The following is a 72,089-nucleotide window of genomic DNA, read 5'->3' as shown; positions in this document are numbered from 1 at the left end:
AAGAGTATATAAACCCTTGCATCCATGGACCTCGCGGGAAGAGACCTCGCTCGCTGCCGAAGGCTACGCAACTCCAGGGTTCTGGGGTCTGTAAGATTTTCTGAAATAAATGTCTCTTTCCCACTAGCATCACTCTGAATTTCAATTCTTAAGTACCAGCAACCCTCTCAGAGAGTTGATCTAGCCACTCGGATCAATCTCTCCGTTTCAGTCGTGTGTACCGAGTTGTCGGGACATGACATAGAAACGTTATTGGTGTCAGGTGCTTGGGTGTGGTACAGTGATTGCTAGGTAGATTCTGCGTTCAGAAGACTGACGTAGATTCGAATAGAAAAAGCGAGCGGAGGAGAGCTGACGTCGCCGTGAGACGCCAGAGGTTGCACGGGGAGCAGAGACGCTGCTGCTGCCGTGGGTCGCCGAGATACGACGGAGAGCAGGCCCGCTGCCGTCACTGAGAGGAGCCGAGATTCGCCGGGGAGCTGAGACGCCGCCGCCGACGAGAAAGGACTGCCTAGACGCCGCACCGCCAGGGAGGCCGGATCGCCGCAGAGAGAGAGGCAGGAGCCAGAGACGACAAGAGGATTCGAGGAGGAGGAGCGCCGCAGACGACGCAGAGGGGAATCAGCTGTGAGAACAGCTGTTGCAGGATCGCTGACCCATAGACTACTGGTGAGTCACACTCATTCCTTTCTCCTCACCCTAGTTATTTTGTCGTTCGGTATCTCAAATCCAAGAAAATGGCCGAGAGTAGCAATAGAGCAGGTTCAAGTGAATACTGCGGAATTATGGAGGCAATTAAATTGATTTCACAGCCTTTCGATGGGGATAAAAGGAAGTTACGGGAATTTATAGATAATGTCGATGTGGCATTTGAACTCGTCCATCCCGATAACCACGATAAACTGCTAAAATTTGTAAAGGCTAAAGTAACTGGCGAGGCCAGGTCGAAATTGATCGTAAGGGATCTAACAGACACTTGGGATAGAGTGAAAAGTGTTTTGGAGGAAAATTACTCCACTAAAAGAACATTAGACTACTACGCATGTAAAATGTTTAACTCGAAACAGGGCGTAGCTGAGTCAATAGCTTCGTGGGGAAGTCGCATCGACACGATGCAAACTGAATTGAGAGACGCGGCTAGGAGGGATTTAACAAATGAAGAAATAAATGGAGCGATAGCTCTCGTCAATCATTTGGCTAAGGCGTGTTTTATACAGGGGCTGAGTAATGATAGGATACAAACCATTGTCAGAAGCCGCGGAGAGAAAATTCTTCTCTCAACTGCTATTGAAATTGCGCTGGAAGAGGAAAGTGCAATATTATCGCAGAAAGAAAGGGGCAGCAAAGGGTTAATCACAGGCCCGAAAATTAGGTGCGAAAACTGCAATAAGGTAGGCCACACCTTGTCCAAGTGCTATTTGAAGAAAAGCGTAGATGAACCAAGGGGTGTGAGGGCGTTGAACGAAATGCGATGTTTCAGTTGCAATCGCCCAGGCCACTTGAAGAGGGACTGCCCAATGCTCAAGAGTGACCCAGATAATCGCCCCAAGAGTCGAAACGAGGGACCTAGGGGGTGGAAGAAAAAATGGGAAAACGGGCAGGGTAAAAATGTTGCCTCAGTGAAGAGGGTGAACGCCCTTCAGGCAGACGCCGTTGACACGGTGTCGTTTTTCGTCAAGGAATGTGAGGGGGAATGCCTTGCCTTTCTTGTGGATTCGGGAGCAGATGTCAGCATAGTAAAGGCATCGTTATTGAAAAGAGGAACAGATTACTTCCCGAAGGAAAAGATGAAAGTTATGGGAGTGACGGGGGAGGTAGTGAGCACTCTAGGTTCCGTGAGTCTCACCCTAATGACGGAGGACCGAGAGACTTCCCATAAATTTCAAATCGCAGATGATAATCTTACCCTTAAGCATGATGGGATCTTGGGTAAGGACTTTTGGTGCGAAATGCAGGCAAAAATTGATTATGAGAAAAGGATGATAACCATGCAAGACGTAATCGTCAAGTTTGACTCCCGACCAGATGAGAAAATTTGCCCGCCAGCAAGAAGAATGACCCACATAACACTACCCGCTAGAAGTGAAGTGATAGTCAAGTGTCATTCAGAGAAAGACGGCGAGGGCATAGTAGAAAAGAGGGAGATTTATCCAGGGGTACACATGGCGGCATCACTTACCGTCAGTGTAGCAAACGAGTGCATCACGAGCCTCGTAAATTCGAATGAGGAGGACCTACAGATAGAAGTGCCAAGCGTGAAATTGATGCCAATTAATGGTGATGAAATTAATTGTGAGAGTAATACCTTTAGTTCAAGGGTTGACAATGAGAAAATTAATCCTAGAGAGGTAAACGCACTCGAAGGATATCAAGCTGGCTCAGAATTGGAAAGGGAGCAACTCTTGCTGGATTCCTTGAGGATTGGACATTTAAATAAGGAAGAAAAGAATGAGCTCATTAATATATTGGAAAAATACCAAGACGTATTTTACCTGCCAGGTGATACCCTTTCGTGCACCAACGCTATAGAGCATGCAATACCGACTCCTCTGATTGATCCCGCCAAACCAATCAACGTGAAGCCATACAGATTACCTGAGGCACATAAGGAGGAAGTTGACAAGCAAGTGAAGAAAATGCTTCAAGATGGAATTATCGTCCCGAGCAAAAGCGCGTGGAATTCGCCCATTTTAGTCGTCCCAAAGAAATTGGATGCCTCCGGAGAGAAAAAGTGGAGGATTGTCGTGGACTACAGAAAGCTGAATGACGTCTCGGTGGGGGATGCGTATCCGCTTCCGAACATTAATGAGATTCTTGACCAGCTGGGAAAGGCACGCTACTTTTCCACGCTAGATTTGGCAAGCGGATTCCATCAAATCCCCTTGAAAAGAGAAGACAGGGAGAAGACTGCCTTCAGCTGTCCTTACGGGCACTTCGAATTCGTTCGAACCCCGTTCGGTTTAAAAGGGGCGCCGCCGACATTCCAGCGCTTGATGAATACTGTTTTATCAGGGCTACAGGGCATCAAATGTTTCATCTATTTAGATGATATAGTGATTCATGGAAATTCGTTGCAGAATCACAACGAAAAGCTCAAGGAGATTTTAGATAGATTGAGAGAAAATAACCTGAAATTACACCCGGATAAGTGTGAGTTCCTGAGAAAAGAGGTGAATTATCTGGGGCATGTAATATCAGAAGATGGGGTCAAACCTGACCCAGAAAAGGTCAGGAAGGTAAAAGAATTCCCATTGCCTAAAACCACTAAGCAATTGAAGGGATTTCTTGGATTAGCGGGATATTACCGCAGATTTATCCCCGAATTCAGTAAGATAGCGAAGCCGCTACATGAGCTGCTCAAGAAAAATGTTACATTTGAATGGGGCCGTAATCAACAGGCGAGTTTTGAAAAATTGAAATTTCTTCTGACCACGGAGCCGATCCTCAAATATCCAGATTTCTCAAAAGAATTCATCCTGACGACCGATGCAAGTAATGAAGCATTGGGTTGCGTATTGTCGCAAGGTGAAATTGGGAAGGATTTGCCTGTGGCTTATGCAAGCAGATCCCTCAATAAGGCAGAGAAGAACTATTCGACAATAGAGAAGGAGTTGTTGGCTATAATATGGGGGACAAAATATTTTCGACCTTACCTCTACGGTCGGAAATTTACGATTGTAACAGACCACAAGCCCCTCACTTGGATTTTTAACATCCGAGACCCTACGTCAAGATTGATGCGTTGGCGACTCAAGTTGGAGGAGTACGAGTACAAAGTGGTGTACAAGAAAGGAAAATTAAACTCCAACGCCGACGCCCTCAGCAGAGTGCACCAGATGTCGCTCCTCGATGAAAGGGAGGAGGAAGACGGCACGAGTGAAGATGACGTCACGGAGGATGAAGGGGAGAAGTCAAGGGAGGAATCTGAAGGACCTATGCAGCTGCCCGAGGGGGAAGAAGGAAGAAAAGAAGAGGACGGGATTTCGGAAGAGAGAAAGAAGAGAATATTGAAGGAATTCCATGATTCGCCGGTGGGAGGCCACCAAGGCATGAAGAGGACGTATGAGAGGATGAAATTATTCTTCTCATGGCCGGGAATGAAGGAAGATGTGGAAGAATACATCCGCAGGTGCGTGGCATGCCAGAAGAATAAACTCACGAGAAGGAAGACCAAAATGCCGATGCAAATAACTTCAACACCCGAGTTTGTCTTCGAGAAATGCAGTTTGGACATCGTGGGCCCGCTACCTGTAACGCAGCGCGGATTTAAATATCTTCTCACCTTCCAGGATGAACTCTCAAAGTTCACGTTGGCTATTCCGTTGGAAAGGCAGGACGCCACGTCAATTGCAAAAGCTTTTGTAGAAAAAATTGTCCTCGTGTATGGTACGCCATTAACCGTACTAACTGATCAGGGAGCAAATTTCCTTAGCGAAGTATTTAAAGAAACGTGCAAAATTTTGAAAATAAGAAAGATACAAACGACAGCTTTTCACCCGCAGAGCAATGGCGCTCTGGAAAGGAGCCACAGAACGCTTACCGAATACCTCCGTCACTACATCGCTAGTGATCAATCGAATTGGGATGAATGGGTCAAATTCGCGGTATTTGTCTTTAATACAACACCGCATACATGTACGAAGCTCACCCCTCATGAAGTGATGTTCGGTAGGAAACCGAATATACCTGGATGCTTTCAGGTGGAGCCAAAGGGCAGGTGTTACACATACGACGACTACCTGGCCGACCTCAAATTAAGGATGCAAACCTGCTATAAGAAGGCAAGAGAAGGTCTCTTGGAATCAAAAGTCAAGTCAAAAGAGTATTACGATAGGACAAGTAAGGCAGAATTATTTCAAGAAGGGGACAAAGTACTCCTCTATGACGAATCTGTTAGAAGAGGGAGGTCAAGGAAGTTATCAACTCAATGGGTTGGACCTTATGAAGTAATTAGCGTAAATGGAGTCAATGTGACTATTAAAATGAAAAGAAAACTCTTGAAGGTTCATGCAAATAGGCTGAAATTATTCTATTGATCCATTGCAGGAATGAAAATGGAGGTAGCGCTAAGACTCCTGCTGCTGTTTACCAGCATTGCTAGCGCCAAGGAGATTGATTTTTCAATTGAGAAAATAGAGGACTCACCCGGGCTGTACTACGAACACAAAGGGGAGGCACAATTATATAGCTCTGAATGGAAAGTTGTTACATATGTGAATTTGTCAGATATAGATGTTAAGTACGAAAGTCTACTTAAGTACGCTAATTTTACGATAGGTTTTTGCCAAAATTATGTTAATAATACGTGGACTAATGTCACAGATTGCACCCAGATGTTGCATTATGTACCAATTAAGATTAAGGACATTAGTAATAAAAAACAATTACTTTATCAATTAGCACGTAATCAAGAAAGCCCTCTGAGAATGAAAAGAGGTGCTCTTAATTTTATAGGGGAATTAAGCAAGGTTTTGTTCGGAACGATGGACGAGGCAGATGCAAAATATTACACTGAAAAGATTAATAGATTGGAAACTGAACAGACTGGTATATTAAAACTAACCAGGGAACAAATGACCGTAGTGAAAGCCACATTAAGGACGGTAAACTCAACCATTAGGGAGGTACAAGAGAACGAAGACGCGCTGTTAAGAAACTTAAAACTTGTAGAGGATCACTTAGATCAAAAGGACGGAGAGTTAAAGGGCAAAATCCGTCTATTGTCAGTCACCTTAATTCTTGAAAAACACATGATGCAACTGAACCGCATCATTCATGAAATCGAACAGGATTACGATTTGATAGTCAGCGCTATAGTGAATGCTCAACAGGGCATATTGCAACCACACGTAATTACTCCGGTACAAATAATTGAGATGATGAAAAGGAGCAGGGATGAGATACCTAATGACTTATCCCTTCCATTCCCTATGAGTGTGGCATACAGTAGTGCCTTATTAAATGTTATTGAATTTGATGTGTTTATTAACCACAATGTTCTTGTGTATGTGATTAAGGTACCACTAACGGATCACATAAAATTTAATGTTTATCAAGTGTTTCCATTTCCTATAAGAACTGAATTGAATGCTTTTAAATTTTTATTTATTCAACCAGAGAAACCATACATTTTTATGGATATTGCAAAAAGATATTATTCTAAGCTTACTGAGAGTGATTTATCTAAATGTAAGAAAATTAATATGTATTGGAGGGTATGTAAACAAGTGTATCCTATTCTGTCTACGCACTTGCATGAAGAATGCGAAGCCAAGATGCTTCAGCCAATTAGAAAAATTCCATCTGATTGTTCTGTAAGAGTAGCCATACTTAACCAAACACTTTGGACTCAATTGGACAATAATGAATGGTTATATGTGTCCGGGAGACCAGAATCAATTACCATTTTGTGTGAGAAACAAGACCCAGTGGACGTACTTATTAACGGAACTGGAAAGCTAAGGTTGTTTAAGAAGTGTAAAGGCTACGGACCGAAAGTTTTAATCCAATCACAGTTTGTGTTCAACTCTAACTATAGCAACAAGGATGTGATTCCGCCGTTGAGTTTGTCATATGACTGTTGTCTCGATGGGAACGTTGTAGAAACGGTGAATTCTATGAAAATTGATACTCACCTGAATCATATTGTGAATAATATAGAGGACTTAAAATACGCAAGTCATAAGGTGCAAGAGGTAGAGAACTTATTGTCTGAAGAAGAATGGAAACAAAAACAGACCGAGAGAGTATATAATCTCTCATTTATGTCAATTATTGGATTAATTGTAATTGTATTAATTTTCTGTTGCTATTGCTGTAAATGTTGTAAGGTCTATTTCCCAAGGTTTCTTAGGTCTTGTGAAAACGGTGACTCGTGCACTACTATTATATTCAGACCAAAAATTGTTAATAAGGTACACACTTCCAACGAGGTCATGGCAGATAATAAGGACCAATGTGAAGAGGGGGTTTGTTTAAATGAAATAATGTCTTCTCCAGGACCAGGCCGTCGCCCAGGGTCGAGAGGCGCTGTCTCTAAGCGTTAAGCTTAAGATGTCGAGAAAGCAACTAGGTATTTGTTGCTTTCTCTCGGTATGAGGGGAGGTGTAATGAATTGCAGCACGTGCATGCCTAGACGAAAACACTAAGGGCCACCCTCAGCTGTTCTGGGAAGAGTGACAGTTAAATGTATCACTCTCACTTCTTTAAAAGGGTTCGTCGCGACGGCCGACCACGTGCATGCCTGGACGGATCATTTGCCTGTCAAGACAGAAACTATTAAAAGGGTTCTAGATACCCTCATTACTTTTAAAGGGGTAATAGACGCATCCTGTTTTAAAAAGGGTCATAGATATTTTCACTGCTTTTAGAGGGGGATAGACGAGTGCAGCTTAAAGGGATTGTGGCAGCTGGAACCCTCAGGAACAACTTAAAAGGTCCATTTTGGGAGAAGCTCTCCCACTCTCCTTCCCCTGCCTCAGAAACGTATACTGATCTCCCCCTCCCTTATCTAGGAATAAGAGTATATAAACCCTTGCATCCATGGACCTCGCGGGAAGAGACCTCGCTCGCTGCCGAAGGCTACGCAACTCCAGGGTTCTGGGGTCTGTAAGATTTTCTGAAATAAATGTCTCTTTCCCACTAGCATCACTCTGAATTTCAATTCTTAAGTACCAGCAACCCTCTCAGAGAGTTGATCTAGCCACTCGGATCAATCTCTCCGTTTCAGTCGTGTGTACCGAGTTGTCGGGACATGACACCTGTGACGTCACGTGGAGTGGCATCGCATGGGCGCCAATCTGGCCCTTTTCAAATGAGGATAAAATTTGACCCTAGCCATTCGTCTAAACCGGTATTTCAAAAACCAAATAATTTGTATATTATGAATACACTAATGGTGGGTAACGAATAGCAATCAATGCCTTTCGTTTTCTTTGATGAAGGAAACCACCCTATTCTTTGATGCTACATGTACGGTAACGCATTACCTCTGGATTCCTTCACATATCGCTAATGTTACTTTAATCAAACAGTCGTTTTTAGAAACGATTTGATTTGAAAGAATGGGGAAAAGTGGTCATACGACTGACACATAAAAAATGAGTTTCTCCCTCAGCCGTAAACAATGGAAACTTTTGTCCTGGGTAAGTGAAAGTCAAATTTTCAGCTAATGACTAATCCCAAAGCACCAGACGAGACACTGAAATTTATTATTTCCAAATTTACTCAGCTGGCTAGAGGTCGTCCGTATCACTAGCCGACTGTGTAAATAAGGATATAATGACTTTTTGTGTTTCCTCTTGTGATGTCTGTGTGAGTGAGGAAATTGACAGTGACTTTGGTCCACTTCTGACCATGACAAAAGCATATATCAAGAATATTACAAAAGAGGATCCTCAAGTCCGCCTCTAAATGTGTTGTCCCGTACCACGCATTTAAATGGGTTTACAAAAGTTGCCACTCGCGTCGCTGACGGACAAAGTGATCCGAGTTTCACGGAGAAATAAAGTATAATTAGGGGTTTAACCAAAATTAATACATATGATTTTCGTCTGAAGATTTTCACAGCTTCTTTTATCTATGTTGGTGGTGGTTTTCGGGTATTGCTGTGTAGAAAACATTTTTACTCGACGTTTCACTCCTCCTACTGGGAGTGTTATCAAGAGAATGGAAGGAATTTATTCTCGTCCCGTTTTTTACAACAATGGGTAGCGAAAAACATATATAAGCTCGGGACGAGAATAAATTCCTTCCATTCTCTTGATAACGCTCCCAGTAGGAGGAGTGAAACGTCGAGTAAAAATGTTTTCTACACAGCAATACCCGAAAACCACCACCAACATAATACATATGATGATATGATCCATCAAATTCATTACTTTTCAATGCTATTCCTCGCAAATACAAACATTATCAGGTAAAATATTGGAAAAAAGTGGATCGCATTGCACTCATCACCGCTCATGACATTTTTGTAAGCCGATCATAATGCGATCGAAGTGGCAACGGAAATCAGCCTTCTATGGGATTGAATTGGGGTTCCTCTGTGCAGTCGCCTTTAGCCAGACAAAACAAAAAGATGCAATTTTACTCTCGAACTAATTCGAACATCGAGCGCCAACATTAAAACTTACTTGCTATTTATTACCTGTGATTGACGAATTTTGTAAATGGGACCTTGGGATTTATGACAATATTTTGATGCACTACGATAATTCAAAGAAATTATCCTCATCAGGAATACTTTTTTTACCATTGATTATTTTCATTTTATATAATATTTATAAACATTATTTATTAGTTTTGAACAACTGAATACTTAGCTTAATGGAAAAACTTAACGACGCACATTCATCTTTCTTGCCGCTGTGTCATCCATCATGTTTTACGAATGCTAAAGAAAACTCATGTGGCATGTATTGGCAGAATCGTGTACTATAAGGTACAAAGAAGTGCAGCGGCGGGTGTAAATGATAATAATTCACACTTGAAGGATTATAAAAATAAAAAAAGTGGAGGTACACGTGTGTTTACCTTGGGTCTGAAGAGGCCATAAGGTCATTCGACGGACTATTGGATCGAGAACAATGCAGGGGCTCTTCAAGTTGTCCACACGCAAAAAATATTGACTAAAGGTAGATAGTATACGTCAAATAATCCTCATTGTACTTGAATTATTGCAGGCAAAATATGCGGAGTAAGGATGAGACGTCACATGAATGGAGACCCTTCTATACTGAATACTCATAACAGAAATAAATTAGCTTCGTTTTAAGTTAGGAACAATGTGTGGTGCAAATGACCCTTTAGTCGACGCGACCAAAAACGTTTTTCTGGAACTACTACGGATGAGCCGCTATTATGACGTTTCAATGACGTAATGTTCGTTTGAGAAACCTTGATCGATTAATGGTGAATGGAATTTGATGCAAAATTTTGACGGTGTGAAACCGACTTAAGAGAAAGATTCCTAAGGATGGAGAATTGTAAGGAGGATTAGAGGAAGGCGGAGAGAGGTTTCAACACAATATGGCCGCTATCATGACGTTTCAATGACGTCATACACGTTCGAGAAACCTTGATATATCCATCTTGAATGGACTTTGACGCAAAATTTGACCGTGTGGAACCGTCTTCAGAGAAAGGTTCCCCAGGGTGGAGAAATGTAAGGATGATTATAGAAAGAGGGAGAGAGATTTCAAGACAGCATGGCCGCTACCGTCACCTCCGTTCGAAAAACCTTGATCAATGAATCTTGAATGGACTTTGATCCAAAATTTGACCGTGTGGAACCGGCTTCACGGAAAGTTTCCCAAGGGTGGAGAAGTATAAGGAGGATAATAGAAAGAGGGAGAAAAAGTGGGGGAGTGGATGGGGGGAGAGGGAGGGATTGTGAAGTGTTTTGGAGGCAGAGCGGTGGGGCCTCGTCGTGAGGCCGTTGACATCGCCTCGGAGAGTATGTTTGGGTTGGAGGGGGCGGAGAGAGACTGCGCCGCTTCTTGTATATGTGTGTGTGTGTGTGTTGCTGCTGTCACGGGGCTGCTGTGTTTGGGGAGAGAGGTGCAGTATGGAAACAGTGAGGAGAGAGAGATAATATGGAGGACTTTAAATAAGCGAAGGGTTACGAAACAGTGGCGCCCTGGAGGAGAATGCGGGAAGGATTGGAAAGAGGGGAAAAGTGGGTGGCCACGGGGGTTTTTGGCCCCTTGCGACACTCCATTAAGGCCGTTTACCACACGATGCTTTTCATTCGTGCGCTCACGGGAAATCGAACTTTCCGCGAAACGTATGCCTGCAATCCCACGATATACGTAAACGAGTAAAACTACGAATGAACGAAGATATGTTGTTCCAAGTTTGATCTGAGGTTTCCGCGGTGTTTCTTCATATGAGTTTTGGCTTCCGGGCGTTCCTCCGCGTTTAGATGTCCATAAGTGACGACGGTTTCTCCAGTCATCCTGCACTTCTGACCTGAAGACGCCAGCAAAATGGCTGGAGAAACTGTCGTCACTTATGGACATCTAAACGCGGAGGAACGCCCGGAAGCCAAGACTCAATTGTTGTTTATTTTAATGGAACCTTATGTGGTTGGAATTTTATTTTTTATTTATTTATCAATTAAATTATTCAAACACAGCCAAAATGGTCTTTACATTGAATACAAAACAAAATCTGCAGCTTTATCAAATATAAAATATAAAAAAAGTATAAAAGAAAAAAAAGGGATTCGGTAGATGGCTTTTCTAAGCTGCCTATTGAATAATCTTATGGGCATTGAAAGATCCAGGGAAGGGTGAGTACTCGAAATGGCATTGAAGGAGGTAGGGAGTCTGTAAAAAAGTGATCTTTGAGAGAGAGAAAGACGGAATTTAGGTTGGTGTAGTAGGTGGTTATAGAATATTTTCAAATAAATGCAGCGATTTGACGTATAATTCCATGTGAAAGCACTAAGTCTCTTATTTTTCATTCTTCATAATGCATCGGTTTTACAAATTTACGCCTCAAACCATTAATTATATGGATTCGTATTAAATTCGAATCTTGTAGTGCTATGTTTTTAAATTGAAATGCAATTTATGCTGAGGTTTCGGTTTATTAATAAACCACCATCAGGGCTTGTAATGGAAATGAGTATATAATGTTGATGCGTAAACAAAACAAAGGGTTACAGCAATGTTTTACAATAATCTTCTTCTATATTATTTCTACTGTATAGATACCTTTTTCTCAACTTATACGCAACCAAACTCTACAAATGAGGTACCAAAATGCACAGAATTTATCAGAGAACATGCGACGGCATATCTTACTTCCTAAATATTGCTATTGTTTCCTAAAATTGGTTTTTAAATAATTAAAAAAAAACAAAAAAGCGGTAAATATTTCTGACGTTAACGGCGCACAAACTGATACATTTGTTCATTTGCAACAATATCTCGCATTCTTTAAATAACTTTTATCAAAATGCGGCTGATTCCACATTCAAGTCTCCTGTTGATACGTAAGTATGAGTCATCATGTGCGTTTAACAGAGGATAGTGTAATTACTTCCAATGTTGTGTTTAAAGAGATCCTCTGACCTCAATTTTTACATGAACATTCCATTAAATTTGTGCATAAGACCTTGCCTTTTTTTTCTATATTTAAAAATTAGAAACGCACCTATCCGTCTAAGGGCCTGCATTGAAAAGAGCGGGGGAAGCCCGCTGGGAGCGGGCGCAGCACGCTCGTTAATACTTATATCTCATAAGAAGCGAAAAATGTGTCCAAAATAATTTTGTTTGCATATATGTCGATTTCATAACGGGCAGCGTCTCTTTGATGAATACATAAGTCCTCGCGGCTTGCTGACGTAAACATGAGATTCTATGACGTCAATGGGTTCACCGTGCACCTCATGAAATTGGTATGATGTCTGAACCGAGAATATCTGAAGGTGGCTCCTCTAACCTTAAATGCTGCACTACTGCAGTAGGTAGTACCAAATCATTAACACCGATACCCTAAGGCGAGGATACCCGAGGAAACCTGGTACCCGGACCCCTAGTTCGACTCCACTTATTTGCACAATGCTGTCAAAGGGGCCGGCTAAGTGCGGTATTGGTAATCGTTAGTAATCGCATTCCTTCATTGCAGTGTGAATTCAAATCATACTTTTTCGTGAAAAATCGGTCGGCCTCCGTGGCAGTGGGGATAAGTCCTCGCCTACATGCTGAAGGTCGCGGGTTCGAGTCCCGCCTGGATAGGTTGCCCCTTCCAGGGCATGGTTGTGTATTAATTTTCTGTTGTTGATTGTTAAGACTCCTGATGTAAAGACGTCATTGTGCTGTTTTCGAGGTAATTGAGATAAATAAAAATAAATAAATAAATTAGAAGTATCATCAAGCAAGGGTTGATTCAAAAGTTGACTCATTAGTTGGGTATAAGTCAACCCATCTGGCCGACGTATTGTTACGCTTGAAGTGATCTACGCAAGGCACTCAAGTAGGGATCAGACCAACCATGAAGAATCTCCAGCACCGCCGAACTTTGAATCCGTATCCACAGGGTGGGAAGACAACACTGTAGTTACCACACCAACCTTATCCCCTCTTCAGATAATTCTTTTTCATAAATTTCTTTATTATCCCATGTATCCAGCTATTTCTTTGGCCTCCTTTCTATCGTCGTTCTTCTGCGTTTCAATGCTAAATTTGCTTGAGAAGTCTTTCATTTACCCATCTTTACTCCAGCCTGCACCTCAAAATTGATTGTTTATGCTTAATTAAATATAATTATTACTATTTTATTGATCTTCATTATTTCTCCAGTCCTTTGATTGATTATTCTTTCTTTTTTTGCTTACCTGCTGCTCTTCGCCAGATCTCCTTTTTCAGTTGTAGGTTGTCTGGCTCTAGCAAAATTCTCCCTTTCTTTCAACAAAACCGACAATGCACTACTGAAAAACCTCTGGGACAACCAACATCCAATAAAACCCAAACACCGCTTACCTAAATGTGCCCTTAACCCATCCTATATTCCTATTCCATAACCCACGACAGACAGATTTGGCTCCCAATTTTTTTTTAATTGTTTTAATGCTGTTTTATCTACCGAGTCGATCGATGGATTTTTCTTCCTCATAGGAAAATCTACTAGAGTTGGTATCTAGGTATTGGCTATTTAGTGGGCCCTTTTCGCTCTGTAGCGTTAAGGTGTTTTTTCCCGTCCCTCCCTTCCGCTCCTATCCTTTCCCAGAGGCGTCGGCGGGCTCCCATCGCGGCGGCGCCTCTATCCTTTTCCCTACCTCTCCAGCCCCTCCCCGGGTGATCGGGCGGATCAAGCCACGGGCTTGGTTCCCGGCCCCGGTGTGTTGTATCCTTAAGAGGGTTCACCTAGAACCCTCATCATCTCTGTTGTAATGCTCATATTTGGCTCTTTGGCTAATAAGTTTGCCGACCACTGCCCTAGGCTAATCTGCTACATGAGTAAGTGAACTTGCACTTTTGTGTGTGTTCTTGTGCTTTTAGTTTAAATTGATTATATTTCACCCCATTGATATCTTTCCCAGCCGCCCTATCCTTCCCCTAACTATCCTTCCATTTTTTCGCCCAGTAAAGAATACGTCCCCGAGAAATTCATTTCTTTCAATTTTTTAACTGCCGTAGAACATTCATTTATTTATTACATTCTTCCTTCTAATTTGTATTAAAAATCCCATCCTTGCTTTACCCTCAGAGAGCCAGGGAGCGCTGTCAGGCTCCCCCTATATCTCGCGAAAGGTACCAGGAACGCGATAGCGCTCCCCCTGCAATTTCTCACTTTGATACTGATAGCCAATATTCATTTTATTTTAACATAAACTATTTTATTTATATTATAAAAATTAACTCATATTACCAAAAATTCGTCAAGTAATACATTAAAAACGTGAAACCATTGTAACGTCTGATTTTTTGAAGTTGTTATTTTGGTTGTGAAGGGTTTGTTTGGGAGAGGGGATTGTTGAGAGGGATGTGAAAAGGAGAGGTTTTGTGGAGTATTGTGGAGAGAATTGAAGTAAATAAAAAAGGTTATGAAAATTAATCGTCTTAAGTTACACCATATATAAAAATATTTCCTAAAGTTTTTGAATATATGACTTAAGTTGTTTTTGAGACCTATATTTTTTCCTAACCTACTGCAAAATCAGCAAAAATGCCTCGGCACTTTTAGCACAGTACCTAGAGAATCGGCGTTCCTCCTGTCTTTCGCGAATAGTGCCAGGAAAGCGATAGCGCTCCTTCTGCTACGTCACTTAGATGCTGATGGTTCACTGTTCATTAAAAGTCAACATTTATTTTATTTTAACACCAACTATTTTCTTTAATTTATAAAAATTAACTCATATTTCCAAAAATTCGTCAAATAATTCATTAAAAGCGAGAAACCACGCATAATAAAGATTTCCTAAAGTTTTTGAATGAATACCTTTAGTTGTTTTTGGTACCTATATATTTTCCTAACCTACTGCAAAATCAGCAAAAATGCCTCGGCACATTTAGCATATTATCTAGAAAATCTGTTGGCACTCAAAGGGCTAATACTGGTTCCATCCAAACTCCCTCTGTTTCCTCCGTATATGTTGCAGAAGTTTCCTCTCCTATCCGACCAGAGTCATGAAAATCAAATCCCACGGACTGACGGGGAAAAAAAATGGAATTTCCCCATCGGGTAGGAATGTAATGGGCATGCATCGGTAGTCGATCATTCGACGAGGCGTGATTTTGTCACAGTGCTCGCGCAACCAGATCCTCCTCCTCCTCCTCCCCTACACCGTGACTTGCGGATTTCACCCCTCGGAGGAAAGAGGGCGCCCTGAATGAGCGGCGCGCTATTTCGCGGTTCCTTCGACTGGCGGCGAACGAGCGAGCGATGAATAAAAATCAGCCTCGTCGTATCGATGGCTCACAATTATGTGCATATTGGTGACTTGACCTCTTACTAGCTCGCTTCGAAGGGCACCCACCTATCCTCCTGCCCTTATCATCACCATTTGCCCCCGTGCGTGATGGTCACTTGCCCCGACGATGGAGGGCGCTGCCCTACGGCGCGTGCCGCCAAGAAGGGGGGGAAGAGGTCAGAGGCCAAGAATCACGTCTCGCCAGTGTCGGTAGAAATAAAAACATATCGAAAACGACCGCTATGATACTAAAATTAATTTTTAGTGTCAAGCAAGGACGTAGCCAGAAAATATTTTCGGGGGGGTTATGGAATAGTAGACAAATATAAAATATACATATTTATTAAAAACCTTTAAAGGAAAATATAAAAATATTATTATAAAATTGAATTTAGCCTTCTAGGTTTTTTTTACAGCGACCAAATGAATTAACTCCTCCTTGTCGATGTCAATTCTGCGGTCCCTCGGGAGGCTCATAAGTCACTCACCTCTCTACTAATTCACAGCACTATTATTTCACACACTGCACTACAGCTACGCACACTGCTCCTACAAATTCGCTCAGATAATTATTGACTTAAGTCGCATTGGACTACTAGATATCCCTGCGCCGCTATATAATATCGCCGTGTGAGCACCACGCATGCATTATTATTTATTAGTGGATTAGTTGAACCAATAGTTAGAGGCGTCATATGGTGACATTACTTCATTTTATGATAAAACTTTTGTACTTTTCTCATCTATTTAATTTTAGGAGACCGCTTTCGTTGCGGTGCAAGATCATAAAAAGCATGAAAGATTCATTTTTAGGCCTTTCTTTCAGTTAAAGTTTCCTCGAAAATGGCATTATATGCCGAAACCTCGATCCGTTAAAAAAAAGGCGTAGAAAAAAGAAGGTAGAAATAAAAAGATGATTTTGCACCACGACAAAACCGGACTTCCAAAATTATATACATGCATGTGAAATGTACAGATTTTTTTATTTTTAAAGGAGTAGCTGGAAATTGAAACCAAATGTATATGTCATGAACTACAACTCCATGTCTTTGTTGCCTAATCTAATAAGTAATCGACAAAATTCTGCGTATTTCCAGCAAAAAATTCTGAAATACTAATACAATTAATAATTTGTCTTCATCGTTTGGATTCTTTAGAATTCCATCGATTGGATTCGAATGCAATGAATAATTTTGATCGTGCCTAAGAAAAGCGCCAATGGCAAATTTGATCCATTTCTCTATTTTTCATTTATTATTTTCGTAGCTGTTATTAATTCCATGAAATTTGATGCTGTGAAATAAGTCGCGGTTCGATGCCGAGTAATCGAATAAGCCTTTCGCTATTTTGTAATCGCATCAATTTCGAGCATGAATGATGGATTATTGATTTTTATGCTACATATATTTCTCCTTGAACTTTGTCGACATTTTATAGTTTTTATAGCATATTGAATTTCCACAAATCGTGAAAATTGAACATAAATCTCGAATAAGTCGTCAGGTTTACGATATAGATGGAATCGAATGCTCTTGTTATTTCATTGATCATCTCGCAGGCTTCCGAGCTAACGAGAGGAAAAATTTCTTGAATGAAGTGTGTAATTTGAAGAGGGAAAATCCGGAATCGTTTTATGGGAGCAAAGTTCATACTGTCATTGATAACCGTCTGAGAGAGACTGGAAAGCACTTAAATGCTTCCGGTGCAATGACCCTTGTGATTGCATTCTGACGCTTTACAAAACTTCTCATCCCTTCAGCACATTAAAAACGTGTGCTAATTCGTTCCCATATTTTTTCTTCTCATCTTACTTCGGTATATTCAAAAGTGTGGACAGTTATTTTGGTATGAGAAAAAGAAGTGTTTGAAATCTTTCCAATTTCATTTAATGAATCTCAAGTATAAAGCATTTTACCGAAGTTATCACACAACTAAATTATATTACTTGTACTTGTACTACTTTAGATCACTTTCTACCCCACTTCAATTTTTTAGCTAAAATATCGAGTCCAAATTTTCAATGACAGTAATTTTTCGTATTGATCAAGACATAAATTATAGAACTGGTTTAGTTATTTGTTGACCTTCTCTTCTCTTAAATTCAATTATTTTAGCTAATGTCAAGTACAAATTTTCAGTGACTGTAATTTTTTGTATGGATCATGACAGAAATTATAGAGCCGGTTTAGATATTGGTTGACCTGATAATTGTTATCTGTTGGAGCGTAACTTACTTATGTGAGAATTAGTCATCGGGAGAAAGCAATTCATACTAATGACCGTGGAACGCGTTACATAATACAGCGATTTCTCCTTGACTTATTACAGAAAATTCCTCAAGTTCGTGATATAACGGGCTTTCTCTAATGTAACGCGTAAGCTTATTTCAACTGCTATATTCTTAAACTTCAGTTTTGTTTTATGATAAACTATAGGGAAAGTTATTCACAAGGTTTATTGGTGGGTAATTTATGCTTACAAGCCTTGGATAAGTCGGCATGCTGTCTATTTTTCAATCGCATGAAATGGCAATCCCACATTCCTCAACACAGACGCTCAAGGCCAGAAAAGTTATCCTTATTTCCTTAAGATATTGGCAGATCTCACTTTCATTTATAAGACAGGACTTGCATTTATAAGACAGATCCTTTCTAAAGCTCGGTGCTTTTCCTTAGGTGTCGACCATATAAATATTGCGATCATTCTCCATTAACTACTGGTTGAAAATATCAAGAGCGCCTATTCTCTTCACGTTAATATATGGGTGGAAAATATGAACTTTCTCACATGGCTTCATTGTTTCCCGTTTCAGTTTCCTGTCCTATACTGCTATTGTGCTCCTTACACAAAGGATCGTAATGAAAGTATTCTACCAATGATGGTAGGTTATCATGGAGTATTTACCAAGTATTCTGGTTGTATCCTCTCCCTTCATGGACTTCCCTCTTCAATTCACAATCAGGCCTACTTAATTTCACTATATGTATATGCCGGCCTCGGTGGCGCAGGGGTGAAGTTCCCGACTGCTAACGTAGAGGCCGCGGGTTCGAATCCCGCTTGGGTGGCTTGACCACCATCCAGGGCATGAATGTATGTGAATGCCAATCAAGTTCATTGTAAGAGAGGACAGTGTTGTCCTAAATTTGCTTGAATAATAAAGACGAAATTATTAGTATTATTATTATTATTATTATCTAAAAATCTTATTCTTTTCCTTTCTCTTCCCCGTTTACCGGACATTCTATCCTCTAATACTGTTTACAACATCCCCTCCGCGCTCAGGAATCGCTCTATCCATAGCTTCTGTCTCATCCCTATCTATAATATCTAGAAAATGTTCCTCTTCACCAACCATGTCAACTGGAAAACGCATCTGCCAAGGTTCGGCCAGTTTTTTAAGCAGGGATGGCAAGTGAAACGAAACGAAAATGTTTCCTTTCGACCCGGAAGGAAACGAAAATACGAGGCCTAGGTTTAGTTTCGTTCTCGCACGAAATTAAAATCACCAAGGAGTTTAGTTTCGACCCACGACGAAACTTTATTTCCAGGAACGAAACTAAATTAATCGAAACACGGCTGCTCGTATTAGAACGTAGGTTTCCGCGGCGATGGTTTGATATCTGCATTTCTTCAGGGTTTTCTTCCGCGTCAGCTTGTTTGTGGACAACAGTTTCGCTGGCTCTCCTGCCAGCGTCTTCAGGTCGAAGGTGTCGAAGGTTATATAAGCGAGGCAGAAACCAACAGCCGATACCTTCGACCTGAAGACGCTGGCAGGATAGCCAGCGAAACTGTTGTCCACAAACAAGCTGACGCGGAAGAAAACCCTGAAGAAACCCTTTGCCGGCCTCGGTGGCGCCGGGGTAAAGTCCCCGACTGCTAACCTTGAGGTCGCGGGTTCGAATCCCGCCTGGGTGGTTTGACCACCATCCAGGGCATGGATGTTTGTGAATGTCTAACAAGTTAATTGTAAGAGAGGACAATGCTGTCCTAAATTCGCTTGTATAATAAAGACAAATTATTATTATTATTAAGAAATGCAGAGATCAAACCATCGCCGCGGAAACCCACGTTCACCGCTGTTCGTAGTTAAATTTCAATCCCAGATGTTGACTGGAGTGGGATAAGAGGGAATATTTTCGACCCATTACGTTTGACATACTTGTAGAGAGTTTAAAACATCGAGCTTAAAAATCGAATCGCCAGTTTGTGTTCACCGTTCTCCTGTTCGTGATAAAAATATGAGTGCCTCATGCATCTAATCAACCATATTTCGTAGGCCGAACCATACTTCGTACTCGGTGTGTGTGGGTCAAAAACTAAACTGCTCGAAGGTGGAGCACGTGGTCCCTCCGGTTCGAAACATTATCTGCGTTCCGTTTCATCCCAGAGAATCAGTCTAGTTTCGGCCCGAAGTAGTTTTGATCTCGATTTCATTTCGACCCAGAGTTTAACTCCCATGTTTTCAATCCATTTCGTTTCTTTTCTACATTTCGCTCCCGGGAACGAAACTATTGAAATTTTACAGGTTTTGACTTACGTTTAGTTTCTATTGCCATGCCTGGTTTTAAAGGAATACGTAAATAGTAAGGAACGATTAGTGTGTAAAATGTCTTACGTCGAAAAATCAATCATGAATCATTAAAGCAGTGACTTATAATTGTAATTAGTGGTAGCCAAATCTGGATTCATCATCATCCCCGGTCAACAATCCTATGATTGGTTTCACGCCGCTGTTCACTCAATCCACTACGTATTTCTTCTCTTTCACATCTTTATTTACCTGTTCCATATACTTCGTCGAAGTTTTCCTTTGCGTTCTTGCCATCTACTAGTCCCTCGACGATTGTCTTCATCATTACATCTCAAGATATGGCCTATAATGCTGTTCCGTTTTCATGAGGCTTCTCTTCTCTCCTGCTATTCTTAAGGCCGTTTTAGACGGTACACGGAATTGCGCAATGTGACGTACAAGCGAAGGCGCAATCAAAATTGCGTCGTGTAAAGCGCTGAATTGCTAGAACACATGCGAGAATGCGTGGACGCGAGACGGCAAAATAGCCCATGTTCTAATTTCGTTCATGCATTCGCGCAATTCCACGCCATTTTAGAAATTAATGCAGCTCTAACCTGCGCAATTCCATGTACCGTGTAAAACGGCCTTTAGAACTTCCTTATTACTTACTCGGTCGACCCATTTGATCCTTATCATTCTTATATTGCACCTCATTTCGTAGGCCTCTGTCCTTGCTTTTTCCGCTGCCGTCATTGTCCATGCCTCACTTCCGTAGAGAAGCATACTCCCAAGCGAATTTAAGCTCAGCCGCGAGAAAATCTGCATTAGAATTGTTTAACCAGGCAAGCCACCCGTCGAATGATTGTTTTCCTGAAATTATCGCGAAGGAATGCAAAACTTTCCTCCCGATAATTTCTAAACCTATTCCGAAGTCGTTTCATTTTCATTCTGCTGTGTGTTGTGATTACTAAGTGTTTCTGATTAGTTTAAATCTTAAGTGAACGTTTAACAACGGAACTAGGTCAAGAATGTCGGAAAACCTCGTTTCGTACATATATGACTCATCATTCTTCGTCACTGCGAGCCGTATCATCGGAGGATAAAAAATGGGCGTAAATACAAGGTTTAACACTCCATATTCCATTATACCTGCGCTCAGGTGCGCCGTTAAAATAAAACGCTGCGGAGATAATCGACGTGTTCACGGAACGGCATCATTCGTCATATCGAAGTTATGAAAGCAGCCCGACTGCTTTCAAGCGGACAAGACGTATTGCGGCAGATCACACATACTCGCACACGCTTGCGGAATTTCTCCGTTCTTCTGTTTTCTTCCCATCCCATCCTCCATTCTCCTTCAAAACCCTCCGAGATATAAACTAACGAAACGATAGCCTATAATTCCCCTATCCACTGGACCTGTGCCTTTAATACTTAGGTCCTTCGTAGTAAATGGTAGTAAAGTACGGAACACCTTATCTAATGAAATACGTAGTTCCAAAAATAGCCGGATATTAAGGCAAAGACTCCTTAAATACGTGTTTCTAAAAGAAATTACACACTTTAAACTGGTATAATTCAATAAAATAAATGCAATGAAGTATAATAAATGCAATTTAATGCTAATTTTAAATGGAATATCTGTACAAAATTTTGTTTCGGTATAAGTTTATAAATTGTCTTGGTGAGTTGCTTATATCAATTGATCTTTTCTTATTTTGGCTGCATCACTTTAAAAAAAGTGGTCCGTCAAATACTGGTATGTTTCCACGATACGGACGATTATTCTCTTGTTTTGTTGAATGCTCATACGAGACCTAGTAGCCTCTGATAACGTTTAAAATTTTTCTTAAAAATTTCTCTATTGTGATTACGAAATAACATATTTTCTCCCTCTCTCCCCCCTCCCACCCCTCTCCTACTTGTCTTTACAACTAACCCCCCCTTCTGTCTCACTAACGTCATTCCCCGATCAATCTATTGGTCTCCGTCGGACGACTGCGCTTACAGGTCCGCAAGAACAACCGGTGAATGCTTTTATTTCATTTATTGACTCTCATGCACCCATCATGCGGAAATTCGTTCGTATACCTTAACGAAAGTGTATTGCCTACAAGAACATTTTCTAAAGCATAAGTACAATTAATAGTTTTGCCTTCATTGAATAGATTACTTTGGATGGGCTCTCTAGTCAATATTCCCAACATCAGTTCATCAGATACTCTCGTTACTTTTACTTTTTTGTCGCATATCTCATTCTTCACCACTTTTAAAATATACATTAAATTAAATTACGTTTACATAAACATTTGATACCCCCCTCTCCCATCCTACTACCGTCCAAGAAAAACCAGTGAATGCTTTTAATTCATTTATTGTCTCTCATCCATAATGCACATAACTCGTCTGCATACCTTAATGCAAGTATATTTACGGCAAAAAAAACTGAATCACTAATATTATTGATAATTGTGTCTTAATCGTTTGTATTAGTGTGTTGCGGCTCCACACTCCAGGCGCGCAACTAGGAATAAAGGCTAGAGGGAGTTTTAGGAACAACTAATACCGGGGGGTATGGCATACTAGGGTGGTCCTTATTTTTCGATTTTTGGAATTTATTTCCGGACACCCCCTCATTTTATGCCAATTGGTGTAAAAACATATCCTGTAAAATATTATTGCAATTGGATCACGGGAAAACGTGCCGCATCGCACTCAAGGTTTAGAAATTTTGGTCTTTTCGGCTGTTTTTCGGGTATGAATGGCGATAAGATGGCGCTGGTTTTTTTTTCAACTGATTTTCTATGGTATCTAACGATACAATGGACATTTGGCACGATTCTCCTAAAATATTTTCCAATTGCGACTAGTGGTTCCCGAGATACGGCCCCAAGAGTGAGCGCGCCCCACCCTAGGTAGACATTTTTTGTGGCACGCGGGTTGCACACACTCAACATTTGTTGATCATTCCCATCATGCCATTGGCATACGGGAGGTGCAGGTGCCCTCCCCCAGAAAATTTTTAAGGGATAAACGGTTCAAAATGCTGAATTTTACGGCTTTCTGAGGGAGATTTTATTAATCAATACACTATTCTATAAGTAATATTTATCTAATTAAGTAAAATAGATTAAATTTTAAAATCTCACTGAGTTCTGGGGAGGGGCTTTACCCCCCTAAGCCCCCCTCGCTGCACCACTGCCTCACTCAATTTTCCCATCATAAGGTTATCGAATACGGGATGTTCTTTTTATTCATATCTCTTATTTGTCTTTCATATTCTTCACATCTCGTCCCATAAATAATAATTTGTACCTCCCTCCGCCTTTTTATTACCGTCTTTCCGCGTTCAATCCATTCGTCTCCATCGGAAGACTGCGCTTACAGGTCCGCAAGAACAACCAGTGAGTGAATTTAATTCATTTATTGACTCTAATGCACTCATGGTGTGAATAATTCGTTCGTATACCTCAGCTTAAGTGTATTTCTTGCAATTTAGTATGATTTTATCGCCCTCGTTGGCTCTATATACAGACATGAGGCGAGTCTTAAGTCCAATCATGAAATTTTTGTTTGCGTAAAAAATTTAAATTGCATACAATAATGTTATGAAACATGGGCGTAGGTTAGTTATTCTGCAAAAATGTGTGTGCAGTGGTACGTTTTCTATTTGAATATGTTGACGTGATTAATAGGCCCGGCTGCTACTTTAGATTTTGCCTCTATTTATTTTACAGTGATGTGTTTTGATTAAGTGTATTATAGTTTCGATAGAAAATAAACTATAGACCCTCACGTTATCTTGTAGTGGGCGATATCACTTTTTTATATGCTTGTTGTTGCAAAGCATTGGAATGCTCTTTATATCAGATATCCATTACCGCGCACCACTTAATATAATATTTTTTAAGGTTGCACTAAAGTTGGGGTCTTGATATGGTGGGAATTTTTATCAAAATTGTAATTAGTCTTATATTTTGTCGATAATTTTTTTCGGTGAAATCATCTTTTCAAACATTGTGCGTACGAAAGTGCATTGGTTAAAATGGTTTGGAAAGTTTCTGACTAAAAGTTTCGTCCAGCATTCGAAATTCGATGCGACCGGAAGATTATGAAGGTATAAAATGTATCGACCGAGTAAGTAATAAGGAAGTGTATAGAGAAGAGTGGGGGAAGTGGTCATTCTTGTCCAATGTGGTATCGGTCGCAGCTGCACTTATTTTCGAGTCCGCAGTCGTTCATGTGTATTGGCCGCTTGTCTCTTCCTTTTCGGATATGATCACTTGTTTTGGTCGAGCCCTTATGTCTCGACAGAGGCGTAACTAGGGATATGCTTTGGGGAGGATGAGGGAGCGTCTGAGGGGCGTCTGAGGGGCGACCCCCCTCCAGGTAACGGGGGTCCGAAAAATTAAAAAAAGAAATAACATGCCTGGAAATAAATTTTACATTATTTTGGCACGAAAGATTTAACTTCAAGGAGATGCAGTTATTAAACTAGAGAATAATCATAAATATTTTTTTTTAATTTCTTTGAGACTTTGGGGGGGGGGGGGATCTATTCTCTTATCCCCCCACCACAGTTACGCCACAGTATCTCGTGACCTCGTCATGCTTTTCTCAGTACTCACGTCGTTATCTCCGATGTTTCGGCTGCAATCGGCGAAAGAGCGACTGCTTGGAAAATATGACATGGTCACGAGACATAAGAGTTGGACAATAACAAGTAATCTTCTCCGAACAGAAAGAGATAAACGGTCAATATGCATACAGGAAAATAAATGCAGCTGTGACCCATTCTACATTGGCCAAACATGTCTTCGTTTCAAAGATCGGCAAGAAAAATTGTCAAATATCTCCATCGCCCGCCTTCTTTTCTAATTTTTACTGTCCCACCCCTTGCTACACATCTATAACGGCAGTTTGGGGGGTTGAATGTAGATAAATCTACTCCATCCACATTTCATAGTTGCTGGCGGTCCATATTCACGAGCTGCTGAACTGTCTTGCCATGCCATGATGAAGTTTCCTGCTACATTATTTTAAATTTAAATTGCTCGGATTTCATTTTCTTTAACTTTTAATTTGCATGCTTGTATTGAGTGATTTTCGTAACACGTTGAAACTTCAAGTTGCACTTTTTTTTAAAATCAACTGCTGCATCCCCTCTTCTCCGACATGATTCGACTCGCATCATGAAAGCGTAATAGCGTTCTCCGCCTTATGACTTGTCCGATTTTTTGTTCCTGATTTCGATCAAGCCTAGTTCCTTTTAAGGAAAATCCAATTAAATTGAATTTAATCACTGATGATAGTGCAGTAATTGATTTGAGGTGAAATTTAATTGCATGCATTCCGAAAACAAAAATTCATACGCTGAATTCTCTCGTGTAGCAATTACATATTACCAGCCTTCGACTACATTCTCTCACTCGGGATAGAAAACGTTTTTGGTAGGTGAGAAATTATCTAAGATAAGATACTTGCCTTATGCAGACATTGTTATTGATGTTCTACTGGATACGTTTGGTTTGCATGATAACCTTATTCATGTTCGGAGCTCACATCACATTTTCTCGTCCAGGAAAAGAACAAATATTTCGCACAAACAAACGAAATAAGAATCATTGAATCCAGTGGCGGCTTGCCCATGACTCTCGGACGCCGCCCCTCCCAAAAATTTGAAAATGGAAAAAAATTTAATACCCGTTCAATTATAATTATACATCTAATTAACCAAAGTGTTTTTTTCAATAGCATACATCGAAAATGTGGGAAAAACACGCTAATATAGCGCGAGAAGTTCGCATTTGTAGCCGCGGGGCGCTGGCCAGAACGACCCAATCCATCATCATGCACTTACATGAAGAGTGGTAGTGGTGGGGGCTGCTGGTGCTATGACGCGTCTAAGCTTGTGCCTTATCGCGAATAAGTTTGTGTCTTGGGACGCCGCCCGAGCATGCGCAAAGCGACGAATCTAAATAGTGAGTTGACATCGCCGCGCCGCCCTGCGGCCGTATAATCTTGGTGTTGCAGTGTTGCAGGATACCTTGTTTTAGTGACCAGTTGACTTATTACGTGTAAATTGTTTTTATGTAAACAGGCCTAGTTGTAGTTGAATTAATCGAGTTAATTGTTAGTGCTGGTGATTGTTTTGTGTATTAGTGAGTCATACTGGTCTGTAGATTGCCTTAAAAACTCACTAAAATACACAAAATATTTTAAAAATTTGATCCCCCCTGAGGAGTGTGCCCCTCCCAGCATTTAAATCACGAGCCGCCACTGATTGAATCACTGCGGTATTGTGAATGCTACGCAGGCTTCCCGAACGCCCTTTCGTTTTAGGGCCGCCACGCCGAGAGGAGGTGGGAAGTGGAAGGAAAAAATCCTCGCGGTGTGGATGCAGGGACGATGATTACATTTGGGTCACTGCACGCCCAACTTGGACCGAAGTTGACCCTTGACCTCTCAGATTTAGACGAAAATTGGTATTCACGTCCGACTCTTCATATTAAAAAAATACTCTTTGAAGCGTTTAGCGAGAAACGAAGAAATTTGCGGAATGACGGGTAGGTATTTTCAGCATTTTTTCGCGATCACGAAATTTTCGGCGTCACATTTTTTTTTGAAGGAATCAACGTAAACAGATGTACACAAACATATCATAGTAAAGTGAAATATCGGTAAATCCGAAAAACCAAATATCCATTTTAAATATTTAATTCTTAAAACTAATTATTTTTAACAATAAAAGTTTCTCTATTAAAGTGCTCGTAATTTTTAAATTTTTAAATTTTTTTCTCATAATTCTTTGGACTCTATAAAATAACTTTACGTGGGTGTTCCTCCATGGGAGAGAAAAAAATGGTGAATCTCAAGGTGAAATGCCCGTGGCGCCCATGTAAAAAGAGACTTCTCATTCTCTTCATTTTTACCTCTTTACTTTGCATGCTAACATCCCCGTGGCATATCGTATTTCTGGAGTATTTATTGCATATAAGACACGGTCTCAGGCGTTACTTTGTGGAATTGCTTCATTATAGAATAAAATAAAATAACTTAGTTTCATTCCACACTTCATTTTAAATAGCACGACCCGGGTTTCAGCACCTGATGATAGCATTACTAGTAGTAGACTAGTCTACATAGTAGATGCTGATACCCGGGTCGTGCTATTTAAAATAAAGTGTGGAATAAAACAAAGTTATTTTATTTTATTCTATCATTTATTGCATGTCTGTGGATCTCATGAAAACCCCTCGCGTCAGAGGAAAAACGTTATTTCGACTTTGAAAGAAGGCGGATATTCCGCAGATATTAATTTACATTAGTATTCCTTGAAATGTTACGAGGACTGTTTATGTCAACAACCGATCTCTCAATGAAATCGCCATACAAGCGGCCGACAGGTACTGCGCTCGGTAGGCAACTGCGTGATCTTCATACGCTCAGTTATTTGCGAGCTTTAGCTGCCAGTTTAAGGTGACCAACTGTCTCGTGTACAAAGTCGCCTCTATGGATCCTCCCGCCAATCGTGAACTGCAAAGGTAGGGTAATATAAATTCGTTTAAACTGAGTTATACTTACTATTTTGAATGAATTAATTAAGCAGGAGGTTGATGATGAGAATACTGTAGTGATAATACACAGAGAATACCATTACTTTATGATAATCAGTAGCGCCGACTCCATGAGGCCTGAGAGGGCCCGAGACCCCTCAAAAATTCGTAATGGGCGTGAGGAAAAAATGTGTCAGGCTTGTCGATTTTCCCCGGAGTGTCCAGATATCGAGATTCGAGTTATCAGGATTCTAATGTTGATCATATGGCTCTTCTAAAATGCTTAAAAAACTATAAACTCACTACTTATAAAATTACCCGGGGCAAGATCCCCGGTTTGGACCCCCCCCCCCCCTTGATAATACTTGCTATATTGGAGCACGACGTCTAACAATCATCTATGGAAAAATTTGTGAGAATCATATGATCCGATGATATATGTTCTGCTTTGGCTAGGTTCGTGCGACGACCAAATATGGTCGTCGATATTCATTGAAAATATTTCATCGAAATGCTGCGATGACACCCTTTGTCATCGACGTGGTTCATCACACCGCGATGGATGAAATCATCCAGCTGCTAGGTACGCGAAAAGTCGTTACGATAGTCTTGTTGGTATTACCGTTCTCTTGGATAAAATGGATGGGAATATCTATCAGGCCGTAGATTGAAAAAGAGACTAAACCTTTCAGATAAATTCAAGAGTGTCTTTTCTAACGAAGTTAACCACATCTTACGAACGCCAACATACTACGGAAGATCAGATCATATCAATAAAATAAGAGAGATAGACTAGAAAAGACAAATACAGGATGTCCTTTTTTCTTTGATCAGTGAGATACTAAAACGGCAGCGATAGAACTCACAAAGTGACTAGATGACTTGTACTGTGGCCTTCTAACTTATGCATACCTTAATGCATGTTTCTGAATTTTCTTATTATTTTTATCAGCATTTTGTGTGTTCTAGCTTTATTAGCATAAAACATTAATTGTAGTAGGCAATTTATGCCTTTGAATGAATGTGGTAAGTACTATAATTTGTTGGTAGGCGTAACGTTTTTTGGACCGTGTGGAATGCATGAGGGAATCCTATTGCATGCCGCATGCTGGTGATTTATCACCCTCTGCCAAACATCCTCCGTGTGGCTCGCAGGGTATTATGAAGATGTAGATCCGTGATTACTTCGATTAATCCTTAAGTAGCCGCGTGAGATATGGTTACGTAACTACTCGTGTCGGATTATATTACAGAATTCAAATATTGAAAGTTATTACGTTCCCAGGATTGGAAATAAAGCTGGGTTTTTAGTAATAAGAAAGTTCAACTATTTTAATCATTTTATATATTTTTCATAATATTTAATGGTCTTTTAGATAATTTTTCAGGTAATTTTCAAGTACTGTATCCGTATATCAAATTTTTGAAGCACGCGATTTTCCAATTTTTCGCGAATAGTCGTGGAGCGGTATTTTCGAGACGCAAACACTAGCGTCGCATCAAAACGCTAAATTATTATTCGTAGTAATTATTGAGTGGAAGTTTTTTTCAATATGGAAAGTACTATTTATTTTTTGTTGAATGTATGTTTGTAGTAGTTCTTCGGAATTCATAAAAATGTCTTGTTTCTTTCTAATCGTAAAAGCAATGTAAATTTTTATTTCTATAACGTCTTAAGTAATTTGAGGGTCCATGACAATAGATATTTATTACTATTATTAACATAAAAATATCCCTGGTAATTACTTAACTCTGAGGAAGGTGGTAATGTGCCACCGAAAATTTAGCACTGTGAGTGTTTTTTCACCTTTTTTTGTGTCCTGTGATTCTGCCCAACCTGGGGTATTTTTATGTTATTTACCTCGTCGAGAAACATTTCGAAGTATCTATTATTATTATTAATCATATAGCCGGTTATAAACATGGCATGGATGGAAACAGAAAAGTACGTTATTAGTTTACATGGGACGCAAATTGTTAAAATATGGAACTGACTGAAAGTTTTCTTCGTTAAAAAAACTCTGGGGTCATATAGACCCGACGCGCAAGCTACTTTTGCTTCCCAAAGGAGAATGCTTTGTCGAAGACTGGCAACAGACGTAGCCCCTCCGCCTGTCGTCACCCTAAGAAACAAATTTCGGGCCGGGAGCTTGAGGCGAAAACTCCGGAGTCACTGTTTCAGGCGGTGGGAGTCCTCGCAGTCCTTAAATTTTACCGATTCCCTATCACGTGCGCCGAACAACAATGATCACGTGATAACAGCGACGGCCACGTGATCACCGCGTGCTACGCAAATAAATACGCCTCACAGCCGCGGTGGATAGATGACCAAACTCGGTTCGCCTGTTTTTCGATATAGTTACAATGTTCAGCAGTGTTTGTTACGGGTGCAATGGTTAGTCTGGTCAGTATAAAGACAAGCACTGCAGTGACCTGCCAAGCGTATGGGTATACTGCGACCGTATATTAAATTGGTGGCAAACCAGGAGGCTCTGTGTTCGAGTCCCAGTTAAGAAACGTATGTACATACCTTACGAGATCGAGGGTCTTTCTTATTTATTTGTTTTGAGTGTCTGTTTCTTCATTGCAACTCTGAAAACACGATTTGATTTACGGAGGTCAATATTTACTTAAAGTAATCCTAAAAGATTTTCATCTGACAATGAAATTCATCTCTCTTTCTTTACGACTTTCTCTGCATACAATTTCATTTTTGAATGAATACTTCAAGGAGCGTTTTATCTCTTGCATCTGTTTAAGATTATTTCTCAATGGATAGTTGAATACTATACTCTATGGTAGCAAAAATAATCAATCAAAATATCGCCATATTATTCGAAGATGCGTTGATGACTTGTGTTGATGTTTGTTCCGCGTTTGAGGATGCCATGCTTCGAATCATTCCTTGAAAATGAATTGCGTTGCTGAAGATGTTTCAAGTAGGAGTTATTTAAAGGTAACACCTCCAAGTGCATGTCAGTCCACGATTCAAATTGGTCACTCAGGCCCAGAATCACGTCTTCATCAAAAGAAATCGGTCGATATTATACGGAAAATATAGTTTACAAGGAGAGAGTAACCTCTTTATTCCGCTTTCATTATCTCGTACTTCTAATTCAAAAAGCGAAACTTCCCCTGAACTTTGCATCAGATTGTCATTAGAGTTTTGGTTCATTAGATCATTCAGTGACCGAAGGAATCGTTCACTAGAGTGTAAACAAGGACGAATCACACGAAGCGGGTGGGCGAGGTCAAGAGTACCTGAGCAACAGTGATCCGTTCGGCAGGTACCTGACGTCATCAGTTTGTCCTCGCAAGTGTCAAGGCCAGCAGTTTGTTTTCCACGAACTTGTTCCAAGATTAGGCAACAAATCGAAGAACCGAAAAATATAGGTCTCTTTATTAATGATCAGAAGTTCGCGCAAAAGCATTGCGGGTGACACCCGTAAAAGTTATCACCGTGGCTAGTGTAGGTATACTGTAATCAGTTTTTCGCTAAATTTGTTCAACTTTGACCTAAAATATATTGTTAACGCAAAGTCACAAGAAAGAAATAATCTGGGAAGTTATGCACAATATATTTGAGTATATGTACGCGAAGTTTCAACTTCCTAGCTCTAAAAAAACCGTTTTTGATGTTTTGGCCAGCTTTTTTCAATTCTAGCCCACTGTGCACCGTTGCTATCCCTAATAGTACGACGAAAGAAAGGCATTTTAAATCTCTCTGTTTTACAGCCTATTTCCTTTATTAAATTCTCGTGGTCACGTCTACCATAGTACGACGGTAAGTCAAGGATATGTTTCACGCCGTCTGAGAAAAGGTCTTCTCCGAATTCACTAAGTAAATTTAGCCTATACTTTGATCCACGCTCCTGTAAAGATTCCCGACCTAACTTGCCTAACGTTTGGGAATCGTATCTCCTTCAGAAATCACCCCTCCTCGCCACATACCTCACAAATCCCAGAACTGTTTTCACAATATGCAAAATAGCGCTACGCTCCAGTGACATAATTAGGAATATGCTTTGGGGGGAGGTGAGGGGGCCTTGAGGGGGAAGAAAGGAGTTAATAGGGGCTACCCCCCTAGGAAACGGGTAGTTCAGGAAAATCTTTGAAAAATAAATGTCTGAAAATGCATTTAACATCATTTTGGCACTTAAAATTTGACTTTAAGCGGATGGAGTTATTATATATCAAATCCAGGCCAGATTTTAAAATAATATTTTGATTTCTCTGAGGCTTTTGGGGGGGAGGGATACATCCCCTCCCCCCCGTAGTTACGCCACTGCTACGCTCCATCTTTTTCGCTAACTTCCACCTATTTACCATCCTACATAAAGATCCTCTCATCGCCTCTTTCCCCACTCATAAACGCTTGTTTTTACGTACGCTCTTCTGTTCGTGATGTGATTACTTTTTCGTCTGTTTTCCTTCAATTTGCTGCCGAAGTAGTTACAAATTTCAACCGGCTAAAGAATGTGGCCATGTACTTACACGTTGAGTATTACGTAAATCGCTCTTGAAATAAGTGAAGCATTAAGATCGATCGTTTATAAACTCCGTTAATTTATTTGGATTTTATCGGTTAACAGCAAAAAAAAAAAATATTCCACCAGAATCTAATTCTCTCCTTCAGTTAGATGAACTATGTTTTTCGCATCTCATTTATTTTAAAGATTCTTTCTGACATAAGAGATATATGAAGCCATTTCAAAATTCAACTTCCTTTGATAAATATCAGCTGATGTTGCTATGTTAGAATCACTAAGTGTAGGTACCTAAGCTGTAAGTGTAACTTCCAAACCTAAGTGGCTCTTGAAGAAAGATTTGATGCTTTCCCGGCGAATGATGTGAGTAAACTTCTCTCGGGTTTCCCACCGGGTTAAAGGCTTCATAATGGCCGACGTTTCGAGCTCCGACTCGGCGCTCATCATCAGGGCTACTGGATCATCCAGTAGCCCTGAGAAATTTTCACCTATTTCTGCATATAAAACAAACAAACAAACACGTATTCACAACAACCGTTTACCCCTAAGTGCTCTACAAGAGCCACTTAGTGAGTAAACTTCTCTCGGGTTTCCCACCGGGTTAAAGGCTTCATAATGGCCGACGTTTCGAGCTCCGACTCGGCGCTCATCATCAGGGCTACTGGATCAAAGCCCTGATGATGAGCGCCGAGTCGGAGCTCGAAACGTCGGCCATTATGAAGCCTTTAACCCGGTGGGAAACCCGAGAGAAGTTTACTCACTAAGTGGCTCTTGTAGAGCACTTAGGGGTAAACGGTTGTTGTGAATACGTGTTTGTTTGTTTGTTTGTTTCATATGCAGAAATAGGTGAAAATTTCTCTAATCTTCTGGGCGACGAATTTTAATACTTTTATTCATATTCCTTGTTCGCGATTCGTCATCGATAGAATATCATCGTATGTAATATTCTGTGTAGTTACTGTGTCAAAATATTTCGTTTTTCCGTACCAAAGGCTCGTCAACGGACAAGAGTTGTGTAAGTTTTAGCAACAAAACTTATTTCATTAATGACTTCATGTAAATCGTTTTTGTGATGAATTTGGTGTATCCTTTTTTTATTTCCCCATTTCAGATAAAGCAGTCGCTATAAAAAAATAAATTCTGGATGAAGTCAATAAAACAAAAAAAATGGCAAGTGCCAAACAATTTATTGCTGTTCGAGTTGCCTTGTGGCGGAGATTTATGACAGATGATATGAGTATCGCGAAAAACACTCCTTTCAACGGAACCAAATTACTCAAATGAAACTTTTATTGGAATTATGCACCTCTTTCGCAGTCCTTTTAACAATTTTAAATGATCGCGGATATGCCAGATATATTATATTTAAAAATCCTGTGCCTCAAAATTTGGGTAATTGTTAAGTTACCGCTTCAGGCAGTTTTATCAATTCAAATACATTCTTCTCCACGAAAAGGGCCGCCATTGATTTTCTCACTATTTTAAATTAATTTACGGAGTGTTTTATGGGAACTGAATGCGCCATAAGATTTTATTTCAATAGAGCCTCGATGTTAACTCCTATATACTGCTAAATATTGTACCACGGTACTGAATCAAATATTTTTTATGGAAATATTAATTTATGATGCTCGAACGAGTACCTTTTGCTCATAAAATGTAAACCTTTATCTTTGGAGAGTTTAATCGAGAATTTAGAATTTGCGGGGAAGTAGCTATAGGCATAAGCGGATTTGGGGAGAGGGGGACACGTGCCCTTCCAAGACGCTTAAAATATAGTCAAGATTTTTAACTCGGTTATCATTAGGTTCGTTTTGTTATGTAAATTACGGAGCATCAATCATTTAACTTCATATTAATAACTTCCATGTTAAAGTAAAGACAATACATGTGTATGATAAATGTTATATGTTGTTTTCAATCTTAAATATGAGAAGACCGTTCGCCTGTCAGACTCTTGTGACCTCCCCAGCAAAAAAAAATTCAAGATCCGCCTGTGGCTACAGCTACTAACCAACTCACAAGCCGCGAATAGGTGTGTGGCGGGTAGTGCTTGGATGCCAGCCGTTCATCATCGGGAGATAGTGTAGGTTCGAAGGTTTTCGCGGCGTTGATTAGATGATTTCTGCATTCTCTTCGGGTTTTCACCGCGTCCGTTGTGTTTTGGCGACAAAAGTTTCGCTGACATTGCAGTGAAACGACATATGTGAGTGCATTGGCGCTGACTGCAATGCCAGCGAAACAGTTGTCGCCAAAACTCAACGGACGCGGTGAAAACCCGAAGAGAATGCAGAAATCATCGGGATAAAGTGTTGATGTGGAGGATAGAATTTTGGCTTCCCCACTGTGTTCCAGAGTTCGAATCCCGGCTATACCAGAGATTATTCTGTTACTTCCCGGTTCCTGCTTGAGTGTTGCATGGAGGAAAAGTCAAACTCAACATTCCGTCCGTGGAATGGGACGCTAAGCCGTGGTTCCCTTGGTGTCTTTCGTCAATATCAGGCTAATGACGACGTCGGGTTTCTATCCTTCCTTCCACATCCTTCCCTTCTTGAGTGCTTGTTGGATGGCGTATCAAGTACAGCTTTCCGTTCGTCGAAGTGCGGGAAATTGTTCTTTCTCGTAGAACTAATGAGGTGAATGAGTTTTCATCACGGTCCGGTCTTTTTCTGCCCATGCTTCCATGGCTAACTTCGATCGCGTTGAAACGACGGCAGCAGCTGACTGACCCGGTTGAGAACCCGAGAATAATTAATCTCATAAGCATGCATTTCATGAAATCAGATGTATATTTCGTTAGTATGAAAATAACGTTCATCGTTGGTGATTGGCAGGCAGTTTCCATTTAAAAATATCGAAAAATGTAGTGTCACAGGATAGTTCTCCCTGGGCTACTGGACACTACGCATCAGATATGTCGTGGGTAGTTGTAACAAGAGAAAACATTTCAGACAAAACATTTCAGGGGCTTAAGAACCTGTAGTTACCTGTAGGTTACATTTTACCAGCAAAAAGAACACGTTTGAGTATCATAAAGTAATATTTCAGTTACAGAATATCATAGACCCCCTCCTGGCTACGTACCTAGCGCTGGTAGAAAGTTATTATCCTAATTTAGTTACTGTAGCGGTAAGTTACTGGAGCGGACAAGATGTCAGTTAGAACTCCACTTATGAGCTATTCGTTAAAAATATCGGTCGCTTTTACCTCGTTGCGGGGAAGGGAGCCGTTGCACGTACATTCAAATAATGTTTCTAATGTATAAATCATCCCTCGACCGAGTATAGAGTTGAAGTGGTATTGTCTATGCATCCCAATGGGCGAGGCCGATTATTTCTCAGCTTCGAAAGCACTTGATGGAATTCCATTCTTTCTTTGCCTTCGTCGCTCTAGGCGAACGGGATCTTTAATTTTACTGCTTGCGCCGCTTTATGAACATGACCCCTGCTGCAATATATCCCAATATTTAACCGGACCATTGAAGTGAAGTTCATCATCGTTACTTGTCAACAATCCTAAGATTGGTTTTAAAGCAGCTCTCCAACCAATTCTCCGATCAGCTATTCTTTCCACACCTAAGTAGTTTTTCTATTTCACAGCCTTCTTTATCTGTCCCTCATATTTCGTTCGAAGTTACGCTGGTCATTTTTTCACTTGATGCCTTTCGTGAAACGGTTTTCAGCTAGTTGTTTCGCTTTGCGCCAGCAGATTGTTAGTTAGTAGTGTGACGCTAATAGTTCAAGGCGAGCGATCATGAAAAGTTTTTTAAGGTTAGCACCTACATTTAATCCCAAGCATCGCATCTCCTGTTTACATGATCGCGGAACGAACACAAGAACTGCGCACGGAATTCGGGCCACCGCCGGCTTCCTGTCTCCCGGGCGACCGGCCCGATCTTCGCCGGTCGAACTTACTACCGCGCGCCGGCAAAAAGGAAAAGGCAGGCGTGCTCTTGTTTGTATACGTGTGAGTTCTAGCAGCCTGCCCGCACACCGCCACACAGGAGGGGCGGGAGAATGTAGTTTGGAATGAAAGGGGAAGGGAGAAGGAGGGGGGAGGCGTGGTTTAGAGCGTGGGGCAAGGGGAGGTGGAATGGGGCGAATATGTGCCTGTGTGTGTGTGTGTTAGGCCGCCCCTGGGGCTGTCGCCATGGTTACCGTGTGACGTGTGATCAAGGAGCGAGGAAGAAGCAGGAGAGGGGAAAGTAGTAGAACTCACCCCCCCCCCCACCTTCCTCTAACTTCCCCTCAGCTCCTAATGTACATTTTGTATATATATACCAAAAACCTCTCCCTCTCTACCTTCTCCTCCTCCCACATATTCACGTAACCCATTCCCCTCCTATTTCCCCCATACTATTCTCCGGTCTACCACAACGTTACTCCCCTCCTTCCTCCCCACACTGCTGCCTTATACCCCTACATCCCGCCAACACTTCCCCAACCTTCCTCATTCCACACACCTCTTCCCCCTTACTCCTTCTTCCTCATACTAGCGTCCCGACTCGGCATGCCAGACACCCCATCTCCTTGTTGTCCGTATATCGCAGGGGGTTTTGAGAGGGCTTTATGGGGAGGGGGTGAAAAGGATGGAGGGGTGGATCTGACGTCGTCTCCGCGCAGACGCACTGAGCACCTACTGCCGCGCATCTACCCCTCCCCCTATATCACTTCCCCTCCGCATCCTTCCCCTCCCCTGCAGCCGCCCTCTACGTCACCGGCTAGCCGCTTCCCTTCCCCCCTCCCATGTCTGCATACCACTCCGTTGCTCCCCCTTCCCTTCATCCCCCCTCTTCTCTCTCTCTCGCACCGGTGTTGGTGCTTTCTCGTACCGGGAATCGCCCGCCCCGTCAGTCGTAGTTACGAGCCGGAGGCCGGAGGCTGAGCGTGTGTGTTTTCCGTGTAAGGACGTTTTTGCCCAGACCTCCACTCCAGTGTCTTTGCACTCCAGCTCTCTCTATATCTCGATCATTTATTGTTGTTCTAATAATAATAATAGTGTCTTAAAAGAAATCTCGTTCGCTTGGTGGTGTATCATCAGTGTGTTTGTGTTTATATCTATCTCTCTATAATCATTACCTACGTATGTATAAATAAATATATTGCCGTGTTCGTGTGTGAATCACTCTATTGTCACGTGTACGATACTGTGGATTTTTACCGCCCCTTTCATTAAAGTCTATATAGTTACGTGTGCTTGGGGGTACTAAGTGTTTTGGGAATAGTTTCCACTGTGTTTTGAGTGTTCTCGAGTGGTGTCTTCGAAGCAGGCGTAACGTTGGCTGCAGTGTCGTGGTGGTGTCTCTTAATCGTATTCTACGAGTTTTTTGGCGCCCATTTTTACTCCAACTCAACTCTCTCCAAACAAAGCGGGGCGCGCTTGCGTGTTGTACCTTACGGTGTTTTCGTCCGGGAGCGCCGGTGTGTTTTGTTTTGGTGCGTCCTTCCCGAGGGCCGTAATTCGACGCCGCCGTGGATTTGTGTGCTAGTGGGAACAGACCTGGCTGTTCCTTCGCCCTCCTCGACGACTTGTTTTCCAACTCATATTTCGGCTCATATCCGAAGGATTATTACGCTAACTACAGTGACAGTGACCTCAAGGGTTTTGTTGACCATTTCAAACCCTTCATCGAGACAACCCTGATACACTTGAAGCATCCAATCCTGTGAAAAGTATCAGCTTAACTTACTATACTATTCCTCGGAGGTGTCACGGATCGTGTTTTTGAAGAAACCTGAGACGACGGAGTCTTTGTTTTGCTCGACTGTCTCATTCATGAATTGAACGGGTCTGTTCCGCGGGAGATTGAAACGTGGCACAAGAGTTTGTTTACGGAAGTAATTCTACTGCGTGTGGCGGCGCGTGAGAGTGAAAATAGTTGCCACTATGATTTCCTGGTTTATCAGGATCCGATGTTCGAAGGAGTCAGAGTACTACCACTACAGTCCCCGCGTAGAGTTTCAAACGCCGTTGCTACCTATTAATAGTGCGCTGGCCGAGTTGATATCAACGTGAGGACACGATAAAAATTACTTTCCACACGAAGTGAACGTGAAACAATTTTGATTCCACGTCCGATTGAAGTACTAACTTTTTAAGGGGGGAGAGAGAGAGATAGAATTTTGTCGTAGGTTTTGTAAACGGTTGACTGTTTTTTTTCTCCTGACTGACTGGAACTTGACTTTCAGGTGGGAGCTGAGAAGAAAACTGGGCGATTCTCGGGAGTCCTTTACCGAGAAGTGCTGGCGATGGCCGTGGACGCTGTCCCGGCTGTCGTTTCTACACCGTCCGTGAGGTCGCGTGGTTCTATCCGCGAGAAGAAAAGACTAGTTTGCCTTTGGAAACGCCTGTCTCGCACGCCCGGAACTGTGGCTGCGAAGGAGATGGCGGATACCGACGTCTTGTCTTTTCCGTGCTCTATCAACAACAATATCATCAACAACCCTACTTCGCCCTACTCCCATTCCTCGGGACATCTTCCTCCCGTCTTCGTCGACAAGGGAGCCAACCAAGAATCCACCAGCGCCTGCGGTTGCAGCCACGTGAGTGGATCGCTTGAAAAACAGTGCTCGAAGGCGTCCTCCTCATCTTCTTCTTCTCTTGCGAGGAGAATGCCGTCACTACTACTGCCCGTGGGAAGAGGCGGATTCTGGTCGTCGACCTCCGCGCCGGCAGAGAATTTCTCGCTGGGCTGGTCGGCCCGTCTCATTCAACCGAACGAAGAAAGCTGCTGCACCGGGGAAGCCGTCACTGGAACCCGGAGCTGCTCTCCACTGCCTACTCCCCCCGAAGAAGATTTCGATGCGACGTCACCTTCGGGTGACTTCGACGTCTGCGGGGGAAAGGTATGTGGCAGGGTCGTTGAAACGTCTTCTTCGTGTTCCACTCCAATGTCAACAATAACTGTGGACAGGTCGCGGGGGAGGGAGGGTCCTGTAGGTTCCCCTTCTGGTGTCGGGGGGCGTGGGGGTCACCGTGTTGTTGTTGATGGTGGTGCTGACGACTGCCATGGTGGGGACGGGACGGGGTCGTCTTGTTGTTGTAGTCGGGTCGCCGACGATGCGGGTGTCAGTGGTGTCAGTGAAAGTGTTGAGGTGTGTGTTGAGGGCGATTTATTTGCCAGGAGTGTTGGTGGTGGCGTGGAATTACCTAACGATTCCACCATGGGTCCTCAGCAACAACAGAAGTACCACCATCGAAATCATCGCCAGCGACATCGCGGGATACCATCGTCTCGATCGTGGTACTGGTGGACGATGTTCCTGTACTTCAGCTTCTTCATGGTGGCGACGGTGGATGCCCAGCTGAGACCCAACACCCACGCCAGGAACACCAAGGACGATGGAGGTATGTTCTTCTGTTTTTTACATTAGGGTTCCCTCCATATCCATCGTTATTGTAGGACTTTTTAAGCCAGTGATTTCCAGATTTCCGTTGTACGTGGCGCCGCAATGTTGTCAAGTGACGGCGAACTATAATTTTATGAACTTTAACTCCGTTAAGCAATGGCATCAATACCCGTTTTTACTTGTAGTTTCACCTTATAGTTTAGATGCATCATAACGCTAATTTTTCATGCATAAGTTTCCCGTTTTTCTGTTGAAGCTTACAGTTAACAGGCAGTACAATACAGTACAGTTTACGTTTGTGCGGTGCCAGTCGTTTTTGCCGAGAAATGACATCAATACCCATTTTCATTTATGGTTTCTAATGGTTTAGGTGCATTCTGCCGCTCCTTTTAGCCATACTTAGTTCGTTTTTCTGTCGAAGTTTGCTGTTTACAGTCAATATAATACTGTTTACGTTTTGTGTGGTGTAAGATGTTTTTTTAACCAAATACTTTCAAGTATGAGCTTGCCTAGATGGGCGTCGAGGGTCACCTTTTTATGTTCAGTCACTTGGAAACTCATTCATATTTATCAGATGTTCAATATTCCTCATTCGTTTTTTATCCTGTCGAGGTTTTGTTAACCGGAGACCACCAATCCTAAGATAACTTATAGAATGTAAAGCAATTTTATTTGCGTCAGCAAAACTAAGCAGTTATATTTGTATTTAACACTAATAAACTTAAAAGTGCCGCAACTTATTTGAAGACGAATCGGTTCGCATTGGAAATTTCAATAATATTCAAGCTGAAGTATCTGGAATGGAAAATGGAATATGTTTTAATACCGTGGCATTTTGAATGTACGTCATAAAGTTTGCTAATCCCTGTTGTAAACATTTATGTCATGCAGTGCTACCCCTACGACTCGACTGGACTTCGCTTCCCGTTTAATGTCATTGGAAATTTCGTATTGCATTGATTTGGTATTGTTAGTGTAGAGAGATTAGGGATAAACATGTCCACTGATGGTGCAGGCATTAAAATTAAACGAGTGCTTTCTAAAAAAATTGGCATAATACTTCTATTTGCGTCGGAATTCAGGAAGGGTAAGGCGTCGTAGAACAAGTTGCAAGCGTTCATAGGGAAGCAGCGATGCGGGGAATTCGAAGAGCATACATACTTACGATCTGATATCCGTACGCTAACTCTACTGTGGTTAAAGGAAGTTGGGTTAGCCAACTAATGCTCCAAGTGGCACTAACTTAGCCCGCTTAACCTGGACATCTTTAAAAAAAATATGGCTGTTATAAACAGGTGTATCGAAACGAACTTAATCGGAAAAGTATTTTTTTTAATTATGTCAGTAGCTGCTGTCAGCTTTTAAAGATGTCCATAAATGTTTACAACAGGCACTAGGCGTACACTAGTCGTTTCAACTCTTATGTATAACCAGTGTCATTAGTTTAGTCGCGACATCAAACCCCAGATGTATATATAATTCAGTCCGCGGCGGAAGCTGGCTTTCCTACTTTCATTGAAATCCAAACTTCGTTGTTTTATGGGAAGTGGAAGAAGTTTGTCAGTAAATGGCTTTGAAGAGATTTTCGTCAATTCCTAGTATTTCTCCTTCTTCGTATTAGATTGAATGTAAACGAAATTTTCAAGCAAAATACGCGAATTGTAAGCAAACTTACAGCCAATCAGACCTATCGCGTATTCCGTTTTTGCTATTTTGATCTTTGTCACGTGGAAAAACAGAAAATCACCCAACTTATATGTTTGCCGGCCTCGGTGGCGGCGGGGTAAAGTATTCTCCTGCCAAACAAGAGGTCGCGGGTTCGAGTCCCGCCTGACTGAGGTGCCCCTATCAGGGCAAGGTTGTCCTTGCACGCGTAAATGTTAGATTTGTTTAAAACCCCGATGTTAAAGGCGAATATATGCTGTTTTTGTTGGTGAGGGAATAAATGAATAAATATGATTTGACTGCAAGAGTGACTTGTATGCACTCGCATTGAGCTTGAGGAAAGTCCATGTCCTTACAGAATGTTAGGTTCCACCAACGAAGTGTAACTATGGTCACAAAAACCTGAACATAAAATGAGCGTGGTCGCAATAGAGGCCTGATAATATAATAATAACCTGAGGTCCTCTTGTGATTTGACTTTACGAACGAGTTACTATGCATTCACGTTGTGCTGGAGGAAAGTGTAGTTCCCAAGATTGTGTTAGGTTCCACCTACGCAGTTTATTTCACTCTAACCTAAACATGAGATGATCGTGGTCGAAACGGTTCTATAGAGTTGGATTGAAGATTCAGCCACGCCGTTCGTTAACCCATAGCTCTCGTCTCGGCGGCGTGGTTTTGTTTTGGGGCCTCTTTCCCCCTGTTATTTTGTTTTCTCTTTCCTGTGTGTGTTCGTAAGCCCCCTCCGTGTGGCGGTGCTCTACCCCCCCCCTCCACCTCGCCTTTCGCACGCCTGCTTCCTCGGCCGCGTACCCGCATTCTTTGGGCGTTGTCGATCGATACCTCAGTCCCTGGAACGCCGCTCTGAAACCTCCTCTCCCTCTCTCGCCCTGACTGGGTTGTTAGATCCACATGTGCCCCCCTTTTCTTCATCTCCTTGCTTCCTCTCCTCTCCCACGCCTTCTTCCTCTTCGTAACAATCCGCGCTCGTCTTTATATATATATATATATATATCTGAAGGAAGCTTCGACCCCAGTTTCAAGAGTCATCGAGTATCACTCTTGCTTGGGTTTCCGCGTTATCTGTCGGGTTCGTTCGTGTTTTACAACGTAACAAAAGGGTGCGCTGACGTCGAATGGGGTCAAGTTGTTTCGACAGAAGTGTGTCTCGCGTCCCGATTGCATTTTACCCGACATTCACGCCTTGATTGTTTGCGGAAACAGGTGTGCGTGGAATAATGGAATGGTTTTCCTGGATTCATCGCTTATTGCCCTGCGACCATTGGCGGTTTTAGGGGGTGGCTCGTCTCCCCCATCAAAAACTTAAAGTATAGACAAGATTTTTAATACGGTGAACATTACTTTCGTTTTATTTTGTGCATTGCGTAGCCTCTATCACTTAATTTAATGCTGTAAACTTTCATATAAAAACTAAGAGAATTTGTTCTACAGTTATATTTTGTTTTTAATCTCAAATATGAAAAGGTCTTTGACACCCTTGTGCCCCCCCCCCTGAAAAAATTCCTGTATCCGCCCCTGCCTATGTCGTTTTCAAGAAATAATCTATCCCCGACCGTTTTAGGGGTCTAGTAAAAATAGTGTCTCTATTTTTGTTTTTGATAACTGCCAGCTAAACTCAAATCTCTCAAAAATCGCCGCTAGTAATTATTTTTTATGTACTCTTACAGGTTAAAGGCGAATTACTTTAAAACCTCCCTCCACGCGGCTAGCGGGATACTATGTAGATTTATGATATTAGATTTTTGACGAATGTCATTACTTTGTTTTTTTTTCAATTGCGATCGTGTTTGAAAAATTTGGACACCCGTATTTTTACGATAATTGTGAATTAAAATGCATTCATGTTCCGTTATCTTTTTAGTTATATATCTACTATAATTAGGGAAATATATGTCCATTTCTACAATTCTGATTGTTAATTGCATATTATACTTACCTATTTATCTCATCCCCCATGTTTGGGACCGTTTGTATGTAATTTTGAGAGCAGTATGGGAAGATTAACAGGGAGTCGCACTCAAGATGAATTAACTGGGTACAGCGCATGTGCTTAAGTGTTTCCTGTGAGTAACTTTTTTTATTTATTCGTATATTCTTCTGATTTCACCAATACGATGTCAGTTTAATAGGATTTTTGTCCTTATTAACCGGAGAGAATTTAAGGCAATCCTCCAAGTGGAATGACATAAACGGTGTTAAGCGAGATATTATGGAACATAATGATGTAAATGAATTACGTAAAGGTTGTTGTCTATGTCCACTTTAATGTTTTCGCGTACACTAGTTGTACCTGAAAATATTCGTAATAATACGCTTGAATGTTTGGGAATCAGTTGTAATAGTTGAAATACGTAAAGTATCTAGTATATGTCTGCTTTAATTTTTTTACGTACACTAATTGTAAACGTCGTTTTCACGTGCAACTAGTGGAGGTGAAAAAAATTAAAGTGTATATTACTATATCCTTTTCGTATTTCATTCTCCTCCAATTGGGCCTCGTTTTTAAGAATTACCCGAAGTAACAAGCTGTCCCTACCATGCGGCTATTCAAAATTAAAGGAATCTCGTATTTTTGTGCCTAAAATTCGAGTTAGAGGTTCGCGTAATGGCTTTCATTTGATCACAAATATGAGTGATGACGCGTTTTGCGAGAACCAGTTGTAAAAATGCAGAGGTGAGGTAGGTAGTGTTAAAAGTTAATCAAATACAAAAACGGCTGTTTTTAGTGTCTAGTGCGTCTTCATTTTGTGCCATTGTATCGAGGATGAGCGAGGCGGAAAGAGTGTGAGTGAAAGATATATAGAGAGGGAGGGAGAAAGGAGGAGGCGGGGTGGGATAAGTGAAGAAAAACGCCGGGGTCCGTTAAAGACGAGTGTGCGCTGGATGAATGAATGGCGAACGGGGAAGAGTGGAGTCGTCGCTCGGAAGGCGGGCGGCCGGAGTCGCCGCGGCGTCCCCGTTTGTGGGCGGGGCATCGCCCACAACATCGCACGCTCTTTTTCCGGCAATAACCCCTCCCCAATCGAAGACTAAATGTAAAAGCGAGAGGGTTTGTTTAAGTATACCGGGACTAGCCCGGTGATAACTTTTACGGAGTCACCCGCAATGCACATATTGAAGTACAGAATATTTCTCCATAATTAGGACTAGTTTTACTGCTTAATACTACTTGATTTTTATCATTATTCGTGAAGCATTCTTAGCCAGACGGCCGTCGGGGTAAGGTACTAGCATGCCACACAAGAGGTCGCGGGATCGACTCCCGCCTGGGTAAGATGATCCAATCCACGGCGTGGATGATCGTGTACGGTTGATTGTTAAGTTAAACACCCCGCTATAGAAGGCTAATTGTGGTTTTCGGTGATGTAATAATAAATTAATCAATTTTTGCAAGTGGCTTCGTTGCTTATTCCCACGATAGAGTGTGTTTATGGGTTATTGATTAGTGTTAGAAACTTGAGATTGGTTTCTTATTTCTCTATTGGATGTATTTTATTCTATTTATACCAATGCTGGAGTGAAGAGTTAGAATGCTATCCTCATGGTACGCCGCAACCTTTCGAGCTTTGGTTTTACCCACTCTGACGTCGTTTATTTTTTTTTCATTAGAAATTTTTATCATCGCTCCCACCTAGACCATTTATCCCCCCCTCTTTTTTCTCCCTGGATTGGCGTTTCGCGAGTTCGCGTTGATCCAGTTCGTGTTCGCAACTTTCTCTCTCCGAACCTAATCGTTTCGTTCATCTTCTCGGCAGTTCTTGACGCGTTTTGAAAATCACGCGATCTCCGAGTGTATGTTGAGTGGTCGGCGAGGATTTTCTCGTGTCGCCTTTGAAAATAATTACTTAATAATGCGCACCACTCGGAGTTGCAATAATGCTCAGTTAGTTAGTCGCTCGAGTTTCACGTAGTGATACTGGCATTAAAGCGGTGATCACGTGTTGAGTGTATTGTAGTGGTTTTTATTTCGATGTCGTTGGTTTTTTTTTCTCGGTTTGTGGTGAATTTTAACTTAACAATATTCGATTAAGGCGAAGGGCTGATTGTTGAAACTCTTTGTAAGCACCCGCTGCTTAAAATTTACGCAAATTTCGTCTGTATTTGCATGTTCGCTAGGTTTTACTTGCATTGAAGCTATTTTTACCCGGACCACGTTGTTTATTTCTCGGGTTGTAGTGAATCTTTTACGCTAGAATATTCGATTAATCTGTTGAGTTGATAATTATGACTTTTTGTCGGAATATACTGCCTAAGTTATGCGCAATTTTATCGCCTGAATTGGCATGTGTTTCTAGGAGTTGCTTGTGTTGAAGCGATTATTCCCGGGAACCAAGTTTTTAAAACCATCTTCGATCCATGGTAGATTTTTAGCCGAAAAATCTTCAACAATTATGGAAGTGGAATTTTTTTTCTATTTTTTGTTTGAATCTTCTTCGAAAAACATGCGTTGGTAACGCCTGCATGGTCAAATCAAGGAATTTTTTAAATGTTAGTGAAGGATATGGGGACTTTTTTTTTCCTGGTAATGCTGTTAAAAGTAGCGTCTGACCCATTTCTTGTTCAAGTTAGGGGATTTGAACATGACCTATTTTTCGTCGACCCAATGTTGGTGAATCTAGGTCTTGCTCTCTGAAGTGCAATTTGTGTAACGAATTGAGTTTCCATCGTGGAGTATACAGCGAATGGACGTGTAGGAACACTTTTGAATTGTTTTTGTGTAAAAATATATTTCTGCGCTCCAGTCATCGGTGCACGCGGGCTTTATTTCTGTTTTTGAGCTGTTATCCACTGATTCCTTTATCCTGTTATAAAAATTTTGTTTGTTGCGTAAAATATTCGTCTCTTCTCTTAATGTAGATATATTTTTCGTATTAGGGGATCACACAATCCTTGCCCGTAGTGTCGAGTATATGGTATGCATCTTAAGTGCCTAAACCGCTAAAAGGGATATAGCTACGTTTTAACGAATGAGAGAGTCAGTATGGAGTATTATTCCCTAGGAGAAATATTGATACAGCCTAACACGGTCCAATGTTCCTGCACATTTATGAATTGCTTTTATCCCAATTATTGTTTTCATTTTATGAAAGCATTGCTGGTATACTTGCGACTGCTGTTAGTAAATATGTGAGCGTGAATGAATTTTTTGTGCTGTGAAGGCTCTTCCGCAGCTTATCAACGCTTCAAATTCTGCGTATGTAAGTACTTTGTCCCTAGTACTCATTGTCCGAGGTAAATTATCTTATAGCCCGAAACTCTACAAATCGCTTGTTTTGAGAATTTTTTGTTTGCGTAAGAAATTAAGTTTTTTTGATGATAAGTAAGACTTTAACTGTTCGCGTATAATCATCCTTGCATTTCAATTTACGCTGCAACAGTTTAACATCCGATTTGCCTATTTTGGTTTTGATTTAGGTGTGGTTTTACATTTTCTCCCTTGTTTTGAAAATGTGAAATCTCCATATTCATGACATCTTAAATTTTATCGACTCGGTTAATGTGTTTTCGTATGTGTAGCATTGGTTATACCCTATGGTTAATTAGTTAGTACTTTGTGAGTTTGTTTCTTGTATTGAATACTTTGAGCGATGGCAAAGGTGTAATCTATGAAATTTATGTTTTGTTATCATGTTTGCACGTGCAATTTTGTAATTTTTGGCTATGAAATAAATTGCAGTATCTTGTCACGTGTATTTCCGCGCTGTTTTTATTTTAATCCGCGTCAAACTGACGTAGAACTTTCATACAGTTACCTATTTCAGTGCCTATATTAAGAAGAGCCGTATAAGTTATTTTGCTAAAGCTGCGGTGTAGTCAACTTTTTAGGAAAGATGTCATAGAACTACAAAACTAATGATAAACGAAGATGTCGTATTGCCCACAATTTATTAAGAGAGTACTTCACGTGTTTCAATTGTTATTTAACCATCCTCAGGTACTAATAGAAACCAAAAATAAAGTTTCTATTTTGCTTGAGGATGATTGTACAGCAATGGAAACACGTGTAGTACTCTGTTAATAGTCAGTGGGAAGTGCGATGTATTCATTTTTCACTGGTTCATAGTGTAAAATCCGCAGATTCAATCGTGATGGCGTGGAATTTTTCGTTATGAAAATAAATACTAGCATTTTTCCACGATAGTATTTTATATTGTGACCAAGTTCCAATGTTGCAACATCATCTTCAAGGTGATGTAGTAACTTTGAAACGTAGGTCGTAATGCCTTTTATAACGCGGAAAATTGCTAGTATTTATTGCAATTTGCTGTGTAGTCTTGAATTTCGCTTCCTCTGTGGTGACAGAGCTTGGCAACATCTGTTGCGCGCAGTATTTATAAGTTGTTTTTTTTCATCCTTCTTGCTTGTAAAAAAAGGGGCGATGGAGGCGTTGCTCATTTTTGATTCAAATAAGATTCCGCCCCATGTGGTTAGTCACTATCCCCCGCGTGACTCCATTTTGACGTGCCCGCCGGGGGAATGGGGGTTGTAGGCAGGAGTTGTCGGTCCATTTGAAGTCGCGGGATTCATCTCCCCTGGCATCTTGTAAATAGTATTTTCGTGTTCCTTAATCCGCGGATTCATACTCACCGCCGCCTGAGATGGGTCATGAGCGCTATTTTTCTCTCTGAGGCCACGACCGCAAGCCCCAAACCACTTTCGTATCCGAGTTCCTTTTTTCCTCGGAGTCATCCGTCATCTTTGCTTGAAGCCATGTACTTTAATTCTCAATGTTACTTGGATGTAATAATTACTCCACAAGAGGTTTCTAATCTTATTTTGTGGCTTCTCTTTGGCAATTTATCATTTGTACAAACTATATTTTGGATGTTATTATAATTATTATTAAGTAGTTAGAACTGGCCATCGGTTTCGTGGTAACATGGGCATACGGGAGAAAAAAATTGAAACGTGATAAAAACGTACTTCTTCAACTAATTTTTTAAAATACATAAATTTCTTGAAGTATGCCGTGAAATTCGTGTAAAATCGCGTAAAATGTTAACTCAGTTATATTTGGATGTCACTTTGGTTGACATAAACCAAGAGTATTGTGAACTGCTTATCATTCAGGTCAATGGAAGAGTTATTGTTGAGTGTACACGCATCTAATGAAGTATTAATACATTGTTGGCAAATCAGTGACGCAAATGTGTAAGAAATTGATGTTCTGTAAATTCATTATTGCAAAAAGGAGAATATTATTCCGTGCAAATCAAAGACGTGTTAAGTACTTCGTTGCCAACCTCTTTTCGTGTTATTTTTTTTATGTTGAAATTACTTTTATCAACTCCAAGTGAAATAGCTTTACCTAATGTTGATATACCGTATTGTAAGGTAAGGGCAGAATCAGTTTTGAGGCCGTCCGGGTCTTCGACTCGTTTATGAGCGTGGATGTTTGCTCCCATGATTTTCTTCACACAGTCCCCACCTTTTCTGCTGAAGAAATCCACGTCTCCCTCCTGTATAACGCCCTTACCTTTCGTTATCCCCTTATATTCGCATCTTCCCTTGAGCCAACCCCTACTCCATCCGCAACCCCTATAAGATCCACCCCCCCATGCCTTATCCCTTTAATTCTGCCATCCTCCTCTCCCTCTGCTCCGGAGCTATAACCGCTCCCACACCCCTGCTATCGCTCCCTTCCTGATACGGACCCGGAAGTCTTCTTGAGGAGGCAGCGGGAGTTGGGCGGTCTACGTTGTTATAGGGAATGGGCAGGGGGTGTTGGTTTTTTACATATTCAGGATATCTTGCGGGGAAACTCTTTCCTAACGAAAATTGACCGTTTAAAATCTACGTCTACATATTACTACCCCGTAAGCTGTCTAATGAGGTGTGTGGCGGGGGGTGTTAGGGCCCCCGCGCACTGGCAACTTTTATAAAGCAACTATTTAGTTGCTTTGAGGAAGTCCATATGGAACACACGGCAGTTGCGGCAACTAAAAAGTAGCCCGTGCGCGGGGCCACAGTCAATTTCGTGTGTTTCATTTGAACATCCACAAAGCAACTAAATAGTTGCTTTGTAAAAGTTGCCAATGCGCGGGGGCCCTAAGGGCAACAACCGTTGAAAATTAATAAAAGGATATGGTCTTACTAAATTACTCGTAGCATTTATTAAAGTCCGTAAGATACCTTGCGGGTAACTTCTTGCTAGCGAAACTTTGAAGTTAAAATCTACATCTATTCGTGGTTCCAGCCAACTACACGCCAACTACCGGGCGAAAGTAGAATCACTGGTCAGGGTATACTTTTGCGCACGGCTCATTCAGAAAAGGTTCTTCTGAGGAGAAGTAGTGTCGTTTGCTTGCTATGGAGAATATTCCGATGACTTTTTCTCCAAGAAAAGGGAAGCGCGAGCCACCTCAATGGGCGTGTGGCGGGGGTATTAGGATACCAACTGTTTACGACTAAAAAGATTTGCTTTAGCGAAATTACGCCTAGCATTTATTAAAAATTCTTTATTGTTCGGATAAAAAGCGAATCTTGTCCGTTCCCGTGCGACCTGTCCGTTCGGGAAACTATCTCTCTTTAAATTATAGCCTCAAAGTCTCTAGAGGCTTCCAGCGCAATTCGTTTAACATTTGTGTGGCGCTCTCTGTACGCCAATAGCAGTTTTCGACAAATGAATTATTTCCCGTATATTTCATGCATTATATTAATGGAAATATTTTGGAGGGATATATTTTGCCGACTGAACAGACGTTGGTATTCGTTTTACCCCTTGCTAATAATAAGTTCTAGATGGGGTTCAGGTGACCAACCATTATGAGTTTAAATCGTAACTAGATGCTTGGATTTGGTAAAAGTGCTCCATATTAGCAATTATAGTACTTCGTGACTTCCACAATTTACTTAACCAATAATGACCAAACTAATTTACCAACTGATTTGTAATGTTTTTTGTATTTCCTATTTATTTACAACTAATCAAGAGATATTATGAAAGAAAACCCGAACAAAAATTTTTAAACGCTTTCCAAGAATGTTCCCAATCGGTAAAAAGCCACAAAGTTCTGCCATTGCTTGAGAAATAAATAAATATGCACTTCACCAAAGAACACCGTTTAACAATGTAATATATATTGATGTTTTGAATAAATGAGTATTTGTCACTGGAGAGCGATTGTAGGGAAAATATTGAATAAACCGCATAATCACTACAGAGATGATGAAAATAACCAATTTTGAAAAGATATAATTAACGACCAATGTATACACAAGTAATGCAATTCACTTAAAAAGTACTCCCTTACTTCATTTACATTAAAAAAGTTATGAAATTAATCACGGATACGAAGTATAATTTTCATGAATTTTTATAAATCTGTTCCCAAATTGATACATTTCACTGCAAACGGTTAAAAATCACGGCCGGTTTCGGCTATCAAGCCATTCTCAAGTACATAAACACAATGAAATTATCGTCCGTAAGCCGTAAATTAACCGTAAAAATTAAAACATTAAAAAGTCCGTAAATTACCACCGTAGCCACCACCATAGCATATATAAACATGTATTCGCCATATTTTTTCATTGCGTTTAAATGTACTTGATGACGGCGTGATAGCCAAAAATCGTATGTGATTTTTAAAATAAACGGCGGAAGTTACGAAGTATTATCATTGCTAATACCAAGATGAGGCCTACTAATATGTAAACTTATAGTATGCGTTCCATATTATCCGACTCCAATGTGTAGTTTGCTGTAGACTCTACTCCAAGTTGAATTCAACATATTCTGCGTCTTCCGTAGTGCTGGTTGCCTATCTCCCTTCCAACTCCCCACCCACCGCGGAAATATTCCCCCACCCCGTCATCGTACCTCCGCCAAGAAAGGCTTCCGCTAAACCCCCCTCTCTTTTTCGCACATTTTTATCTCCTCTCCACCGCCTCACCTCAAAAACCCCACGAATTTCCCCTTCCCATCCGGAAGGGGAAAGGGAAAAAAATAAGGAGAACTTACCCTCGTGCAGTCATTAAGATTCCTGTCCACGTTATGGGTGGGCTTTATTCTTCTTCTTCTTCAGAGCGAGTTGGATTCTAGGGGGAGGGGTGCTTGTGTGGTCGGTTCCCTATTCCACGGATCTCTCGCGGTCTTTTTCCCCTAACTCAACCTCCTCCAGGGGTACCCACCCCTGGAGGACTCCTCTCACCCCCTTTCCGTTACCGCAGCGGGGGTGTGGGATTTTTTTTTTTTGGAGGTATGGGGTGGGTTGGCTATCCATCAATTGGGATATCGCTTTCGTGGCAGGGGGTTGGTGGGGAGGGAGGGTGGGTTGAATATTTTTTCTCTCCCCCATCGTACGCTCACCCCATTTCTTCTTCTTCTGCGGAGAGGGGGAACACTTCAGAGCGTCCGGATGGATAATATGCTGGGGGGTGGCTTGAATATGAGGCGAAGAGGGTTGCACCCCGTGCAGATTTTCTATATTTTTCATTGACTCAACTCCTCAAAAATGCGTCTTAGTACTCCGCGGTACTCTTTGCTAAAATGTGTACGGATCCGAATATGTGCTGTGAATATAGCCACAAAAACTTGCTTAGTGGCTTACTAAAAAAAAAGCAAGGAAGCAATTGGCAATTTTCAATTGATCCATTGGTTTCGAAGTTAACTGAGATTTGCGTTGTTTACTACAAATCCATCAATTTTTGTGGTTTAAACAAAACATTTTCTGCAATTTATCAGTAATAGATCTGGCTTTCTTGTATCAAAATTCCAAGTTACTGGAACGAAAACTACGGGAGTACCTAGCCCTCGAAGTGGGGAAACTTGATTTTACGCGCAAAAAACGGGTACTGTTTTTTAGAAAATATTAAGTACAGGAAATACTATTGAGCCGAAGGTTTTTTAAAAGTACATGATACAACGTAGAAATAAATTCTCTTTCGTATGATTTTTGTTGCATTGAAATTGATTGCTTCGTTTAGACGCTAGAGCTCCTCAAACTCAGGTACCTTGTGTTTATCAAGACGGATGGACCCTAGTAAGTTATTATTTATCTTCATCCCAGCTTTCAAAACTTTAATATATATAATACACATCATATATGTTTTTATGCACTTCAAAGGTATGAAGTCGTTGTGTTTTGTTTTCCATTGTCTGGAAAAGTTAGTGTGGGTAGCGCGAAGTTAGTGTTCGGAGATAATTTCCGCGTGTATTCAGAGGTATTCCAAAAGTAATCGATTCTTACTTTTGATCCCCTGAGAGTTAGAATTTCAACTCTTGTTTCGTAAAATTTTATTTCATAGTTACATTTGTAAAAAGAATTTGTAATTCTGCATATTGTGTAAAGTCGTGCAGCTTACGTGCAGAGCTAAGTTGTATTGTTTATGCTAAAACTGAAAAAGAATGAAAAATTGAAATTTACGCATTCAGAATATTAATTTTTTCGACTATTTTACGTAAACTTTCCGAACTATGTTTATGAGGCTACAAATTGAATTACTTATTCAATTGTTGGAATTTATTTTGAGGAGCTTTTAATTTTGTGTTATCCACGTGAAATTGATTACCCTACGACCGTTGCTTCGACGGTAGGGTCATGGTCGTAGAGATGTAAATTTTTATGTGAAAAATAGGAGGATAGTTTAAAATTATTCAAGATAAGTTCTAACTTGAACAAAGTGATGCCTGAAATAACAATTTTTTCTTATTTATTTTTGGAATGCGCTTCAAGTGTATTTTTAAAACGAACTCCTGGTTTAGCGGGAGTTGAACGTTGCGGTCTGGCTGCATATCAGTTGCTGCGAGAAGTTTCTGGAATATGCCGCCAAGCATTCGACCGGCCGCGGAGGGGAACGGTGTTGGCTGGAAGGAAGGTCTTAATCGCTGTGGCGAGTTTCGACGCATATGTCACGACAAACTTTGCGTGGTGGATTAATCCTCTTACAGTTAAATGTGGAACTAAAACGTGTATTTTTTAAAGGAAATTAGAACAAGCGCTGTAGCTGATATTCCATTTTTATCGCTGTGTTTTCGGCGGTGGATTGAAGGCTGACGTAATCCAGAAGTAGTCTTTGGTGGTTGCATTTAGAACGAAATTCCGATAATAGTGTTCCCGAATTCATTCATATCATTTTTCCGCTTTGTTTTTTTTTTCGTTTCACTAATGTTTCAGTGGATAAGGCTGGATAAGAAAGTGTTTTCGTTCCTATTATGGACCTATTATTCTTTTATCATTTGATAGTAGTAACAAGCAACTATTTTTACTTTAATCACCGACATATATATCCTAAGTCGAGTAAGTATTTACGAATAAAGTAGAAGTAAATTATAGGTGCATATATTTTATTTATTTATTTCCGTACCACCGGAAACAGCTCTACGGCCTTTTACATAGGAGTTATTGATATTTTAACGGTTTAACGTTCACAAACAGCCATCAAACAATCATGCCCTGAGTAGGGGTAACATACCCAGGCGGGAATCGAACCCGCGACCTTCTGAGCAGGCGAGGACTTTACCCCGCCGCCACCGAGGCCGGATAATCAATCATTTTCAATTTATTTAAAAAAAAATTGCGTGTAAAGGGCACTACAAGCGATGAAGTTCATGTATGTAATGCCTGTTTTTTCTCGACGAACAACAGCAGTGAAGATTTCTCCGGTTTTACACCGGGTTAGGTCCTTCATATCTCCCTCCAACGTTGCTATGTGCAGGAATCCAATGTATACTTGTATTCCTGAATCGATGTCATGCACATTTATCAGAGTGTAGATGCATTGAATTTTTTCGTCAGCATATTTGGTGGGCCTTCCACGACATATCTCCATCAATGGCGTTGATGATGCTATGTAACATATCGGTGACCATGGGCACGTTTGGTGCATGTACATCCTAGTAAGGGATTAGGTTCCTTGATTTCGTCGGCGTGCTGGAGGGAATCATTTGGCTGTAAGGGGCGAATCGCTGAGTCGGGCCATGGATGAGGGGGCGGAGGGGGAAGTTGAGGTGGAGATGTATGTACGTCATTGGCGGGACGTGCCCAGGGTCCCAACAGGGAAGCCGCGGGCCTTTTCTCTTCCACTCTCCACCGAAAGGGAGTCCTCGTCGAAGGTTCCCATGCCAGTCTTCTATGAAAAACAAGTGCTTCATTCGTTGTTTGTTTTGGGGTAAATACAGTGAAACTTTGTACATGAACATCTCTGACTTAAGAGCTATGTTCAATTCATCGGCAAAGGGATATGCATTTGTAAATGGATAGAACTTCTGGTATACGTCCTCTCCTACTTGCGGCCACGAACAATTTTTTTGGCACAATTTCACTCCTTCACGGATACCGTCGCCATGGGTTTTCTGACCGATCTGTCAAAAATTGCGATTTTGTTTTTAATGAAAGGATTTCGTTCATCTAGTTTATATCCAATGCACTATAATACTTGCGGGGTTATTTTAAGCGTAAATATTTGATTTTCTTTAGGTCACCTCCGAAATGCGGACACCTCTTACTTACGGACACATTTTCGAGGACCGTGAGTGTCTGTTTATGAGAGGTTTCAGTGTACATTTTCAAAGCCACTGCTATCAAAAGTAATGTTCTTTTATCAAAAGTACACTGATTTCTGTCAAACTAAACTCTTAGTCGTCCCCTCACTCTTGTTTTAATGTTGTTTTGAAATATATTGAGAAAGAGGAAAAAATGTTATCTTTCACCATGATTTTTACGTTGTCTAAGATATTTTTCTGATTTAATCGTTTTATGTGCCGTGTTTGCCTACAGAGGTAAGGTTTATATATAATTGAATATCAATTTATTAGTTTTACTTTCGTTTCGGAGTATTTATCACGAATTTTAGAATTAACGCGATACGCACCGTAATATATACACGAAATTGAAGTTGTAGTACAATTATAATATTATTACACGAACGATTAAGATATAATTCCTATTTTTTATACTGCTAGTGATTTTATGGATAGATACCAGTTGTAGTTTACTGCTCCAATTTATAATCCTCAGTGATAGAGAACATGTGGTGTACTTATCTTATACATTGAGGAATATATGAAGGCAATGCATTATATTTTGTCAGTTGTATTAGTAAGTTGATAATGGATTTTAGTAACCTTGTTATTATAATTATTTTATTAATGGTTTCCGTGTAAAGTTCTCCGATGAATGCGATGCATTAGATGTAAGATAATCAACTCTTCTTTGCAATGGATTATTCGCGTTGGATAGCGTTCCCTTAATGCCTATTCAACTATCTTCCATCCAAAGTTCTGCTAACTTCAATTAAACCCGAATCCATTCGTCTTTCAAAGTTTATTGGGAGTATCATATTTTATTTTTTTTAGCGATGTTAAGGCTAGCATTGGTATTTCTCATTACCTTTTCGGCCGCGCTAACGTCCGCTGCAATGTGGGTACCCAAACAACTCACCGAAGACCACCATAGGCAGCGCGCGTGAAACTTGCGGAAGTAGTTGTGCGCCATTTTGGAGAGGCGGGGGATGTCTTTTTGGACTCACTTACCCAGTGATTTCCACATGTTGCTCTCCCATTAAGAAATCTAGGAAGAATGAAGTTCATGACGGATGACGAGGTGTAAGAGGAGATCAACGCCCATCATAGCATCGCGGACGGAAGCTGGTATGTCGACGGGATTCAAAAGTTCATCGTGCGGATGAGGAAGGTAATGGAGCGTTAGGGTGACTACTGCGAAAAATATCTGAAGCCATGACCGGTTGCGAATACAGAAAAAATTAGGGGGGGGGGGCGCAAAAGATATCTTGAGGTACCTATACTTCTATCCTAATAAAAAATAATCAAGTCACGTGCAGTGTTTAAGAAAATTTTAATTAAATGTATTACACACATATACAAGACAATGCTATCTTATGATATAAAAAAAGTTATAACTGTGGTTCAGCAATGTTTGGCAACACGGGCGGGTCCGCAAGGGGTGGGGGCGCGTCCCCTAAGCCCCCATTTGTATCTGCCACTGGCCATGACCTTTCCAACAATGTAAATAACTATAATTTACAATGATAAATAATTTGAGACCTTGCTTTTAAGTTTACTTTCGTATATGTAGTCATTTGAATTCCAGGCCGTGGCGTACCCGTTATTAATTTCGGATAAACAACTCGGGGCCCAGCCTGTGAAGCCCGTAGAACCAGTTGTCTTTGAGGAAGGTGACCGCGGTGTTTTGGAAAAGGTCGGCATTTCACTTTCCTAAGGTTTTTTGATGAAGAGAGCTGTCCGTCCGTCTTCTAGATGTGTGTTTTGTTTTTCTTTTTTTTTTTAATGTAATCTCGCCCTCATCTCTCGGCTGTTCCGTTTCTACGTGGTTTGTCCACTTGTGCGTTTCGCCACCTTGGTAGCATTCCTGCTCACCGCAGTTATTCATCTCGCCGTGAATATGTGGGCGATAGATTTTTGATTCTGCTGTCACATTCTTTCTTTCGTGTTTGGCAGGACGATGTCATGTCCTAAGATGTTTTTTTCCTCTTTACAAAATATAGAGAGAGAATTAATCATTGGGTTCACGTGCTAAATAAGGTCACAGATTATCATGTAAAGCCGATCGGTCTTTAAAGATGAAGTGAATTTTTCTCACTCCAACTATGAGCGCAGAATTGTGCCATTTCGTAAGGGTTTGAATGTCACTGTATGTGTACCAGCGAGTTTACAATAACAAATTAAAAATATGGCATGTGCATTGTTGTTGGTGAAATTGAAACTTAAATATAAAATTTAAACTGACAAAGAGTACAAAAGCTTTTTTCATCAATGCAGAAATTTCACAGCATCTGATAAATAGATGCTGTGAAATTTCAGCACTTATTTGAACTTTCTTTGGTCGTTGATATTGGCTGAGAAATTCATTCCCCAATTTCAGATGTGCGTTCCTATATTACTTACCCCTCTTTTTTCGTTCATAGTTTTTTAAATTTCATTTCTGTGCGCGAGGATAAGATTTTTTTCGGGATGAAAATCATGATACTGAATCGTAGAAGACCGAGTCGTCATTTCTAATTTCATATGGCTGAAAATTTTATTTTCACTAAAGTTGTATTAAAAAGCAATTTAAAAATTTTTAATTAATAATTTTTACTATTGTTAATAAAAAATTTAAATCATATTATTTATAAATAAAATTTAATAAAAATATAATAAAATACCATTAATAAAATAATGAAAGCTTTTTGGATTGGTAATTAGGTTTTTTAAATATATTTTTATTGAAGCTTTTTAAAGCTTGGAAAATCGTAGAGAAAGAGTTCTGATGTTGTTAAAACGTTCATTTGTCTTATTTGACTGGGTGATATCGTGTGTTGGGCTCCCTTTTCCGCTTGATAAACCGTCAGGGGCGCCGACTTATAAAAAATATTGGGGGGCCCATATCCGAGGTCTTGCCCCGGGAAGAGCTTAAATTCAAAGTGTGTCCCAGCACCGAAACACTATTCTATGATTCTAGATGATGAAATACTATGATTCACACCACCTGATTCAGTCAACCTGCTTCACCTTATTATTATTTGTTGAATTTATTTTAAAAGGTAACTATCGTCAAGCATGGGAAATAAAAATTACCAATATAGTTTTGTGATTTCACAAAGCATAATATAACTTAATTATTTTCTTGAAATATTGAGGGGGCTCCGCCCCCCAAACGAATCTTTGAGGGGGCTCGGGCCCCCTCAGGCCCCATGGAGTCGGCGCCACTGTAAACCGTTCCTTAACGTGTCCTGAACTCTGGATATGTGGCATGCGCCTTTTTTTCCGTGATGCAGTTAATGCAAGTTATAAAAAAATACTTCGGACACGCAGAATTTCGGTTAATAACTTGAGTAATTTGACAATGATTTTTTATGTCCTGAACACCCGGCTATTATTTATTTTTTTAAACTTCTCTTGATAGTTTTCATTTAATTCCGCCCATTAACCTTCTGTTTATACCTAATGGAATAAATTTATCTTTAAACAATGATTACGATCAACGCCTCAACCAGTTGCCTTGTCAAATTAAGCAAGTTGCTCGTGGGCACGATAATATTTACGACTTCTGCTGTTCAGTGGAACAAGTAGATGTGCGAATGCATAACTTGATAAATCTATCAGTTCGCGCAAGAGGTAAATAGATTAATGGATATAGATCAGTTGGCCAAGGTATGCGGTGGACGAGGTGAGCTGAGGGGGGGGAGGGGGCACGATAATTGTGGGCAGTTGAGTCAACAATCGCCAAGGATCCAGAGTTTAGGACGCATCCACAACACTCGTGAAGCGTATATGTAAACTGTAATAGAAACAGACTCAGATTGCCTGAACCAATTTATTTCTGTTACAAAACTCTTCGTTTTCATAAGCTGCTTTATTTACAACATACTCCATGTAAAATTATTGTATAAAAAATTAATTAGCAATGCCAGAAGATAAAAGAGAAGTTGATGCTTTTGTGAAAGGGTTGTTAGAAATGGTTATTGTGGACGTTCTTTTAGATTCCAGCGCAGTTTCAATGAAAGAATTCACCGAATGGATGATAAAACCATATTACATCAGAAAAATTTTATAATCTCTGAATTTCTCACATTTCACATTATTTTTTAAATGAAATTACTATTTTTTCCAATTTTATCTGAGAAATCATTGGGTTGCGAGCTCTGATAACACTTCTGTAACATAATGGTTTAGCGATTACTTCGTTTTCGTTATAATCGTTTTATTTTCATGTTTGCAGCTATCCATTCGTGCCCAGGCAGGCTATTTTAATTTCATATTTTTTTCGTCTCCCCGTTAACAGAGCAATTTCGTACTTTACAACGGTGAATCAACAATCAATTTGTATTTTTAAAGGTTATTTTTAGTTCGTGTTTCAAATACCCAAGTCAAAGGTACTTTGCATTTTAAATAGATTTGGAGCGGTAATGTGTATTTCAAATACTCCTCGGACTGTATTTTTCTCAGCCCTGTCTTTATGTACTGGCTTCGGCTCATGTTCCGTCTCTCCGAGTCACTTGGAATCCATTCCTCGGCCTTCCCCCCGTCCGCCTTTCGCCATTCTTTTCCTTCTCCTCCCTCACCTGTTGTGTTTGTTTTAAAGACCTACTTTCCGCATCCTCTGGCTGGGGGTTGAAAAAATTGTGCTCCACTGCTACTAGAGATTTTTCTCTCGGTCACAGCTCTATTTTTAATCCACCGTGTTCGCTTGTTTTCTTTTACTTGCATGATCCGACTAGCGCAGTCATTGGAGGTCGTACATATAGGGCCAGAGATGCCTTGCGGAATTTTATGACTCGTCTGAGATTAAAAATATACATACCCTACCTCTAAGACCCCCCTCTCTCTCACTGAAGATGCTTTCGAGCCGGCATTGATTCATGCATGTTATTTTAAGCTTTAAGAAATGGAGATGCGACCTTTTCTTATTTTTGAATGTACGCTAACGAGGGGCAAGGAGACCATGAGAATTTCTTTTTGTTTCCTTTTTCCCTCAGCTGACTTCTTTCATTTTATTTTCATCCGAAGTGTCTGCTCTTCGGTTAGGATGTCGGCCACTTTTTTGTCGTTGAAAATCAAACCTAATTTTTGGATGAGCATATGAAGAAAGTGATGTACGCTGAGTGTCCTGTCAACGAATTATAATTATCGCGAGTTCTAGAAGTGTGGGTGATAATGCATGAAACTTATTTTAGGTAATTGCGAGTTTTTTTTTCACTCGTTTTGTGTTTTTTTTCACTAATTATTTAACTGGCGTTAGATTATATTTATCGAATTTTCCGAGGATTTATTCATGATCGTTCGTTCGAGCGTTGAAATTAATTGAATTGGCGCAAATTCAGATGCTGCAGGAATGCTCGGAATCGCCTGTGTAGTTTATAAAAAAAACTGTTGAAGTTAACGTTGTCCTGGTAACGTTATTAAGGTTGGATCTGTGCAATAATATTTGTATAATTTCATAAAATTATCCGTCCTTGTGTTCCAGGTCTCGTTTTGTGTTTTGATACTGATGAGTTTAAGGGCATGTGGGAGTATGTCAGTGCTTTCGTGTTTATCCCTTCGCGGTCCAACGTTGAGGCTGGCCCGACAGGCTTAGTGTCAGTCAAGGCCCAGCGTCGAGTTGAGCTCGACATCACAAGGCGCTGCGATTATACAAGGGCAATGTATCAAGAGATATCTCACATTGAACATTTTTAAAGGATGAACTCTTTGATTGAACATGCATAATATTACAACCAGTGGATTTTTACTCTGAGCAATGAAATAAGAAAATTGAAAATGTCAATAATAACTCTTATCTGTTATTTTTTTCCGATTTCTTTTACAATAATTTATTTAGACCAGACTACGTGAATAAAAAATATTTACTTTTTTGTGATTCTTCCACTTAATATATGACTGATAATGACGTTGGGTTGTGTTTATTGAATTTTTCGTGGAGTAATTATTGTTCAATATTCAAAGCATTTTAACACATTTTATTGACTTAGATTCATATGCTGCGGGAGTACCTACTTAGAATTACCTATTAAGTTGATGAAAAAACTGTTTACCAACGAAATGTAATAGTCCATAAGATTGTGCCTCCATAAGCTCTCTGACCGGTAGGTTATTGAATGTTTACAATATTATTTGCAGCGGAATTTGCGTCGTGTCGTGGACTGTGCCGGCGGCACACAGGTCTAGTTGGAGGTCCACGCGACAGTGGACCGCGGCAAGGCGTCGCGTCGCCTTGTCGTCTGGGGAGGTGTCTTTCTAGGGCGAGGGAAATAAAAGACAGGGGCGGGTGGGATTTTTTTTTCTCCGGGGAGGGATGGACTTGGAGAAGGGGTTGTTCGGGAGTGTGGTGGCGGGAGGGAGGGTGTGGAGGGCACGGGGGTTAAAAGTGGGAGGGGTCGGCTTTGCCTTACTGCGCAGTATGTATTCCCTCTCTTCTCTCCGAAGCGAAATGAACGCCGGCTGTGTGCCTCCGTTCGCCGGTTAAGGGAAACCTTTTTTTTTCTTCAGTGGAAGGGAATTAATTCTCTTGAGGGGTAACTGTTGGTCGTTGTCAGTGGGTAGGATCAATGAGAAAAATTTATAAAATAAACAATTTAGAACAAAATAAATGTTGAGTCTTCCGGCATAAGAAAACATGCAATTAGGGTGATTGGGTTGGTGTCGTGGATTGAGCTGGTTTTCTTACCCTGTAGGTCAGGGTTCGATTCCCGGTGGTGGTGGAGAATTTTTTAAGACGGCGATTTTCTAAGATTTTTCCCACGGAACGTAATAAAACAACTGAAGGCTTAGGCTGGAGTGCTTGAATTTTAATTACTAACGAAAAGTTAACAAATTTTGTTGTGAATACTTTTGTTGAATTCTGATTCATAGCAGTATTTCTGGTATCTTAAATCTAAAATCCGTTTATACTCGGTACTTGTGTTAGATAGTAATTGATTATAGATACCTTGGTGTATGCGGTTAAAATATTTAGATAATATAATATAATCTTCTCAGTGGAGAAGTTTCCAAGATTTTCGGTGCTTGCATGAGTAGGGCGCTTCATGCATATTGTACAGCACACCGTCCGTCGAATGGGACGTTACGCCGTGGTCCTTTTGGCGGTTGTCGTTAAGATCAGGCTGATACCGACGCCGAATTTCTCTCCACTCTTCCTTCACTACCCTTTTCTCGCTAATGACCTTAGCAATCGGTGCCCCCTTCGAAAGCCAACCAAAATAAAAATTAATGAACAGAGGCCTAGGATATGTATACATATATTAATTAACGTTGCGACTATGTTTCGGACTGAGGTTTAAACTGCTGCACTGGCAGGTGACGACTCTCGTGAGTATATTGAAATTAAGACTTGCAATTTTCCACAATTATAACTTATTCTTTTCCTTCCTCTCCCTCGCTCACCCAGCACAATATATTATATAATCTTGGAAAATTAGTAGTATTTATTTTAAAATGGAAAATCCCACTCCATCACACTTGATTCTTCGGATTTTATTGGTGACTGTGGCGATGTTTCCTATTGGTTCGAGATAACAGTTTTTCCATTTCGATCTCCGAGTTATAAATGTGGTTATTTTCTAACTATACCACTAAAGCTAATTAAACGCTAAACATTGAGCCGGAATGTAAGATTATATTAACATATGGTACTTAGACCTAGGTATTCCTGGATCATCTTAGATTTTCGGAGGCGATTTAGCTCCTAAACTCTCCCACTGACTTTGCTGTTGAATAGAGGACCTTCACTGACCACGCTCGCGTCGTCCGTTTGAATACAAAACAAAACGCGGTAAAGCTTCCAAAGGGAGAAAAAGTTGAACCTCTATCTCAATTCAGGGTTCCAAAACCTTGTCGTTTCTCCTCCGGTCATGAAGTGACTTGTTGGGGGTCCTCCCCTTACTAGGGTTTTCATCTGAGTTCGGAGTCGAGAGCCTGAGTCCCCCCTTTGTGTTCTTTTTCGCTCTTTGCTCGTCTGCTGTTTTGTTCTCCTTACTCAGTCCCTCCATCTTTGACCCCTCCCGAACCCTTCGCTTTATTTTACTTTCCCTGGTCCAGTGGTGTTCGATCGCTCGTAATGGTCTCCTATTTAGAAAGGGCCTCCCTCTTCGCGCCTGGTGTTGTGACTACGACCGAAGCGAAGATCCGAGGTTACGTAGACGGATTTTTGACCTCTACGCCGGTGCGCGAGTTTGATCACATGTCATCTTGGAAGAAAATACGTTATCTGTTACGAGCAGAGTAGTGTGGTAACGATGTAGGTTACCGGTTCAAGTTTTTGTTTTCATTTTTCGGCTTTTATTACATCCTTATTCGAGTGTTTTAAGGTGAGATGTACACTTTGGACACACCTAACAAAAGTGGGGTGGAGGTCGTACAGAGAAAGAACTAGAATCCCGAATGAGCGATGTCAGTAACATCATCACACATGTGGATTAGTCTAAAGTTAGCTCTATCCTCAACTACGCAGGCCAACCATCGGGGTAATACTTTACGAATACCGAAAGATCGAGTTTTTTCGTTGATACTCGAATCCCAAAATCAGGAAAACCAACAATATATGGACGTGGTCGCGGAATTAGTGATGAAAAAATAGATGATTAATTTATAACTGATATGGCGTCACTCGTTGAGTGTGTTTTGTCTTACAAGGAGACATCACGAGAGTGTTGCTCGGGATTTGAATGCCAGTGCTATTGTCTGAAAATATACAGGAAATGGAGAAAAAGTGTCCTGGCTTTTTTTCCCATTGGCCCGGGTTAGTTTTCCGTAAACAACATCGGTGTCGGGATCCTCGCGATGTCTCCTTGTCAGCGTGAATAGTTGTAGGGAAGTAAAATATATTTTACTTTGGATAATTCAATAAACCGTTGTACAAAACAATTACGCCGATGCCGCTTTAAGTTTTTTCCTCTCTACTTCTGCGTATCATTCCGTGTTTTTGGCCCGTCTCGGCTCATGCGTATTTCCTTCGGACGTCCCATTCCGCGTGCCAACTTACTCCTCGTCTTGAAGAGAGATAAGGTTCTCCTCAGCGGTTTTGTAATCCCCCATCTTCTTCCCCCTCTCAAATATCTTCTCCATTCTCTCCATCCCGACTTTCATGTTCCATCGTCTCATTCAAAAGGGTTTTAAGTCCGCACTCCACACCCCTCCCATTTTAACCATTCTGATGCAAATTTTTTCGAAACCGTCCCGAGTCCCGTGGTTGATAGGGCAGTCTCACATGCCAGTAACAGTGTGGGGGGTAGGTAATCTTGAAAAGTTTTGATTGCCGTTTAAGTGATGTTGTTATTATTTTCGTAGCGCTGAATTGAAGACTTTTTATGTATCATTCGGTGCCGCTAAGTCTCTGGTAACCTCTGTGGCTCCGGGACAGATTATTGTGTGGTACTCTTGTGGGGTATTAAGTTTCACCTGGTCCATTTTACCTTCTACCGCAGGGGCTTTTATGTGTAGGACTTTTCTTAGCAGGAGGGACGACATTGGAGTAGCGGACGTAAGTAATGGTATGGTTGATTTTACCCCCCTCCTCGTGGCGTGGAATGGAAGAATTTTTGACCCGACTCGCTTTGCATGCGATGGGCAATTTTCGCGGGACATTTTGTGGTGAAATGTAGCATAGCTAAGTTAGAATTACGTCAAGGATGCGGTTGCTGGACGGCTGGGCTATCCATTTCCTTTCTTGCATGGCACGTGTTATGATTTTCACGTTACCTGTGGATCCGTTTGATAGCAGACCGCTTTGTCCTATGCTCAAATCGTCGAGCTGCTCGCGAAGTATGGTGTCCGTTTCAAGTATTTAGTAATGTATCCGGGGGGCCTTTCTTTTGCCCTATGCGCCCTGAATAAAGGCCGTTTTACACGGTACACGGAATTGCGCAGTCTGACGTACGTGTGAAGGCGCATTCAAAATTGCGTAGTGTAAAGCGGTGAATTGCTAGAACACATGCGAGAATGCGTGGATGCGATACGGCAAAATAGCCCCTGTTCTAATTTCGTTCATGCATTCGCGCAATTCGACGCCATTTTAGAAATTAATGCAGCTCTAACCTACGCAATTCCGTGTACCGTGTAAAACGGCCTTAATACCTGCTCAGTGAAATTTCGTCAACCCCTCCTAAGCTTCGCAAGGAATGAAATTTTCTTTTTTCTTCTTCGTCTTTCCTTACATTCTTTTGCTGATTTACAGCCGAGTCCAAGCGACGCTTCATCGTGATGGAAAATTATTTGACATTCCACATTTTAAATCTCATCCTGAGGAGCATGTCAAAAAATATTTTGCCTTTTCATTCCTACTTTGGAGGAATTTGTGATCCTTCCATTTTTTTTCGTATGTTATTGGAGTGTTTTTTTTTAATTCTGCCTCTAGTGGGATTACATTTTGCTTTCTGGCATTTAATGAAAGAGTAAAACAACCGAACTTATAGCTCAAATAAGATGTACTAATAGGTACAGGCGGAACTTGACAGTGTAAATTCTTTATCCCTTGATGGCGAACCGTTTGAAGTGATGGTGAGGCAATAACACGTTTGCCGGAGGTAAAGGCCTGTTTACACGATATGTTAAAACCTACGGGTTAATGTCTAAGTGTATGAACGCGAGAATGAAGGTCTAAATGCACCGTATAACCACCCAACTTGTGCATGCACAGAAAATAGAACCTTTTCTAGTTTGGTTCATGCATTCGTACATGTTCCGTTCCGGTCCACAAATATCATTCATGCAAACAGACGTACGTGTTGATGTATCGTGTGAACAGGCCTAAACAAAGGACCTTTTCTTTCATTTGGCGACTCGCGTCGACAGGTTAAAAATTCCGTATTGCATTTTGCAATGTTTGAATCTGCAAGGTCTATCCTGTTTTCTTTTTGTACATTCTTAATGTTGATTTATCCGAACTAATTAGCTATTAAGTGCATGAAATGATTTTCTTCTTGAGGCATTCTCAAAGATTGATTGCAGTTCTCTCAATTTTTGCCGGATTGGCTGCGTCGAATATGATTTCAGATGACGTTTCCTGGCCGCGTAACTTCATCTGAAATCAACTTCGACGCTGCTACCCCGAAAGCAATGGAGAGAGAACTTCACGGAATGAGTAGGATTTTTAGTAAAACTTTTTACCTAAACGTTAGAGAATTATCGAAATTTCTACATGTTAAACGGGAGATTGCCACAATTCAGGCACGTTCGATACGTGAGATTCGCCGTCATTGTCCCGTAATGAGGATAACTGGGGCTTATTAACTTGGGTGACTGAATTCGCGCGCTCACAATAAAAAAAAATGGAGGAACAAGCCTTCATCTCGGTTCGTGTCGATCTCCTTGGTCGATCTCCCTTGTGTGTGAGTGTGCGTTGACTTCCGCGAGAAATGGGAAGCCGCCTCCGTGTTGTGGCGTAGCGGCGGCGATGAATGAACTCGGGTGGGTGGGGGGAGAGGAGAGGGGGCAGAAGGGGGAGGTCCCTTCGGAGGCGCGGGAATCGCCCACCCTACGCTTTCTCACGTCGCGCGCTCTAAATGCGACGTTCCGCCGGGAGAAGCAGAATTAGCCATCTATCTATCGCCCCCGTCAATTTACGTGCGCGTCCATCATCTGTGTTTGTGCACGTATGCGATTCACAATATTTTGATCGCCATAGTTTATCTTTGAGCTTAATTAAACGAGAGCTTCGAGCGAGTATCAACAATGCAATTGCGTAATTTTACCCATTCTGAGATTTGAGTTTGTTTCTGACAATAGGGTAGTTTCCTTCACCAAAGAAAACGAAAGGCATTGTTTGCGATTCTTTACCCACCATTAGTGGGTTCATAATATACAATTTTTTGGTTTTGGTAATTCCAGTCTTGACGAATGTTAATGATCAATTTTAACCTCATTTGAAAAAAGCCAGATTGGTGCCCATGCGATGCCACTCCACGTGACGTCACAGGGACTTAGATGCTGTACAACTATTCAGGAGTTTTACATCGTCTGAGATTACCAATGCATGCATGAGGAAAAGTGCTCAGGGAAACATCTCTTACTAATCACCAATTAAAATTGCCTAAGGTCGGAAAGTTTCCTTCGCTTGATAGGGTATTAATAATCCTTATTTAATCCGAGCGCTACCTGCTAGCTGGGAACTCTGCTACCCGCTAGCAGCCTGCATCGTAGCGGCGCTCATAGCCTTGCATCAAGGTGGCTTCGCACGGTGGCAGCCGGAATCAGAATGACGTCACACGGGCTTTTCCCAGCATTCATACTTACAATTAGTCGTCGCGTTTTTGAAAATTTTCACTTTTCATTTAAGCGCGAAAAATAGATATCGTCATTTAAAAATGAAAAAGCGTGAAAAACGTACTCCAGGAATAACAATCTTTCGATTTAGGCAAAAAATTAATGGGAAACGACCTTGTCGTCCGACCTTAATTGAGAGTGTGAGAAGCCGTGGCGTACAATTATCTTCCCGTTCTGTACAGAGTTAGGTAAAGAAATTAGGTAAAGGAAACGAAAGAGAGAAATTAGATATTTTGTAGTGCATTTTATATTCCACTCGATGTCAGTACAGAACAGAGACTCCTCTCTCCCTTGGCAACCAAGTTTTTGCGTATTTCTTTTATCAGTGTCTGTACCTAACGCTCTTTAGAAAATAAATAACTTGTACCCGTTGACTTCTCATCCCCTCAATGATTTAATTTCCTTAAAAATACAGAGTGTTAAATAAAATAATGAAAAGGCTGGGTAACCAAGAAAAACCAACTTTTTTTTGTAACTGCAAAAGTGCACCCGAAAAAGTGTTTGCGTTGCTGTAGGTCCAGTGGTATCATGGCAAAATTAGCTGTGACGGAACACAGAAAAGTACAACGATTCACCCAACCACCAACTTTTTTCAGTAAATACAAACAAATCGAAAAAAATGTACAGTACAATACAACGATTCACCCAAGCAATTCACCCCAACCACCAACTTTTTTCAGCAAATATTGAACAAACAAAACGAAAAAAAATGTTTTAGTTGCGAATGTGGTATTAGAAATTTTGTGGCGCCAAAATTGATAAAAGTCTTATTTGATAATATGTCTTTTCTTAACCGGAGCCGTTGCGGCACTGGTTAAGAAAATTGTCATATTAATTGTAAGATGGCGGAACTTTGACCAAGCCAAAAACTCGGAAACAGCGCCTCCAGTTATTCACAACGTCCTCGGGTTTATTACATTTATAATTCACCCATCTCTCTCTCTACGCCTGACGGACTCGGTCATCCACGGGTCCACCGCGTGACCAGCGCTGTAGGATCACGCGCCAGAGGCTATTATCTTGTACTGCTGCTACTATGTGTCTGTTTTCTCGCGTCCCTTTCTTCCCCCCCCCCTGTTCTTTGGCGGCGTTGGACTAGGAGTAGTAGTGAGGAACGCGACGTATTTACGATCCCGCGGAAAGCAATCAAAGTGCTTCACTACGACGGGTGAATGAAGACTGTTGATTGTTTTCTCCATAAATACTGTACTTTCTTGTTCGTCCCCGACTTGTGAGAGGCGTCGTCATCCACACAAGGCTTTTGTTGAAGGCATGCAAGCGACCATTCAAAAAACTTAGAAGTTTATCCCAAAGTGTGTACCTTTTGTTGCGCTATGGATTGGTAATGCTTATAAATGATGTGACTTTTAAAACTTTAGTGGTCATTAGTGAGGTGAGTGGAGTTGATGATTTCGATTTGGTGTTGGACATGTCGATCTTTGTGGTGGGTGGAATAATTGATGCCTCGGTGATTTCTAAGTCAATTTTAGGGAAGTAAGAAGATGCGAATTTAATCTCGGCTTTGGAAAGTATGCATCCTTTCCAAGTTGCTCTTCTGATAGCAAAGTAAAATTCGTGTCGTATGTTCATGTATTCTTTCTCATATGCGCTTTGTGATGCAATTTAGCCAACATCGCTGAGCTTATGGCTATATCTCCGAAAAAGAGCGCTAAAATAGTATTGCCTTTTTATAACCTACATTACTAATAATCATAATCAGAATATTGTGAAATTCGGGCTGTGGTTCGTAGTTATACGCATTTCGATGATGTCTCGGTGATTTCAGAAAGGGCTGAAGATTTCACCGGGCAAAAAAGAAATTTAGTTTCTGTTGGACGGAAAGGGGTTGGATCGATGAATTTTAGAGAGTATGATGAGTAAGGAGAGGCAGTTTCTATATGAGATGAGGATGAGGCATAAGGTGTGGATGGAGCGAGTTATGAGTGTGGAAGAGATACGGAAAACAGAGGGTAAATGAGGGAGAGGAAGGAAGAGAAAACAATTTTTTAGATAGAACGAAAGGGAGTAGTTGTTATTGCGAATTGAAGAGAGAAGTCCATAATGGGATGGGAGACCCCCAAATTACTTACCTCTTAAATACTCAATGCAGTGGTGGATCCAGGATAGGACAAGGGGGGGGGGGGCGAAGTGGGGTTAAATATCCCAGCAGCAATGAGGGTTGGAGGAAATACCATTCTATCTAGTGTAAATTGGATACCCAACCCCCCCCTCCCCCCCACATAGATCAGCCACTGACTCCCTGCAAACCTTCCTTAATCGGTAGGATACTTTTCTAAGCCAATTTGGTTTTACTGAAGAGCTCTATCATTAAAAAAATTGATTTACTGTTATCTGAGTGTGAGTTTCCATACCTAATATATTCAGATGATATTCCAGTTTGTTCTTTCAAAGTTTTGATCTGTTATAGCAAAGATTCTGTGATCAGAAGTCAAAGAATAAATATTTAATTCAATATTCCTCGATGTATGGATGGAAAAATATTGAAAACGAGGTTGTTCAGTTTTGATGGGGCAAATAAGATATCGGTCCTTACATTTGTCCGCCGAATCGAGTGTAAACGGGCTCTTCCGCTGGTTGTAAACGAAATTTGCGCGCGTGCCAGAACAGTTTCCGCCCCACAAAGGAAACGTGATTTACGGGGTATTGCGCGCTCTCTATGCGAGGTGACGCGTGACGTTTCGTGACACCTGCTGTCCATTTAGTGCACGATAAACACCCCGTAAAACTTCCGAGCGGCGCGAGAACGCGAATGAAGATCTCTTGTCTTGGACGGGGAAAGTATGTCATGATATCGGATTACTGACCGGGAGAGAGATTTAAAAGTTTTTTACTGCCATTACGTATGGATGTTTGAAGGTAGTTCCTTAAGGCTGATACATGAACTACGTTACCAACGTAAGGGGGAGACAAAAAAAAACTTACGAGGGTTTTGAGTTAACCCGAGTTAAATTGTATGTTTCAGCTCGTCTGCTAACGTGTCTTTCTCGTAGATAAAATTCACTAACTCTTGTTTTACCTTGTGGTGTTCCATTATAAGCTTTTCCTGGATATACACAATTACTTATACCACTTTTTTATACCATTCTCGTAGATAGCTTATCGGGATAGTAGAATTTGTTTGAGTTTTAAATGAAAAGGGGTGTGTGTGGTTTTCTGAAAAGGAAAAAAATGTATCAGTAAACTTTTCTCAAGTTTGCGCGCGGGTGAAAATATGTAAGGCAGCTGACTTTACGGGTTCTCTTCCGTTTCCCATTCGCAATGCTACTTACTGATTAAAAATGTGTAGTGACCGTAAAATCACACATGTGAAAAAATTAATTTTGCCTAGTTCAAGTCTTGCCGACAAGAAATGCCAAAAAACTTTTGTTAGTTATCTGGCTAGTTTCAGTTGTCGTAGTTCAAGAGGATATCCTGCTTTCATTTTCCTGGGGAACTCACCTACTCAATGTGTTTTCAGATCAGCTTACGATGACGACTTCCCATGCTCGGCCGTTTTGAATACTCATGCTTTCATTTTGTTCTGAGGCTCGTTTGAGGGAAGAATCGGGGTAAACATAAAAATTATTATGGAAATAATTTTCGTTTACTTTTACGCAGATACATCTGAATGGGATTAAAAAATTCTTATTATGGTGATTTAAAACGGGCGTAAATGCGCGGTATCTAATACTTCCGCTGTTATTGCTGTCACTAAAAATTTCCCGTCCCTTGAGGTTACTGTATAGTGGTGAGCAAGCGAATTTTAGGTAGAGGACGTTTCTTCCTCCCATTTCCTCCCTGTTATCTCTCGTCCCTGACTGAGGTGTGGATTTATTGTGTGGGACAGACTGGAATGCGAACTCGATGGCACTGGTTTTTTCTGGATTCTATTGAGGGTTTACGAAGTATTTGCGTAGTGTGAGTTTATCTGGCGTTGATAACATTATGCTCATGGCAGGAAGATTCTAGGGTATGTCGTATATCTTATATTTTGGCTTTCGTGCTCGTGAGAAAGAATTTTCTCACCCTTTAGTTCACGTTCACTGCAGTATTTTATTCCGTACTAGTACATTTTGTTGTAATAGTGTCTATTTATGTACGCTTGGTGACATTGTCGATGCAAAAATTTTTATAAATGAAAGTATTAATAGTATTAATTTCGGTAAACGATTCGGTAAAACTTTTCTGGTTCAGGGCAATGATTCAAGTCATTGGAGCGTTCATAATAAAATCAAGAGTTAGTGGATTGAACCAAATCCACGATTCCCGACTAATGTGAAAAATGCATATGTTTAGTCGAATTATTTACCACATTTCCGGAATTAATACACAACCTCGTACATTTGGGGAAAATAATGTTCCGAGATAAACTGCTCAAGTATTCCTGCGGCATTTATCACTATTCCGTATTCTTTATATTTCAAGAGCGTTACTGCTGAGACTCAGGAATACTACCTTGTAGTACTTATCCATTATATTTCGATAATCCTTCGTTATTCATTGGAATTACACGGAAATTATTTCCCGGTGTTCCTCCATTGATATTCCTGTAATTATCGGTATACCTACGGCATTCATTTTTTTATGCAGCGGAAAAGAATCATCACGCAGAAAAATAAAGTTTTAAGTGCAAATCATAAAAAATGGTGTATTGATTGCATCCGTAAAAGAAAAATTTGAAAGGAATTACAAAAAAATGAGTCTCGATCTCTGTTCTCACGCATGGAAAGCGACTACCGTAATAACTGAACTACTACGTCGTAAACGACCCCACTTTTCTTCGAAACTTTTCAAACTTTTCTCCGATAAAAATCGTCTGATACAAACAAACGACGATTTTTAACTTCAATGTAAATGCGATTGTCAACTATGAGTGAATTGATGAATGGGACTATGGCAGATATCAATGTATGGCTAGCAATTTTATGATTGGGGTAAACATGATTTTTCATTGTTCAACTGCGACAGGGTCGAGCTGGAACGAAATGGAAGTAAGAAATACTCCAGGAATATTATGAGTAATCCACGATAATGAACCAAATGTAAGACGATTAAGGAGGAATACAATTGAGAGTAAAATTTTCCAGAAGAAATACCCACTAACTTCACCCACTTAATGAGAAATAAAGCATCGCATTCAATTAATTTATCACCCAGATAAAACTGAGGAAATTCATACTATTAAGAACCTGACTAAAACCTGAGAAACGTATTTGTTAATCGGTATTTAATATATTCTCAAAGGCTCTTCAAAATCAGCGTGCCACAGAGAGGCATTAAAACCCCACAGTGTGAATATGCTATTATTCTTTCGATTCATATTATCTCTGTGACTTCACCAGGCTCTGATGAAAACT

General features: G+C 40.9%; 2 protein-coding genes across 2 annotated transcripts; both read left to right on the top strand.

Annotated features, from left to right (window-relative positions):
- Positions 1 to 501: 501 nt before the first annotated feature.
- Positions 502 to 7,752, top strand: LOC124165957. Its single transcript, XM_046543506.1, has 2 exons — positions 502 to 669; positions 5,047 to 7,752. The coding sequence occupies exon 2, from the start codon at positions 5,049 to 5,051 to the stop codon at positions 7,044 to 7,046; it is 1,998 nt and encodes a 665-aa protein (XP_046399462.1). The 5' UTR covers positions 502 to 669; positions 5,047 to 5,048; the 3' UTR covers positions 7,047 to 7,752.
- Positions 7,753 to 29,885: 22,133 nt separating this feature from the next.
- Positions 29,886 to 60,715, top strand: LOC124164939. Its single transcript, XM_046542178.1, has 4 exons — positions 29,886 to 30,008; positions 38,166 to 39,324; positions 59,942 to 60,119; positions 60,595 to 60,715. Exons 2-4 carry the CDS (start codon positions 38,226 to 38,228, stop codon positions 60,713 to 60,715), a joined length of 1,398 nt encoding a protein of 465 aa, XP_046398134.1. The 5' UTR covers positions 29,886 to 30,008; positions 38,166 to 38,225.
- Positions 60,716 to 72,089: the final 11,374 nt, after the last annotated feature.

The sequence above is a fragment of the Ischnura elegans genome, chromosome 9 (assembly GCF_921293095.1).
Source record: "Ischnura elegans chromosome 9, ioIscEleg1.1, whole genome shotgun sequence".
In the NCBI taxonomy this organism is placed as follows: Eukaryota; Metazoa; Arthropoda; class Insecta; order Odonata; family Coenagrionidae; genus Ischnura; species Ischnura elegans.
Note: the sequence above shows the minus strand (reverse complement) of the source record. Positions and strands in the feature narration are given on the sequence as shown.

Coding starts and splice junctions, on each gene's coding strand:
- LOC124165957 (XM_046543506.1), top strand. CDS start 5,049: ATGAAAATGGAGGTAGCGCTAAGACTCCTGCTGCTGTTTACCAGCATT.
- LOC124164939 (XM_046542178.1), top strand. CDS start 38,226: ATGGCCGTGGACGCTGTCCCGGCTGTCGTTTCTACACCGTCCGTGAGG. Junction 39,325..59,941: donor GAACACCAAGGACGATGGAG/GTATGTTCTTCT, acceptor CTTGTGTTCCAG/GTCTCGTTTTGTGTTTTGAT. Junction 60,120..60,594: donor TGCGATTATACAAGGGCAAT/GTATCAAGAGAT, acceptor TATTATTTGCAG/CGGAATTTGCGTCGTGTCGT.